Genomic DNA, 72,089 nt, shown 5'->3' with positions numbered 1-72,089 from the left:
AGGCAATACCTCCTGACCTCTTGGGCATATAAGGTGTGCGCAAGCATCCCTGACACACTTTCGGAGGGCCACCTAGGGCCTTGGAGAAGAAACTCCATGCAGGCAAAAATTGCAATTACTGTAGCTAAACATACCGTCAAGCTTACTCCTCTACCCAAACCCAAAAGAATGGCAAAGACTTAGCAAAACCTGAGGAGGTTGCTATTGAGGATCCCCATCTTTCCTGACTTACTGCTATGGCTACTGTGGAGTTTGCCAAAAAGCCACAGAACGAACCTGAGATGCCTGGGGCTGCTGAGGAAATAGGGGAAGCTGATGGCCAAGAGGAAGCCCTTGCAACTGGTTCTCTTGAAGGTGAAGGAGAAGGGAAAGAGGTTCCTCAGGCCACACCGTACGAGGGATACAATGAAATATAAATCTTATTTAGTAGTATTCAATTTCAAGTCCCTGTGATTTGACCTCACCTATGTGAGTACTGCTGTACTGCTTGATACTTGCACTTGCGTAGCTTTACAATTTTATATAACAAACTCTGGTATATTTGATCTACTCATCATGCTTCTAACCATATCCATTAGAGTGTGATTTCTTCTTTCAACAACACAATTTTTCTCAATTTAACCAGGCATGGTGTATTGAGAAACTGTATAATTTTCTTGTAAATATTAAGCAAAAAGCTTCATGTGTGTCAAGATTTTGAATAATGATCATAATATTCTTCTCCACGATCCAAATAAACAACTTTGATGACTCTTTTTAATTGTTTCTCAACCTCATTTTGAAAGATTTTGAGTTTATCAAGAGCGTCAAATTTTTCTTTAATCAGTTAGGTTAAGGCATATCGAGAAAATTCATTGATGAAAGTTATAAAATACTTATTTATTAATTTTTTTTTTTGTAAAAAGTAGTGGAATAAGATCCACTAATGCCATTGTAGATAATTCTTAATAAATATTGACTACGGTTAGCAATCTTCTTTCTTGTTTTAGTCAATTTTCACGAGCACAATAAACACAAGTATCCTAACTAGAAGCATAAAGAGGAGAAAGAATTTTAACTTGAAGTAATCGATCAACTCTTGCTTCAAAAATATGATCTAATCTTTTGTGCCATTACAATAAGATATTTTCTTAATATAAAGGAAAGCTAAGGGAGTATAATTGTAAAGACCAATAGAATAAAAGTTTCCAATAAATTGGGAGTCAAACATAATATCAATATGATTATTGCAAAAAGAAAAATATTATCTATGTTTAACCAAAAGCGGAAGCGAAACTAAATTACTCTTAAAAGTAGGAACAAAAAAATTAGGGCTTTTTTCATAAATGTACAACAAAAACAAAATAATTACAAAAAATGTGCAAAAAAAAATTATTTTAAAAGTTTATACATTTTGAAAACTTATTACATGAAACCATACATTTTTAATATGTTTATTAAACTTCAAAATAAACAATTTCGTAAAATTAATTAAATAGATTTATAAAAATAAACAAGTTAAATATTTTTTTTATTAAAAGATAAATGTTTATTATCTATTTTAGTATGAATTATTATAATTCAGTAAGATTTTTTTTAATAAAATACAATATCAAAATTATAAACATTAATGTATATAAATATAAATCAATACTTAAAATTACTAAAAATAAACATGACACGTAGAGTGATATAATAAACATATGTGAATATTATTATTTTGTTTATTAAAGTAGTATGTTTAATAAATAGAAAACAAAATAAACATATATATACAAAGTATTTTATATTATTAGTATGTTTATTATAATTGTAAACATAGAAATAGACATATTCAATTTATACTATACTAAAATAAGTATATTTTTATTGTTTCTATATATTGATTATTTTCTAATGAGTTAGTGAACGAGTTTTCTATTGAAGTATAATTCTTATATCAAAAAATAAATAAACAAACATAGCTTTATAAATTCCAAAAATTATTTAATTAAAAAAAATAAACACGACACAATTAATAAACAAAGAAAAAGATAAAGATAAATAATTTTTTATATATATTATTTATTTTCTAAAAAATTACTAAAAAAATAAACATAACACACGAAGAGTGATATAATAAACTTATGTAAATATTATTATTTTGTTTATTAAATTAGTATGTTTAATTAATAGAAAATAAAATAAACACATATATAAAATATTTTATATTATTAGTATGTTTATTATAATTGTAAACATAAAAATAAACATAGCCAATAAACACATATATAAAATGTTTTATATTATTAGTATGTTTATTATAATTGTAAACATAAAAATAAACATAACCAATATTACCATATATATACTAATCAATAATTATTACCATATATATATTATAAAAAAAATTGAAAAAAAGTTTTTAATTATATATAAAAGTGTATGAGAAAATGTTAATAAGTTTTTTTTGCACATATTTTGTAATTAATTAAAATAATGTATACAAAATTGTAAAATGCCCAAAAAATTATTGTTCAAGACAATCTTAACTCTAAACTGTAATTCAAGAATAAATGAGACAACTTAGATAACGTCAATTTTAACATAAGTGCCCACTTTAAGCTTATAATATATCGATAATCAATAAATAAAGTGTCCATCATAACATATTATTTTTTGCATCAAACAATCAAGTTTTTATAAATTTATAACAATAAAAATAAAAAGACGTAAAAAAAGTATTGATGGAGATTACATAGTCAAAATGAATCAAAAGAAGCGAGTGACTATGTCAAATAGAACGAGAAGAAGCTCGGAAAATATTCTATGATTTAATAATTTCGAAAAATCATTAAAAATTATTTTTAATAATTTTTAACTATATAATTATCATTAAATTTAAAAATAAATACTAAATGGAGTCAAACAATTAATTGAAAATTATAGAAAAATTAAAAATTAAATTTTAAGCACGTTGGAAAAAAGAAACGTCAAAAAATGACTCCAAGAGGTGCTGCACGCGCCCCCACGCGTGGAGGCTAAGAATGGGCTTCGTTTGAGGGGTTCATCTTTAACCTTGAACTGGGTCTGAAAGTGGGTCGCGTGACTCGATTCTCTCAAGTCGGGTCAAGACGAAAAAAGGCCAAAAAATAGGCGAAAAAATAATGCTAAATCAATGGGAAAATGAGAAGTTTTGTTCGTATGATTATCTATTCTAAAAATTATTAATTAATATGAATCCACTTACAAATTCTATACATAGTATAGATCATGATACATATTTATCCATCTTAAGTATCGGGAGATGTACTTTTTTTTTAGAATAGTAAAAGATGAGTAAAGAGTATATTTTATAATATATAAAATGTATGGTATATAAAGTATAATATGTAAATGAAAAAAAAAAATATTAATACTTCATATATATAAAAAAAAAATTGGGTTGAAAGACTTAATAGTTTTCTTTTTTTTTTTTTGAAAGAAAGAATGTCATTCAATTAAAGCAAATCAGTTGTTACAGGAGGACCAATAATTATAGGACAAGCATCTGTCCACAACTGAACTCCTAAAGGACTAGTAACAGACTTAGCTAGTGCATCGGCCACACCATTCGCCTCACGCGAAATGGCACAGCAAGAACCACCACCAACAGCCGCTAAAAGAGAAATAATCTCCTCAACAATTGGCTTAAACATAAGAATATTATTCGGACAATTAATCCAAGAACTAACAATTGAAGAATCCGTCTCCACACGCACCAAAGTGAACCCTAGCCTGTTAGCCCAAACAAGACCCGCTCGGAGAGCCATAAGCTCGGCCACCACCACTTGGAAATCCCCCACGACGCCCATAACCCAAGCCGCCCACACCACCCCCTCACCACCACGAATCACACCGCCAAACCCCACAAACCCCCTCCCCGGAGTGACCGCCGCATCCACCGACAACACAAACTCCCCTTGCGCCGGCGGACACCAATGGAGCCGCCTCTCCACACCACACCCGACCCCCCTCAAAGTTCCACCCATAGTAGAGGCTCCCAACAAACCGCCAACCCCCAAACCCACACCCTGAAAATCCTCCAAAGCTTCCCGAGCTAATTCATCAAGCACATCCAAACGAGATTGCTTTTTCCCAAACAACACTGAGTTCCTATCAAACCATAACCACCACCAAACCATCGACAACAAAGCAAAAGATTTCAGATCAAGTACCTCAAATAGAAACACCAGCAATTCCGCTAAAGACCCATTACTACCACGAGTTAGCCACTTCCAAAGCCGCAACTTAGACCACAAAGGCCTCAACGAAGAGCAAAAGACTAAAGCATGTTCCGGTGTTTCCGCCTCCTCACCACACCTTTGACACAGCGGCTGAAGAGGAAGCTTACGCTTGATAAGCTCAGAATTAGTTGGAAGAGCGCGATGATACATTCGCCAAAGGAAAATCTTTACTTTCTGTGGCACCTTCAAATTCCACATCCCATTCCACCAATGCGCCTGATCCACAGAGGAACTACCATTCCGTTCACCTGCCATCTCAAGAGCAACAACATACCCACTCTTGACAGTATAACAACCATTAGAAGTATAATGCTAACACCAACTATCCGAACATAGACCTCTCCGCAACGGAATACTAAGAATAATCTCGATATCCATCCCCAAAAAGTATTGGGACAAAGAGTGGCCATTCCACGCCCCATCCACACCAATCAAGTCATTAACCATCACACAGCTAGGAGGAGAAGGTGAAATAGGTCGAAACGTTCTAGCCCTGGGTAGCCAAGGATCCCGAAAAGCATTAATACTCAGGCCATCTCCCACAACCTTCCGCATACCATTTTGCAATAATTCCAAACCCCACATCAAACTCGACCACAAATGAGACGAACCATGTCGATCTTTCGCCTCCAGAATAGAATAATGGGGAAAATACTTATGCTTCAATACACGGCCAGCCAATGAGTCAGGCTATAGTAGCAATCGCCACACTTGTTTAGCAACCATAGCTTGATTAAAGAGCACAAGATCCTTGAAGCCTAAGCCCCCCTTTGATTTGGGCTGGCACACATTCTCCCACTTCACCCAAGAAATTTTCCGCTTATCATTCTTCGTACCCCACCAAAACTGAAGAATAATTGAACGAAGCTTATCATATGTCGCCACAGGCAATTGGAACATACTCATTAAATAAGTTGGAACCGCTTGTAGAACAACCTTAATCAGAACCTCACGACCACCAGCAGAAAAGAAACTCCGCTTCCAACCCCGTACTCGCTTTTGAACCTTGTCACAAATACTAGCAAAAGTCCTCTTCTTGTTCCGTCCAATAACCGTTGGTAAACCTAAATACTTATCATGAGTGGCAACTGACCCCAAGCCTAAAATACCCAATACACTTGCACGATCCGCAGGTAAAACATTCGGACTGAATGTGATAGCAGACTTATCAAAATTGACTTGTTGGCCAGAAGCAAACTCATAACACTGAAGAATCCGACGGATAGAATCCACCTCCCGTCCATTGGCTCTACCAAATATCAATCTGTCATCAGCAAAGAAAAGATGAGACACCCGAGGCCCTGACCGGGAGCACCGAAACCCCATTAACTCACCACTAAACTCTGCCTGACGCAGCAGGGAAGACAAAGCCTCCGCACAAAAAAGAAACAGATAAGGAGAGAGCGGACACCCTTGCCTCAATCCCCTTGTAGGCACCACACATCCCCGAGGCTTTCCATTCACTAAAAAGCTATACTGAGCCGAAGTAACACAGTCCATGATCAAATCCACCCACCTACTAGGGAACCCAAACTTACCCATAATAGCACGCAGAAAACACCACTCAACTCTATCATACGCTTTACTCATGTCAAGCTTCAAAGCCATAAACCCCCTAGCGCCATTATTCTTCTTGAAAAGAGAGGGTAACAACTCGAACCCCACCATAACATTATCATGAATAGAACGACCTGGCACAAACGCACTTTGAAATGATGAAATTAGAGGAGACAATGTACCTTTCAACCGTAAAGCCACGACCTTCGCCACAATCTTGTACATCACACTACAAAGACTAATAGGCCGATATTCCTTGACAAATGACGGCCTAGAGATCTTCAGAATCAACACAACATTTGACTTATTAAACTTTCGCACCGACTGTTGACCATTCAAAATCGCAAGGCACACAGCTGAAACCCGAGGTCCAATAATATCCCAATACTTCTGAAAGAAAATAGCATGAAATCCATCCGGCCCCGGTGCCTTCGTAGCCCCAATAGCCTTAACCGCACACAACACATCATCAATAGTGAAAGGCGCTTCAAGCGTAACACACTCTTCCGGAGATATACTAACCCGAACATTATGAATCCCACTCTCCACTTGTTGCACCGTAGGAGAGGTTGAAGAAAATATAGTGCCAAAATAATTCTCAATCTCACCCACAATATCCTCTCCCGAAGTTAACTTTCTGCCATCCTCCCGTCATAATTTCTACAATCGCATTCTTCTTCTTCCTTCTCGTCGCCTTATTATGAAAGTACTTAGTATTCCGATCACCCATAGCAAGCCAATCCGCCCTCGACCTCAGCTTCCAATAACACTCCTCCCTGGCCAACAGATCATTCAACTTAGTCTCAAGCCGTTTGACCTCATCCATTCGAACCAACGGGGCCGACACACTGAGGAGAGCATCCAACTGTTGCTGAGTTTCTCGCACCAACTTAGGAATTGTACCAAACTTACTTTTATTCCAAGCTCCTAACCGATCGACACACCTCCCAAAAATATCAAGAATACTATCTTGGTTATCCAACAGGCCATCCGGAGACAACCACGCTTGAGTAACAATGTCACGACACTCTGCATCTTTCAACCAATGAGTTTCAAACCGAAAACTTCTCTTTTTATCATGCGGTTGACTACAAACAATATTTTCCAGAACCGCCACAACAGGCCGATGGTCCGAATGAATAAAATTTCCATTAATGACTTTAACAGACGGAAACAAACTATTCCACTCTTGGTTACAAAAGTATCGATCCAGACGTTCTTGCACATGTGCCGCCCCATGCCTTTTATTAAGCCAAGTAAAGCATTGTCCTTCAAATCCCATATCAACCAAAGCACAATTATTCAGAGCTTGTTGAAATTCAGTAATAGCAGACAAACTCCGATCCACACCACCCTTCTTTTCATTAATTGAAAGGATTTCATTGAAATCACCACCACATATCCAAGGAAGATCAAACAGACCCTTTAGCCTACACAATAATTGCCATGAATCGGCTCTAGCGCTTGCCTTAGGATTCCCATAAAAGCCTGTGAACCGCCATAAATTCCTCCCCGGACACTGCACCAAAGCATCAATATGCCCAACCGAAAAAGACTTAACAGACACATCCCAATAATCATTCCACAACAATAACAATCCACCACTCTTCCCCACATAATCAACATGAAAACTGTTAGAAAAACTAATATGACGACGTATACCTTCCGCCCACCCACCATAAAGTTTAGTTTCAGAAAGAAAAACTAAACTTGGGGAAAACTTACGAACCACCGTTCGTAAAGCAGTCAACGCACCAGGATTCCCCAGTCCCCGTACATTCAAACATAGAAGACTCATGGCTCCTGAGCAGGCTTCGCCAATAAAATACTTACGTTCTCAGGGACACCATCAGACTGCGCCTCCAATCGCCCCTTCTTCACACTTTCATATTGAACATCAACATTCATTTTCCTTTTACCTCCACCACCAACCTTCGGGCTCGCCTTATTTTTAGCATTAGCAACTAACACATGTGATAATTTTGGGCTAATGGGAACCGAGCTCGACTTAGACATACCTTTAGACCCACGGCCCCGAGAGGAATTTAGTCGCTTCCAAGTCTTAGCCTTTTGCGCATTGATAAGCGGTTCAAATGTTTGTTGAAGTGCTTGGGTAAAAGAAACTTCCACTTGAGATGAAAGGTCCAAAACACCCTTACCCTTATCAACATGATTCAATGCATGCATGCTTTTATGAACCATATTACCACCCTCATTCTCGGCCTCTATCCCCTCATCCGAGCCACTACCCCCAACCATAGAACACTCCTCCTCCACCATAGGCTTTCCCATGTCACAATCGGGTAATTCATGCATCAAAGAACACTCACCACCCTCACCTTGATTAGCAACTACATCACCCAATGGCTCATTTATCTCATCTGATTCACACCTTGGCACCACCTTCCCCAGATCATTACCAACCATTTGAGCCACACCCGCCTGTGTGCCTTTCAAAGAAGACGATACACCCGCAGCCACCTTACCACCTTGACCAGTCGCAAGCCTAGACTTCACCCCTACATCACGCTCACGGCCCTCTAACACAGAAGTGGGAGCCAACTCCTCATGTGTAGGACCTGAGTAACGAACCCGCCCCTTTCCACAGCAGCTAGAATTCTCGAGGCCTCTCCCATAGACATGATCGGCCTATTAGACGGCAAATTGTCACGTTTTTTCTAGTACCGAACACGATCACGAGGTGGAGAACTCGGAGCACACATCCAAGATCCATACCTCCCACGATCGGGTCTAGGATTATCCCCAACAAAGTCCCTCAAAGGACAATCCAATGCCTTATGCCCAATTATACCACAATCAAAACAAAAGTCAGGTAAATGTTCGTATTGAAATAAGAGTGAAACCTCATTACCTAGCTCGTCCACTGCCCCCTGCAGTCCTCGTTTAAGAGGTTCAGTGATATTCATCCGCACCCTCACATTCATTGTGCCATTGACAAGCTTGATATCTTCAAGCTTACCAATCCTCTCGGCCCATTCCCGTGCAAACAATTCCGTCATGCACGCCAACAGAACGTTGTTGATCGATATCCAAAAGGACGTAAAATCAAAATTCATTTTCGAAATCTCTCCCAATCCCATTGGCTTCACAAAACAAATCAATTGTTTATCTATTGTCCACGGTCCGCCACCGTAAACCCGCTGCCTATCCTCACGGCTACCGAAAACGAATCGGAAAACATTCTTGGAGCTCAATTCCTCCACCTGAAACCGATGGTTAAGTTTCCAAATCCCCTTCATCGCATTCTCAATTCCCTCTTTATTGGCCGGTCTAGGGCCAATAACTTTACCAACAAGACACAGATCCAATCTCTTCTTTCCTTCCTCAATGCCAGCTTTATTCAGTTCAAGAACCGGTCCATCACCGTCATCCAATCGCAAGGCTTCTGCAAGCCGATTAACCAAGTCGAGATCCATGGACAGCACTTGCACAAACGCCAGAAAATACAGCAGAAAAACGATCGTAACAGTCGACTCCACCCTTCCCATGAAAGGACTACGATTCCCAGGTAGTTTCAGAAGCTCCGAAACTAACGGGAGACTAACACAAAGTGATCTTTTTCAACTATCAAAATAGTGAAGATTACACTTAATAGTTTTCTAACCAATCTATTTGATCAGTTTTGGGTATAAACAACTAAACAATTGTAAATCGGATTGAAACCCATTCAAAAATTTAAGAACGAAAAATAACTTGATTGTGATAATTATATCTCGTCTATTCTAAAATTAAATGTGTAGAAATATTGTAAAATATTTTTTAATGAGATATGCATAATCAATTTTAGTCTATAGTCAATAGAATCAAAAAATTCAAAATCAATTTTATAATATAATTATATAAACACTAAAATTTTGAACATAATATTCTCTCTCAATACTCAATAAACTTAAGCGCATGTAATATATCAATAGAAAAATAATTTCACGACGAATAAAATCCCTAAATATTTATGATTGAAGAAACAAAAATTCAACCTAAAATAATAACAAAATTAACGTGCAATTAGTAAAAATTAATGTGTACGTATTAATTGTTACACAAATTGTAGGTCCTAAATCATATACAATTAACAATCTGATATTACATATTAAAAAAACTAATAAACCCAAAATACTAATTTTGTATATAATTTAGAATACAATAATAATATATAAATTTAGGTAATAATTCAATACTATCAAGTAAGTCTTTTTCTCTAGATCTCTAAAACAGAAGTAATTTTATTTTTTTTAATATAAAAAAGTATATAATTGTGATGAGACAAAATGTATTTATAGAGTTATGTAAGAAATTAAACTTAACTACATTAACAAGTTAGATTGGGCTTGCTCATCAAATTCAATATTTTAGTTAACTAAAAAAGCCCACAATGCTAAACCTAATATTATGGGCTAAGAATTATCTAATCAACCAAATTTTGATAAAATTAATAAAAATTAATATAAACTCAAATTAAAGTCTAATATAATATCAGGACTATAAATATACGTATGTACTAATATATTTTTAATTAATCTTTAATATTTATATTGTTCTTATATTATATTTTAGGAGTTGTAATACTTCATTTTCTTGACAAAATCTCTAACAAAAATAAGATAAGTTAAATAAGTCTATATATAGTGTTGACCGAGATTTTCGGCAACCAACATAATAATATATAAGAAAGCTGTAAGAAGTTTAATGCACGAGATTTTTACATAGTTGTGGCATTAATGAGCCTTAGTCCACGAGCCTTTGTTATTTATGAGAGTATTTATTACAGATAATGTTTTTGGTGACTTTTCTCTTTGGTTCTTATGAAACCCAGAATTCTCGACCCCTGCCTTAATGAGTTTGAGGGGTATTTATAGTGTTTTTGTGGGGTGATACCTAGAACCGAGGTACATGTCTTTCTGTATTATTCAGTAGAGACACACATTCCCAACGAGTATATCATAGGAAATGCATGGTCTAAACCTTAGGTTTTTAGGGGTTAGGTGGATGTAATCCATTATCCTCTCTTGACTGATGTGATTTCTCATAAAGTAGCAGTCACTAGGCTCATTAATCATAGAGTAATAGCTGCAGAAGGGGGGTTACGCCATCAGACTTTAATACTTATGGCAGTTCCCATACGCCTTCTCCCATGCGGCATTAAATGCGAGGTGACTGTTCAGATAGGATTTGATTAAGAAGACTTAGTCGAATTATCTCAAAGTCTTACTCCTTCAATCCACGTGTCACAGTCGTGTTGGTCCACGTATTTTGGACAAAATTAAGGGCAACATATAGTAATCCTAAAGTGTGTTTTCTACTTAAGGACCATATAGTTATAGTTAGGGATGTTCATCTAATCCAATTCGCTATATTTTGCTCATAGTGCATTCGAAGTGCGGATTTCATTTTTTAGATTCAATTCAATCCGCACAATAACTCAAATCTAATCCAATCCGCAAAAGTGCGGATTGGATCGCTTATTTTGGATTGGTTACTTTTTAATATTAAATTATTTAATATTAATGATTTTTTTTTCACATAACTAGCAACAAAATAAAACAAATTATTATTATTTTATGTCTCCAACAACAAATTAAAATAAATAAAATAACAAATACTAAATTCAAAAGAAGAAAAACAATTATATGTATAAAAAAATATTTAATTTTATTTTACATTGTATGTAGAAAAAAAATTATATATAAAAATAGAATATACATATTGTTAACGCATATTTTCGTTAATCAAATTTGAGCCTAACAGTGACAATCTCGCATAGAAAAAATAAAAGCTGTAAAATGAAAAGTATGAACACTTAGGATTTTTTACGTGGTTTTACAGTTAAAATTCTGCATAGTCCACGAGTCGATCTTATTCAGATTTCTGATAGTTTTCTCATGGTCTTTTTTTGTATCTCCTTTTTTTTTGTTTTATCTACCACTATTTATAATCACATAGTAGGCAGTTAATTACAAAGTTGACTGTAATCTTTTTACAACAATTATCCTCTAGAATTATGAGATTTGATTATATATCACGCTGAGTAAACGCGATTTTTATTTAAATTTCATACAGCTGTGAATATCCCGTTTTTACTGGGCCATTATGAATGTGTATTAAAGATATACGGTAAGCCTTATTGTATTGTAATGCCTCGCTGGGAATGGAGTTGAGTTAACCTTAATGACGAGCGGGAGCTCGTCATATGCCTTCCCAAGGTTGATAACACTTTTACTTTAATTCTAACAACTGCAGTTTCTGGTGACGATATGATCTTTTTTGCGTGCATGCCCTCTTACGGCGAGGTGGACGCCTTACTATCTCTCGCTTTGATTTACTCATCTGTTTATACTTAGTTTGTATACCTTACATTATACACTAAGTATCTCCGCTGTCATTATATCTCTTCCACCTAATGAGGTTAGTGCCTCGTCTTATACAATTGAAGTTACATGGTTTCTCATCGAGGCACATGGCAACAATTAATATATTTTTATCTCGCATAAGACTGTTCAGTCAACTGTGTTGTAAACATACTCTGCTAATTGTGCTTTTAACCACTTATTCCATTTCAAGTGTAATTATTACGTGTTTGAGCTATTTATTCTTCCCAGCTCGACACGTGTCTTCCTCTGATGTGCTTCCCGAATTTCGAGTATAACACATATAATCTATTAAATTTGAAATGTAATTGTATTATATGTATTAGACTTTTAAATTACTATTTTCTTTACATTAAGGTAGCATTTGGTTGGAGGTAATGAAATAAATAGAATGGAAATGAAACAATTTTCATTCATTTCCTTTGTTTGGTTACATTTTAAAGTTTTGGATCATTCCAATGGAATGCTCTTTCCCCCATTTTGGCGGAATGACTATTCCATTTTAAAAAGGAAGGAAAGACTATTCCAATGTAACAAGAGAAAATTTAATGATTTTTTTATCAATTTTTTTTTTATGCATTTTAAATTTTATTCTATTCCATTCCATTCCTATGTATATTCCCATTCCCATTCTTATATTTTCATTCTTCCCAACCAAATGCCACCTAAAATATTATTTGTATATATAATTTTTTTTTTATAAATATGTGTGGATTAGATTGAATCGGTTACTTTTATATGTCAATCAACATCCAATCCGCACTTGAATTAGATTGGATCGTACGGATTAAATTGGATCGGTTATTTCATGAAGTGGCAGACCCAGGATTTAAATTGAAGGGGGGGGGGCGACACTTTTTTTTTTATAAGTGAGGGATGACGTCTTTTTTTTTTCTATAATAATAAAAATATTAAGTTCAATAATTAAGACATCAAATATAATATTGGTAGAGGTTCAAAAAGTAAAATGCAAATACTAAAGTAAGCATGCTTTTATTGAGATTAGAACTCTTGACCTCCTTTCTTTATATGCATGAAATGACTATATTATTATATCAAATGTTATTTTATATTCATAGATATCACTTTTATTTATAAATATATATTGTGTTTAACTAAAATGTATATATAAATATATATATATTTTTTTTTTTTCCAATTTTTTTTTAGAGGGCGATTGCGCTACCTTGCCTGATTTACATGGGTCCGCCCAACACCCCTACATATAGTTACGACGGCTCACAAGATAGACAAAATTATTATTATTATTATTTAAAAAAAATGAATAATATATATTTGTTGATCCCAACTTTGGGTTCAATCTTCATCAACTTCATATGGACCATTGTACGACAGTAATAATTTTTATATTATCGTACGTATATATACATATTTATGGAATGATCCTGCATCATATTTGTCACGCACGATAAATAAAAATTTAATTTTTACTTGGATCATATACTTTTGACATGTAAGTATACCATTTTATATTTTAAGAAGAATAATCTTTACTTTTAACTAGGGGTGTTCATTGGATCACATCTAATATTTTTACGCAGATCCAGATCTGATCCAATCATATATTGGATGTTAGATTTTACCATCCAATCCGATCCAATTAATTTCGTCGTTGGATTGGATCGGTTCTATCCATTGGATGTATTTCATATATATTTATTTGTTTAATTTGGGTTTATCTAATATTTTAGACCTAGTATTTTTTGGATTGGATCGGATCCATCCAATATTTTAGATCGAGTATTTATTGGATTGGATGGATCAAAAAAAAAGTAAAACTTTAATGTTAATTTTCATATATACATATAAATTTGACGTATAACAATATAAAATCTAATTATTCATCTAAACTAAATGAAAATACTAATTAGTTCGATTGGATGTTGGATGTATTGGATTTTTAGACACCCCATCCACCATTCGATCAGATCCAATTGGATATTTAAAAATAACATCCAATCTGATCCGATCACAATTGGATATCCAATATTTAACAGTCGGTTGTAATTGAATCGGTCGGTTTATGCACACCCCTACTTTTAACTTCATATGACCCTTAAGCAAAAAAAAACTTCATATTCTCTCTCTTTTTCTTTCTCTAAACTTATAATATGTATCTATCAAACTTTAGTAATTAATATGTAAGGTCTATTTATAGTACCAAATATTTACTTAATATTGGAAAGCTACAGATTATATAAAAATATATTAGGACAGATGGTTGCGTATGATGATAACTTAATTTAATTAAAGAAATCATTTAAAATAATACTCCATGATTGAGAGAACACAAAGATTTGTGAATTAAAAAATAATGAAGCCACGAGTCTCATATTTATAGGTACATAATGGGTCGTGACCCTTTAAGCATGTAGATGTAGTTAACACATTTTAAAGAGGAAATTACACTTAGTATGAGATTTTAAAAGTTCTTATGATAAATATGGCACATTTAAGTTTGACCAATTTATATGGTATTTTTTTGTTTTTAGGTTTTTGTATGGTATTTGATATGCCATATATATGTAATTAGGTTTCTAAATCCCATATTTACTGTTTTTATTTGTTCAGGAAGTTTTATTTGTCATTGATGCCGGAAAAGTCACGGAGTTCTTTGTAGGTGCTTGGGAAAAATCACGGAGTAGCGGTCGGTCTTGGGAAAAGTCGTCGGAGTTCTTTGGCGCGGAAAATTCATCGGAATTGGCATTTTCGCCGGAAAAATCACTGAAAAATCACCAAGAAACCGGTTTCTTAAAGTCTAAGAAACCGGTTTCTTGGTGATTTTTCCGTTGACAATGCCAATTCTGACGACTTTTCTGACGCTAGCAGCTACTCCGGCGACTTTTCCGGCACCGACAGTAAACTTCAAAAAAGTCATTAGAATTGGCATAGTCGCCAGAAAAATTACCAAGAAACTGGTTTCTGGTTTCTTGATGAAGAAACCAGTTTTTTGGTAATTTTTCCGGTAATTTTTCTGACGACAATGGCCTGACGAATTTTCTAGCGTTGGTAGCAACTCTGACGACTAATACACCGACAGCTACTCCGGTGACTTTTTCAGTACCAACAGTAAACTCTAGGAAATTCGTCAAAATTGTCATTGTCACCGGAAAAATTATCGGGCTAATCACTAAGAAACTGGTTTTTTTTCGGTTTCTTGGTAATTTTTTTTCTCTATTTGGTTGATTGATGAAACTGGTTTCAATTATTTTCAGTGTATATCATTTTTGTTTTGTTTTCATAATCTTTATTATTGTTGTTTAACAAAATTAGTTCCTTGATGAAGAAACCACTTTCTTGGTGAAGAAACCAGTTTCTTGATGAAAAAACCACTTTCTTGGTGATTTTTTCTAATGATTTTGCTGGCGACAATGCCGCTTCGACGACTTTTTTTACGCCGCAATAACTGCGGCGATTTTTCCAACACCGGGAACTACTCCGCAACTTTTTCGGCACCGACATCAAACTCCGGAATAGTTGTCGGACTTGGCATTGTCACCGGTAAAATTACCGAAAAAATCACCAAGAAACCGGTTTCTAACATCAAGAAACCAGTCTCTTGGTGATTTTTCCAGCGACAATGCTAATTCTGACGACTTTTTCGGCGCCGACAGCAACTCCGGTGACTTTTCCGGCACCGGCGGCTACTCCGACGACTTTTTCGGTACCGACAGTAAACTCCGGTGACTTTTCCAGCACGAGTGACAACTTCGGCAATCACTATAGTTTTATTTATTTTATTTTTTTTAAAAAATAAATATGAAGGGAATTTTAATATTTTTTATGGTAATTTAATTAAGTTTTTATTTTTTATGAATTTTAAATTCAGATTTCTTTTTAATGTTTTGTATGGTTTTTTTTAGAAAAAAACCATATTTTTAGTTTGATTGGTTAGATAATGCCATATTTAGTGGTATTTACTTTTTATGCCATATTTATCATAACCTTAATAATTTTTCCCATATTTTTGAAAATAGCCCCATTTTAAACCATCGTTACAATTATAGTAAAATATTTAAATTACAATTACAAGTAGTTGCTCACTTAACATGTGTAGCTGAGCAATGACTAATTTCAAACATAAGTAACAATTGCCACATGCATGCATACATTTTAGGAATAACTTTTACTAAATTATATGGTGTGATCAACACAGAATCCCGTGAAAACTAATCAAGATTATATGATTAAATATAATTTTCTTATAATTTATCAATACACAGGGTTTAACTGATAGGATAATCTACAATGTAATTTACTTGCACCTTAGATAAGTGCTATCTCCTTTCTAAGACATTGGTTAAAGTAAGCTTGGGTTGGATGTATGGAGTATGCATCAGAAGGGACCGATATTGAACTTGGATAAGATATAATAAACTTACTGTAATATCTATCTAATTCAATAGCACGTAGTTGATCTTAGATCAAATGATCTCAATCCTGAGATAATTAGGTTCTAGTTCAGTTGTATTATTTATGTTCTTCAATCTGTTCGTTAAAGTCGACCAATGGATCTTCTCGTGACATAGATTAAGGACATGGTAGTTCAATTGAGTGGGAGCGCTAATCATAGATACAGAATCTATAGCTTCTATCTGGACAAAGAAGTGAAACGATAATTTCCTTCGAGCTTGATTTAATAGAGATAAATGGTTGAGTATTCATTTCAGTAATTATATTATAGTTTACTGAAATATTATTTATAGGTAGCTATGTGTTTTAAGGATAAAATATAGGGCATTTTACAATTTTGTATACATTATTTTAATTAATTACAAAATATGTGCAAAAAAACTTATTATCATTTTCTCATACACTTTTATATATAATTAAAAACTTTTTTTTTCAATTTTTATTATAATATTTATATGGTAACAATTATTGATTAGTATATATATGGTAATATTGGTTATATTTATTTTTATGTTTACAATTATAATAAACATACTAATAATATAAAACATTATATATATGTGTTTATTTGCTATGTTTACAATTATAATAAACATACTAATAATATAAAATATTTTATATATGTATTTATTTTATTTTCTATTAATTAAACATACTAATTTAATAAACAAAATAATAATATTCACATAAGTTTATTATATCACTCTACGTGTGTTATGTTTATTTTTTTAGTAATTTTTTAGAAAATAAATAATATATATATAAAAAATTGTTTATCTTTATTTTTTTCTTTGTTTATTAATTGTGTCGTGTTTATTTTTTTTAATTAAATAATTTTTAGAATTTATAAAGTTATGTTTGTTTATTTATTTTTTGATGTAAGAATTATACTTCAATAAAAAACTTGTTCACTAACTCATTAAAAAATAATCAATATATAGAAACAATAGAAAGAAAATATACTTATTTTAGTATAGTATAAATTGACTATGTCTATTTTTATGTTTACAATTATAATAAACATACTAATAATATAAAATACTTTGTATATATATGTTTATTTTTTTTTCTATTTATTAAACATACTACTTTAATAAACAAAATAATAATATTCACATATGTTTATTATATCACTCTACGTGTCATGTTTATTTTTAGTAATTTTAAGTATTGATTTATATTTATATACATTAATGTTTATAATTTTGATATTGTATTTTATTAAAAAAAATCTTATTAAATTATAATAATTCATACTAAAATAGATAATAAACATTTATCTTTTAATAAAAAAATATTTAACTTGTTTATTTTTATAAAACCGTTTAATTAATTTTACGAAATTGTTTATTTTGAGGTTTAATAAACATATTAAAAATGTATGGTTTCATGTAATAAGTTTTCAAAATGTATAAATTTTTAAAATAATTTTTTTTTGCACATTTTTTGTAATTATTTTATTTTTGTTGTACATTTATGAAAAAAGCCCTAAAATATATAGAAGGGTGTAACGATAAATTTGTCCCTACTCGATGTAGATAATCTATAGATGATCATTGATTATTAGGATTATAACAATGGATAATTTCATAGCGTATCTATATTGTGGAACATATAGAGCACTCTATATAATTAAGAGTGCAATTCCAAATCTATAGTGGTGCAAGGAGAAATTAATAAGATAGAGAATTTACTTAAGTGTTGTTTGGTAACACTTTTATTTTCTAATTTTTTAATTACAAAATGAAAGTAAAATTTTTGTTTTAATTTTTTTTTTTGAAAAATAAAAATGCCTTCTGTAATCACTTTTAGTTTTCAATTTTAAAAACAAAAAATAAATTTGTGTTCTATAAAGTTCATTTCTATTTTTATTTTTTGATTTTATTTAAGTCGGGTCTAGGTTTAGGGTCGGAGTCGGATTTGGGTCAGAGGTCGGGTTCAGCGCCAGGGCCGTGGGGGGAGGATTTGGGTTCGGGTCTCGTCAGAGTCTAAAATATAGTTTAAGAAAAAAAGTTGTTTAAAAAAATATTAAAAGTGACTTTTTTTTAAAAAAAAATTAATTCTCAATTAAAAAATTAAAAAGTAAAAACAATTTTATAGAACATATTTTTAAAAAATATTTTCACTTTTCCAATTTAAAAAATAGAAAATTGATTAAAAAAGTGTTACCGCACGCCACCTTAGTAAATTCTAGAGCTACTTATTGGAAGCTTGATTATATAGGTCCATGATCCTCATACTAGTTGAGACAATACTGCTTGTAAGACTCAGTTAATTGTTTTTAATTAATCAATTATAATTCTAAAATTAGACTATGTCTTATTTATAATTTTTCACTAAGCAATGACTTAATTGTGAAGATAAGAGGTTTTAAGGGTTATTTGTTAATTAAGAGACTCTGTGGAGTCTATTTAATACATAAGATAAATGATAATTTTATTTGATAATTAATTATCATTATTAAATAAATAGTTTTGACATTTATTAAAGTTAGAAAATATGGTATTTGTGAAATAAAAAATAAATGGTTGAAAAAATAGCAAAATTATAACAGTGGGGCCCATCTATATGGCCGGACACTTAGTGTATAATTTGCTATTATTTTATCATTTTTTATTCCATATAATTTGAATCCTAACCCTAGGTAAGATAGTATAAAAGGAATAGGATTGTCTCATTATCCAACAACTCAAATAACCTAGTTTACATTTTGTCAGACAACTAGAGTTCTTGAGACCTCCTTCTTCCTTCTTCTATTTTGAATCTCCTTCATAGTTCTTCATCAAATTTTGAGTCTATAGTGAGTGAGTGCATACCCACCCATAAAAAGTCTAGTACTCAATCATAGTGTGTAAGACTGTGAAGAATCCAACAACTTGAACGAGGGTCGGGCCTAGTTGATAATATTCTGTGACAGAAAGGAACAAGGATTAGAGATCTGAGTGGAAGGAGTCATACATTCCACTACAATCAATGTAAGGTTTCTCAACTTTATATGTGTTTAAATTTCATTATTTTAGAAATTCATATTTAGGGTGTTAATAATTATTGACTGACTATGAGATTTTTATTTGTTTGCTAAAATAGAAAAAAGGAAATAGCTGTATTGAGAGAGAGAGAAGTTCCAAAAGTCATACCTTTATTTTTACAGGCGTTGAGCTTGATTTTGTGGTCAGATTCGACCACCATTACTGATATTTGGCCGTGCATCTGGGCAGAGAGATAGGCGACGCGCAGGTCGCACATCTGGGCAGAGAGAGAGGGGAGGCGCTCCATATGTCTAGGCCGCCGGAGCGGAAGAAAGAGAAAAGAAGGATAGGTGGGCGAGGTCGCCGGGGGTGGCTGGGAGTTCTGCGGCAGCTACAGGAGAGAGAGAGAGATGCGAGATAAAAGAAGAGAAAAGTTAGGGTTTTTTGTTATGTGGTCTGATCGTTTAAGAAGAAAGAGAGAGAGAGAGAGTTAATAATTATGTAAATTACTTTTTTTTTTACTTTTATTTTTCAGATTGTATTTTAGTTGGGGTTAGATATTTTTTTTGTTTATTTATTTATTTTAAATTACAGCTGTAAAAAAAAAAAATAGGGTATTGATATAGTGACGCACCAAGTGTGTCAGGGCACATTTATCCACTCCCGCTTGGCGTGTCACCATAAGTCTTAGATTTTCAAATTAATAAAAATAAAAAAATTAATTTTTAATCTTTAGTGACACTCTATATTTTCAGTGACACACATTGCAGGAGACTAACACTGAACATTTAGAGTCTCATTGTGCATGTCACTAAAAATCACTCCTATCTATTTAGTGACACGCACAAAAGTGCGTGTCACTAAATAGTGTCACTAAAAGGCCAAATTGTAGTAGTGTAAACATACTTGTTAATAAATCTAGATCTTGATAAAATATATTTCAACAACAGCAGCGTTGAGCTGGGCGCTGTGGTGCGTGGAGGCTGGGTGCATGTGGTGCGTGGAGGCGGGGTGCAAGTGGTGCGTGGAGGCTGACGCAGGCGGTGCGTGGAGGCTACGGAGGAAAGAAAAAGGTAATATGATGGGAAGATGTGATGAGGAGACAAGGGAAAAAGAAGTGGGGGACCACCCCTTGTTCCTTTTGTCTGTCTTGAGAATCTTGTATTATTCATCCATCTTACTTGTTGTTCATAAGAACACTCATTTATTGAACTTCTACAGTTAGCACTTGCCCCCAATCCAAAAGAGCACTTTGAAGTGGTCTTTATGACTACAATTGAGCCTTTCTTTAAGCCCTTTGCGGCGCACCTCATCTGGTGTGACACTTGACATGACATACTAAAATATTGATGAGACCATCCAATGAGGTTTGTGGGTGTTGCTTCTCATGTGTGCATGCCCTACCCCATTCGTCGATCTCATTTTGCTCCAACGGCTCCATCCATCTCTTCTTCTTATAAATAGGCTCTCACCTTCACCTATTCTCATCTCAACCTTACCTCCCATCACTTGTTATCTCTTTTAGCTTCGTACTCCTCCCAAACTCTTCTTACATTTCGAGCCCTTTGACGCTTGCTCTTTTTTCGAGTTTCGACGTTGTGAGCCTCTTCTTACTCACATTAATCTTGTCAGGTACCTTCTTGCCCCATTAATATTACTTTTTTCTCTTTTATATTTATACACCTACTACACTTACGGGTACCACTTAAATTTACAATAACTCTCGTTTAAGTCTTGTTAGTCTTTGGTCCTCTAGTCATCCTACCCATTCATGCACCCTCTCCTTTTATTGTTTCTGGTTACTAGGCGTGTGCCTAAGGCTGCCCTTTTATGAGTGAGTTATAGTTGGTGTGTTCCCACACTTGGTTAGCGAGTATTGGTGCCCACATTTATTTACTTCGAAAAATACTTATGCTTTCTCCTTGCATCCCCCTTTTTCCTTTTATAGAAGACCATATACCACCTTTCATCCTCGAGGGGCTTTTCCCTATTGAGCTTTCATCCGACTTAGACGGGGATGTCATAGACCCTTAGGCACAGTATCACCAGCTAATGTCTAAGCATTTGAAATGTCTATAGGAAATTTGTGAGTTCTAGGAGCATTTATCTAGGCTTAAGGACGAGATTGAGTTCTTGGACGACCATGGGTATGCCAACACGAATGCGCGCCTATTCCTCCTCAGCAGCTATATGGTGACATAGGAGAGAAGCTTGCTCACTTAAAACACATTTCTTCGCCTGAGCTGTCTCCCCCTTGCCTCGCCATAGAGAATAGATTGAATGACAACCTTAATAAGCACCTCGCGACTTACCATAGAGAAGGACTTTGCCTTCTAACCATTAAGCTTTTTCCAAATACGATCTCGTACTGAGTTAAACATCTCAAATTTATTCTGACTAGCGAAGTAAGGAAGACCCAAATATTTTTCATGGCACTCCACACCAACCACACCAACAGCTGCAACCATATTATCCTTATCAGTGTTATCAATGTTCGGACTAAAACAAATAACCAATTTCATGAAGTTAACACTCTGACCAGAAGCAGAACCATACCAAGAGAAATATGAGTTCTTATGCTTAATTCAACTACTTAATTAGAAAAAGAATATATATCAAAAAATATTTATTTTAATACTATATAAAAAATAATTAACTCAAACTCAAGAATTTTTATCTCTTTTGTGTGCTAAATAATTATTTTTTTTTTTTAAAAAAAAATTTCTAAACTGATAGAACAATCTCAATTCATATAATATAAAAATATGAGATTTTTTTTATTAATTAGATAACAAAATTAAGTTTAAAAATCTATTTTTTTTTTTTTATAATAATACTCATTTATAGGTAATACTGCACCTTAAATATTCGTATAAAATTAATATTATTTTATCTCGATGCTGCAATAACACGTGTTACATATTATATTTTAAATTATTATAATATAGTACATAAATAAAAACAGGTGAAAGGATTCTTTTATTGAAAAAGTTTATCATCTATCTAAAGAGCATACTAAATCAATTTATAAACCATAATCTTAAAATTGCAACTAACATAAGAAAGAAATATCCTTAGAGATGAACAAAAAATTTAATATCATTAAAAAAAAACCTTCAAACATTCCAACCACCCAAAGTAACATCTCTTAACATGTAAAAGATATGTTAACAATATTAGTATCACCTAACAACTTTTAAGAGCATTCACATCAGTGTCTCTACTTTATTCTTCAAAATACATTGTCAAAACTTAATTTTATTTATTTTAGCTCACACTTTTATCTTACATCATACACCAACTTCTTTATATTTTTTACAATATTATATCTTAAATATTTTGGGCATTTTACAAAAATACTGCATTTGGGGTAATTGTTTTCAATTTTACTGCCACACGGCAGAATTAACATTTATACTGTCCTCCTTTTTTTTTTCTTTTATACTGTCAACAACAAAACAAAAGTATGAGGCCTCCATCTTTGACAATCACAGACTTAACCACCACAACAACACCAGGACACCGGAAAATAACCATTAATTCCGACAAGAATAAACAAAAGCAGTAAAATCGACGTCAATAAATAATCATGGCAAAACAACGGTAAAACAACACTAAAACAATCAAACAAAACAAAAGAAAAAAATGATTAAAAAAAACAAACAATCTGCTGCACAACCTCAACACCAGATGCAAAATCAACTATATTTGCAAGTCTATTCCTAGAAAATTATAAAAAAAAAAAACTACTAAAACAACACTGAAACAACACAAAAACAAATGAAGCAAATATAACTACTTAGAAAAATATAAAAGAAACACACACCTCAAAACTCTCTTGTGAGTGAGCTCGTCAAATATATTTATAGGAGAACCAAAAGAAAAAAACCACAAAAATAGCCAAAGAGAACGAAGAAGAAATGTATTTATAGCCTCCATCTTCCACACTCACAGACATAACCATCACAACAACACGAGAACACCCAGAAAATACCTATTAATTCCAGCGAGATGGAGCAAGGGCAGTGAAATCGGCATCAAATAAATAAATCATGAAAAACAACAGTAAAACAATACTAAAACAATAGTAAAACAAAAAAAACAATAAAAGAAAAAAATAATCAAAAATTAACTATGTTGTGCACATCCTCAATACTAAATGCACTATATTTGCAAGAAAAGTTCTAGAAAATTAGAACAAAAAAAAACCACACTAACTCTTATATTTTCAAAAAAAAACATAACTAAGAACTTCAAAAAATTAAAAAAAAAAGAATAAGAAGAAGAAGAAAAGAAAAGAAGAAGAAGAAGAAGAAGAAGAACTAAACATGAAAAAAAAATAAAAATCATGAAAAACAACAGTAGAACAATACTAAAACAACGGTAAAGATGAAGAAAAAAAAAACTTGAAGAAGAAGATGAATATTAGAACATGGGGGTGAGATTTATTTGAAAAGCTAGAAGATAAAGATGATGAAGAAGATGAATAGTGAGAAATGGGAGTGGGATTTTTAAATCTATTTAAATAAAAAAAAAGAATGAGACATGGGGTGTTATTTTTAAATTTATTTAAATAAAAGAAAAAGTAAAACATGTCACTTTTATGACACATCCCATCAACCTTTTCATCAAAATAATAATTATTAAATTATCTCAAAAAATAATAATTATTAAATATTAAAAATAATAAATAATAACTTTTATATCCATTAAAATAAAAAATTAAATAAATAATTGAGCCCATGTCCCAATCAATCTAAAAAAAAACAAAACAATAACATAAAATTGAAAATTGTTGGCAGCCGAAAAAGAAAAAAAAAAAAAAAAGTTGGCAGCCGAAAAAAAAAAAAAAAACAGTACAAAAGTTATTTTTGGAGTGTAACAGTATAAAAGAAAGAAAATGGAAAAACACAGTAAACTGTGTAAATTTCCCAATATTTTTTATTAATTGATATAAGAAAAAGATAAAATTTTGAAAGAGAAAATAATAAATAAATAATCATTGGTGAGATAAAAATAGAAAAATGAATAAAAAATTGAAGAATTTTTTTTGAAGAAGCCCAAAAACCTATAAAAATATTACTACATATAAAGTATGAATAGTGTTGGAGCTATGAGCACCACATCTCATGAGCTAAAATAGCTCAAAAGGTAAATATATATATATATATATTTATATATATATATATAAAATGTTGTTATAAAGGGACTTCGTCAAGTAATAATTCAAAATTTTAACTCATGGATAGCGTTTTTCTACATGTAGAAATATTATTATTTTTTAAATATTATTTTGATAATTTCTCTTTTTTAATTCTTTTTCATTAAATTTTTTTTAGTTTATATAATAAAAATATAATACTTAAATGTTATAGAAAAAAAATAAATAAGTTGATGTATAATGTAATGTAAAAGTGTGAGATAAAATACAAAAAATGAGATTTTAATAAAGTATTTTAAAGAATAAATTGGAGAAGTTGATTTGAGTAAAGGCTAATTAGTAATTTTTCCCCCTGTACTTTGGCATGTACCAAATCATGCCCCCTGAATTTTTTTGGCCGTTAAAAATTTTCCCCGAACTATTGAGATTGTTAGATTTAAGGACTTCCGTCTAATTTCATTTAATTATACTGTTTCAGTGATTGTTTATGTACTAAACCATGCTTCCCAAACTTTGATATCTACCAAATCATACCCCTCAAACTTTGATATGTACTAAATCATACCCTTGAACTTTTATCCATATAAGAATTTTTTTACTAAAATTAGACAAAAATGTTTAAATCTAATAATCTCAATAGTTCATAGAGAATTTTTAACTGCCAAATAAGTTCAGGAGGCATGTTTTGGTACATGTCAAAATTCGGGAGGAAAAATTACTAATTAGTTTTGAGTAAATGAAGAATGATCTCACTTAATGTAGCATTATTTATATTTTTTACCTAAAAATTTAAAAATAGACCATTTTAGTTATACTAAATAGAAAAAAAAAAAACTATTTTGGGTGAGCAATAATGTCATGACAATAATATCTTTTATTTGTTTTTTCCTTCCTCATTTCCAGCATGTAGCTAATATAATATAATATATATATTTTTTTAAAGAAAGACAATGAACATATCATTAACCCTTAAATTAAAGAAAGACCCCAATCATGTCTAATAGTTCAAATTACTAATAATCTTGTTCTAAAACCCTTCTATATAAATCAACATTACTTGGAAGTAAAATCACCAAATATTTCATATTACTAATTATAAACACGATTGATTCCCCAACCTCTTCTCTCTCCATCCAATATGGTTGAGCTTCATAATATTGGTCATCAGTTCATCATAGATTATAACTTTCTTCTAATCATCTTATCATCAATCACCTCAATCATCTTATTGGGCCGAGCCATCAAATCCTTAAAAGCCCAAAAAAACCCACCACTCCCTCCAAGCCCACCAGCCCTACCTATCATAGGCCACCTACATCTCATCGGCAAGCTCCCTCACCATGACTTTGCCAAAATCTCGGCCCGTTACGGGCCCATAGTTTACCTCAAGTTTGGCTACAAAACTTCTTTACTAGTTTCCTCAGCCGAAATAGCCAAAGAATGCCTCAAAACCAACGAGTCATGCTTCTTAAACAGGCCACAAAAAGTCAACATACACTATTTGACCTATGGCAACTCTGATTTTGCCCTAGCTCCGTATGGACCCTTTTGGAAGTTCATGAAAAAACTAACTGTATCGAAGCTCCTCGGAGCTTCGATGATGAATTTCTATCGTCCAATAAGGAAAGAAGAAATAAGGTTATTGATAAATAGCATTCGAAAATTGGCAAATGAGGGCGAAAAAGTTGACTTGGGTGCACAACTAATGGGATTGGCAAACAATGTCATTTCTAGGATGGCGTTGAAACAAAAGTGTGCAAAAAATGATGACGATGCTTATGAGATGAGACATGTGATTGATGAGATGTGTGATTTGGGTGGGAAGTTGAATGTTCAAGATTTCATTTGGTTTTGTAAGAAGCTTGATTTGCAAAGGTTTGGGAAGAGACTTAAGGATGTAAGAGATAGGTATGATAGGTTGATGGGGAAGATTATTGAGGAGCATGTTGAGGCCAAAAAGAAGAGAATGGAGGGTAATAATAATAATAACAATAATGATTATGAGAATAATAGAGATATTCTTGATGTGTTGCTTGATGAGTTTGAAGATGAGAAGTCGGAGATAAAGTTGACCAAAGAAAATATACATGCTTATGTTATGGTAAACATTCTTTTCACTATTCTTGTCTTTATTGGTGAGATTTTTTTTTATTATTATTATTTTAGATATAGGAAAAAATTATAATTTATTTTATATTTTAAACTTTGTGTTTTGAAAAAATTACTAATTAAACTATTTATTTTGTTAAGGGTAAATAGTGGCATAAGTACCTAAAGTTTTAAGTTTGTAAGCGGCATAAACCTAATGATTTTTTTTAGTAGCATGAGTACCCAATATTTATAAAACTGTAATTTTCTTCCAGTTTCATCAGTACAGATTCCGTTATTTTCTTAAACAGGACACTTATAAGACCCAAATTTTAGATTATTTGGTCTGGACGAAAAATATGTAGTATCAGTTACTTCCAAATCTTTTTTTAATAAATTTAAAACGGAGTCTATACTGACGAAAAATAGAGAAAATTACAGTTTTACAAACATTGGGTATTTATGCCACTAAAAAAATCATTGGGTTTATGCCGCTTACAAGCTCAAAATTTTAGGTACTTATGCCGCTATTTACCCTTTTGTTAAATAATAATTTAGATTCTATGTTTTTCAAAATAGTATAAAATAAACTCTAAACTCAATTTTTAGCAATTTTTTTTTTTTTTTTTTTTTTTTTTTTTTTTTTTTATAATCAACCTGAAGTTATTATCTAGCACAAATAGATACAAAAATGTAAACTTGAGGTCAAGTTACTATTAAATTTTTATTTGATAAAGATTTGTATAGTTTTAAAAAACATAGAGTCTGAATTATCATTTAACAAATCAGAAAATCTTATTAATAATTTTTACAAAATGAATCTAAAATAATATTATATATATTTATATTGTATATTATAATTATATATGCATTCTATTTGTTTTTTTGGAATTTTTTAAAATAATTTAATCAATAATGTTTAAAATAATGTACAAATAACATGTTATCATATTTTTTATTAATTTATTTTTATATGCGTGTAACTCACTATTTTAACATCTAAAAAAAAATTGGTAGGGTTGGTATAACTATCATGAACATCTTCATCATATAGAAAAATTTAAATTATATATAAACAAAAATGTCTCTACTAATAAGAACAAAATGGATGCTTCAATCATTACATTATCTAACATATAAAATATTATATATAAATGCATGATTAGCGCTATTATTTTTTTTAGATTAAATTACACATATTACATTTATTTAATTAACAAAATCTTATTATGGAATTAAGACTTGAAAAGAAAAAAGTATCTAACCGCTGTATCAATACTAGTTCCGGTATATTTTTAAATTTAAATTAAAGGACGTAGTATACACACCAATAATATAAATATAACATCTCAAACTCTTTGTAGTAAGTAAAGATGCACATTTTCCACATGGGGATGGTGCCCCGCGGGGACCCGCTCCTAATGGGGCGAAGATTCTCTGTCTAAATGGAGAACAGGACGGGGACGGGGATCAAATTTTATCCCCGAATGTTAAACGGGGCGGAGACGGGGATGACACTCCCCGCCCCGACGGGGACCCGTTTAATTTATTAATTATTTTTTTATTAATATTTTATATTTTATAAATGCATTTGTATTTTTTTAGTATATTAATATCATTTTTACAATTTTTGAAGTTGTATTTTTGTATAATAATTACTATATTGAATAGTAAATAATATGTAATATTTTATCTTTTATGTAATTTAATAATTTTATACATTTAATTTTTAAAATAAATTTTATTTTTACAATAGGGGATTCCCCGTCCCGTCCCCACTCCATTAGGAGATTCCCCGCCTGTCCCCGATGGGGGAATAAGCGGGGATAGGGCGAGGATGGGGATTAAAATTCTTAACGGGGATGGGGACGGGAAGAGCACTCCCTGCTAATTCCCCGCCCCGTGTGCATCCCTAGTAGTAAGATTTAAGATTTTTTGTTAGAGTATTATTATAAGACACTAGTGGTTATAAAATATTAGTGGTGCCTAGTATTAAATTTATAGGTAACGCTTTAGAATTAGTTAACAATATTTGATAGAAGTTATTTGATTAAATTATATGAGATTCAATACTTAATTGTATCAATAACTATAAATCATGTTGGAATGAAAGGTACTAGACACCACTACACTAGTACCTTTTAATATCTCTCATTTTTTCTAAGGAACAAGATTCGATCTATTTATTTTTGAACTAAAAAATTAACTTTTATTAAATCAAATCAACTATCAAGATAGCTTCCAAACCAGTAGGGACAAAACCCCCACGGGAAACACAGCCAGGAATAGAACTAGAAGAACGAGCTAAAAAGTTAGTCGTCTGGTTCCCGGACCGTTTAACAAAATTAATTAAAATAGGAAATAAAAGAGAGGATTGCATAAGAGCAACACAATCCGAAATTAAAAGCCCCACCGGAGACAACAAACACTTCTTCTGTTGCACGACTTGCACCAGCAGCAGTGAGTCCAACTCCATAACCACACCAGCAGGCACACCCCCCTCAACCCACCTACCCTTCACCCAACTGAGCGCCTCCTTCAACGCCATAGCTTCAGCCAAAAACGGGTCGGGTTGACCATAAGTTTTAACCGCCAACGCATCAATGAATAAACCATTATAATCCCGAGCAATCCATCCCAAATCGAGACTATTGTCATCCTCAAAGACAGCAACATCACAATTAACCTTAATCTCACCAAAACAAGGTTTAGCCCATTGCTCACACCCAGAAGTATTCAGGCCAGAAATTGGCGACACAACTCCACTTTCCAGCTGAGCATTCTTCCAAGAATCAAGGTAAGTAATTGCAGCATTCACAACCCTCTCTAACTACAAAGCCTTATTATTACAAACCAAGTCATTACGAGCTCCCCAAACTCCCCAAAGAAGCATAGCAAGCCTCTCAATACGATCCATAGGCTGAACCTTACAAACATTATCAAACCAGCCGCCAAACATAGCAACTTCACCCCCTCCAACCGTTCCTCCCAGCCTTCTGTCTAGACAACTCTTAGTAAAAGTGCAGCTAACTATTATATGAAAAATCATCCTCCCGATTACACATCGAACACAATCCGCTCACGTGGACCCTTTTAGACCGCATAGACACAAGAGTAGGGAGACAATTAGTAAGACCCTGCCAAAGAAAATTCTTCCCTTATGAGGCAATTTCAAGTTTCCAAAACATCCTTCAAAAACCCGAATTGTCTTGCGTATTCCACCTACCATTGCTTACTTGGAAGGCGCGATAAGCACTTTTGACAGAATAATTCCCATGAGTCTCCAACATCCGAAACCAAGCATTCTCAACCGAAGACGAAGACAACAGAATACAACAGATCAAATCAATATCCTTTTGAATAAATAAATCTTAAAGAAATTCCTCATCCCACTCAAGAGAGCCTACTTTTATAACAAATTATTGACCTTATTTGATTCACTTCACTTTTCTTATAATTTTTTTAATTTATATTATTGTTATTTTAAAAAACTAACTTCAAAAAAATAGTAGGTGAAATATATCAATATAATAATCAAAGTATCTTTTAGGTAGTATATTAGATGACCTCATTCATTTATTATTTGAATTATTTTGTTAGTAGTGTGATAGTCGTTATAGTTACAATATTATTTATATAGATTTTTAAAAAGTTCAAATAGCTTACAGTGTTGAAAATAAGTTTAAATTTTTTTGAACACTAAACGTGGTAAACTTAAATTAGAACCTCTATTGTCGGTATTATAAATTATTCAAAAAATTTTAAAAATTTATAAGGATAATGTTGTAACTATAAAAAATATTGTTATGAAAAAAATTAGAAAAAAAAAATATTTTTCCATTTATTTTCAAACACAAAAATTGAAAAAGTGATTGTAATAGAAAGTTGCAAATAAAATTCCTTTTATTTTTATGTGAAAAGGATCCATCAACTTCCAAGCTTACGTAAATACATGAGACTCTTTATATCTAAATTATGACTTTAAAAAGCCACTAGGGTTAGTTTAGTTGTGAGGGAGGGTTAGGAAAAAGGGAGAGATTATGGGTTCGAATTCAAAACTTTTAAGCTATGAAAATAATTGTAATACCATTACGCTACACTCAAAAAAAAAAAAAATTATGACTTCAAATACATTTGTTTATTTTTTTTACTAAATTTAGCACAATTTTTAAATCTTAAATTGGAGCTAGTTTTAGAGAAGTTAGTGAGCCAAAACTTTTGATTTTGGGTATTGAAAGTTTTTAGTTTAATAAGAAAAAACACACACATAACTAGTTGTATTAGATTAAAGTTGTCCTCTTGGGTTGGGCCTCTAACTTGATTCATTATCCCATTTTGGTATGCTTACTTTTATGAGATATCGATATTAATGTAATTTAATATTAAATCTCACAAATTTTATAATTTAAAGTAAACTATGCAGGATTTTATTCAATTATACCAATCAAAATAAATAGTAGTATATTAAACTTCATTAGTGTCTCATTTGATTAACAATGCCATTACAAAAAAAGAATATTGTTAAGGGGCACTTGATATAATACAATTTAATATTGGACCATACATTTTAATTTAATAAATATGGTCTTGAAAGTGTAACTTGTCATATATTTTGGCAGAACATGTTTGGAGCTGGGACAGAAACTCAATCAGTAACAATAGAATGGGCAATATCCGAGTTAATGACCCATCCAACAATCATAGAGAAAGCAAGAAAAGAAATAGAACAAGTGGTGGGAAACAAGAGAATTGTAGAAGAGTCAGACCTTCCAAACCTTCCATACATGGAAGCCATAATAAAAGAAACCCTAAGACTCCACCCTGGAGGGGCCTTCACAGCCCGGGAGTCATCCAAGGACTGTATTATTGGTGGATACCATGTGCCAGCGAAAACTCGTGTGTTCGTTAACACATGGGCCATTAATCGAGACCCAGCCAATTGGGATGACCCGAACCGATTCATACCCGAGAGGTTCATGACGGAGGAGAAGAAGGATGTGGATGTAAGAGGCCAAAACTTTGAGTTGTTACCCTTTGGGAGTGGGAGGAGAGGTTGTCCTGGTGCAAATTTGGCTCTTTTGATGATTCCAGCGACAGTAGCAGCTTTGGTTCAATGCTTTGATTGGAATGGTACTGATGTAGACTTGGATGAAGGTTTTGGGTTGTCAATTCCAAGGGCCAAGCCTTTGGTTTGTTACCCTGTGGTTAGGCTTGATCCATTTCCTCAGTTTATGTGAGATTATTCAACACTTCCTATATATGTTTTTATAATTTGTATACATGTGTCTGGGGTTTAAATTTAAAATAAGTGATGGCCTTTAAATCTTAGCAATGCAATATTAATAAAATAAATTATCTTTCATGTTGTTTGGTGTTCATGGACAATATATAAACAAGGTTTTGAGAGTTATTCCTAGTGTAAAAAATGAATTTATTTTTTTGAGTGATAATAAACTTTCATGATCAAGTTGGACTAAGATGGTAGGGCTCACCCAACCCAAGGACCCTTTGAGATTTGAAAATTGTGTTTTCTAAAAGAGTGTTTTGGAAACAAAAATTTGAATTTTGTAAGTGAAAAATTATTTTTAAAAATATGATTGGTTGTAGTGTAATTTTGTGTTTTTGAGTTTTAAAAAATTAGATTTGTGATTGGTTGGGAATCCCAAAATAAAAAAGTAAGAGAGTATTTGAAGAGTTTTTAAATTCAATGATTTGAAAACATAGAAAACATAAAATTGATGTTTTCATTTTTTGACTTAAAACTCAAAATCATATTCAAATTTAGTTTTTGAAAACACCAAACCAATCAAGTATTTTTATGTGGACCCCCACATTTTAAGTTTTTAAAAACATAAAATTGTTTTCAAATTCCAAACCAATCAAGCCCTTAAATTTTTCCTCTTTTTTAAATTATACATTTTTTTTAATAATTTTTGAAAATATACATCACATATCTTTTAAGTAAAGGCCTATTGATTTTAATTTTTCTCTAGGACTCATATAATTTTAAAGCGGACCTTGTTTCATTCAGATTTTAAAGTACAAAGACATCATGAAAAATTAATTGAAAGACAATACATACATCAATTCCAACATTTCCCTCATCCTATTAAATAATTAATTAGGATTATTTAAGTCTTTTCTATCAGTTTAATCTTTTATGTGAGTTTCCTATATATGACTTGTTTATTAGTTGTAATATTTATTTTTTTTGGGATGACCCGAACCCAGTTCATACCAAAAAATTTGCCGAACCCAGTTCATACCAAAAAATTTGTTACTGTTTTTTGTATCTTTTTGGGAGATTCTCTTATTTCTTAGAAGAGCAAAGCGACTTGAGTCTAGTACCTTGGTGAAAATATCAGCCAATTATTTTTTAGTATCAACATATTCTAACTGCAATGTTTTGTTGTCAACAAGTTCCCTAATAAAGTGATGCCTTATATCAATATGTTTTGTTCGAGAATGTTGAACATGATTTTTGGAAATATTTATGACACAAGTGTCATCACAATTTTTTTTTTTAAAACACCCAACTTAATCTACAATCAATCAACATTTGTTTCATCCATAACAATTGAGTACAACAACTACCATCAGCTATGTACTCAGCCTCAGCAGTAGACAAGGAAATAGAATTTTGTTTCTTACTATGCCAAGAAACCAATTTATTTCCAAGGAAGAAACTGTTGGAAATATTTTACCAGGATCTAGATTTACTACCATGTATGTTTCATTAACATCCTAATATGAATTCTAAAACAATGAAATAAACACATAAGGGTTTAAGAAAACCTTTCATTGGGTGCAACGGAATATAATGACTCATTTCGTTCAGATCTCTAGCCCTTGATTCCTTTATGTAGCAGAGCATTATCAAGATCTGAACCTGGATCTCTTTCTCTCCTTCCTTGATGCTGAATTTCCTTCTTGTTGATTGGATTCTTCACAATGTTCCACACTATGATTGAGATACCACTTGATGTGTGTGGGCACTCACTCATTCACTCAAGGCTGAATAAAATTTAAGAAGAAAAGAGAAGAAGAAGTGGCGGCTAGGGTAAATAGAAAGAGACTCAGTTTTCATCTGACAGAGTTAAGTGTGAATGTGAGCCATCACTATCTATTTATAGGTAACCACCTAGGTTTAGGTTAGAATTATTTGGCATTAAAATAATAGAAAAATAAATAGTAAAATTCTACAAGTGTGGCCGGCCATAGGATAGTGGATTGGACCCACTTTGTAATTTTACCATTTTGTCATTTTCCATCCCATTTTCTCAAAAACGCCAATTTTCCAATTTAACCACTTAAATGTCAATTCCAATTATTTAATAACTAAAAATTAATTATTAAATAATATTGCCATTTAATATATTTATTAATTAGACATATAAAGTCTCTTAATTAACAAATAAAACCTAGAATCTCTTTTCTTACAATTTTTCTCTTGCTTAGTGAAAATTCATAAAGTAGACATAATCTAATATTAGAATTATAATTGATTAATTAAAATCAATTAACTGAGTCTTACAAGCAGTATGATCTCAACTAGTATGGGGACCATGGGCCTATATAACCGAACTTCCAATAAGCAGATCAAGAATTTACCAAGTAAATCCACTAACTTATTAATTCCTTGTTTAATCCACGCATAGAACTTAGAATTGCACTCTCAGTCACATAGAACGCTCTATATGTTCCACGATATAAATACGCTATAAATTATCTATTTTTATAATCCTAATTTGATCAATGATCCTCTAATAGATGATCTACATTGTATAGGGACTAAATTACCGTTACACCCTTTCAATGTATTTCATCCTTAAAACACTTAGCTCCGTATAAATGATATTTCAGCGAAGTGAAATGAGTACTCAACCATTTATCTTTGTTTAGCCAAGCTCAAAGGAAATTATCGTTTCACTTATAAATACCTATAGAAGTTATAGATTCCATATCTATGTTAGCGCTCCCACTCAATTATACTATCATGTTCCCAAAATGTACGTATCACCCTGACCGAAAAGTAGGCTTAACTAACAAATCAAAGAACATGTATAATACTCTTGAGATCAAACCTAACCATATCAGGATTAAGATCATTTGATCTAGGATCAACTAGGTGATATTGAATTGAATAGATATTACGGTAAATTTAACATATCTAATCAAAGTTCAATATCGGTCCCTTCCGATGTATACTGCATACATCTGATACTGGTAAACTTTGCCAATGCCCTGGAAAGGACATAACACTTATCCAAGGTGTAAGAATATCTATCGCTGATTATCATGCCAGTCTAAATCCAGTGAACTGACAAATCAGGGAATAAACTTTCGAACATATAATCAAGATTATATTCCACTGTCCTGACAACACTATAATCATTAACAAATACATATGTTCTGGACTTAATAGAATTTATACATTAAATATAATCATGAAATAAATCATGTGAACCATGCAACATAAAATGTTATTTCTGATATTTATTAACTAGTAAATCTGATTATATTGAAATGGGTTTTATTTAGGGCACAAAACCCAACAGAAATAACCTGCACTAGTACTCTTACGATCATCAGCATTGCCTGCCCAATCTGTACCACTAAAACAAGCCAAGCTAGAATTAGTGTCTTTAGAATACCAGATTCCAAGGTCAAGAGTACTATTAACATATCGAATAATCCTATTTACTGTAGAAACATGAGATTCTATTGGATTACTTTGATTACTTTGATATTGAACACATACTCTCACACTATAGCTAATATTAGGACAACTAGCAGCCAAATACAATAAACTACCAATCATACTACGAGAAAGAGTAGTGTCTACCTTTACTCCATGTTCATCTTTTGTCAATTTGAAAGTGGTGCTCATTGGAGTACTTACCTGTTTAGCCGATTCAAGGCCAAACTTTTTGACAAGATTCTTGGCATACTTACTTTGAGATACGAATGTTCCTCCTTCCATCTGTCTGACTTGAAGCCCCAAAAACAAAGTAAGTTCACCAACCATGCTCATTTCAAACTCATTTTTCATTTGATTAACAAATACCTGCACTTCATGGTTAGATGTAGATCCAAACACTATATCATCAACATACATTTGAGCAATGATAAAATCATATTTTATGTGTTTGATGAAAAGAGTTTTGTCTATACTGCCTCTTTGATAATAATGAGAAATTAAAAATTGAGTTAACCTTTCATACCAGGCACGGGGAGCCTGTTTAAGACCATACAAACCTTTTTCTAATTTATAAACATGGTCTGGAAACTGAGAATCTTCAAATCTCTTTGGTTGCTCAACATAAACTTTCTCACTCAAAATCCCATTCAAAAAAGGCAAACTTCACATCCATTTGATACAATTTCATATTAAGAACACAAAAAATACACAATAGCAAACGAATAGATTCTAATCTTGCTACTAGAGCAAAGGTTTCATCGAAATCAATACCTTCTACTTGTGTATAGCCTTGTGCCACCAATCGAGCCTTATTCCTCACAATTGTACTGAATTCATCACTTTTATTTTTAAATATCCACTTTGTTCCAATCACATTGATACCTTTTGGTCTTCGAACCAAAATCCAAACCTTGTTGCGGACAAACTAATTAAGTCTTCTTGCATTGCATTGAGCCATTCTTCATAAGTCATGACTTCCTTCACATTTTTTGGTTCAAATTGTGAGACAAAACAAAGAAAACTAATAAAATTAGCATACCTTTTCCTTGTTACCATGCTTTATTCAAGATTTCCACGAATGAGATCTTTTAGATGATTCAATTTTACTCTGGTGTTGGGTTCCTTCTGGATAGAATCAGTAATGATGTTTGGATGAAGGGAGATAGGATGATCTAGTTCATCTGCTTTAGTTGCAGCAGCAGATTCGACATTTGCTTCTTCAGAATTCAAGTATGATGCATCAAAATCTACATTTGCTGCTTCTGGTGGAGTATCAAAAAAACTATCTATCTCGGTTTCTATGGAAAATTCTAAAAAATCTTTAAAATCATTAGCAACCACGTTAGCTGATTCCATAACATTTTGAGTTCTCATGTTGTAAACACGATAGGCTCTACTATTTGTGGAATATCCAACAAACACACCAACATCACTTTTAGCATCAAATTTTCTAATATGCTCACGATCTCTTGAAACTTAGCAAACACATCTAAAGAGATGAAAATGACTTACATTTAGACGCTTACCTTTCTAGATTTCATAAGATGTTTTAGAAGTACCTGGACGAATAAACACTCGGTTTATTGTATAGCAAGCTGTGTTTATAACCTCTACCCATAATCGTTTTGTCAGCTTCTTGCTATTTAACATCACTCTTGCCATTTCTTGCAAAGTTTGATTCTTTCTCTCAACAACTCCATTTTGTTGAGGAGTTTTAAGAGCTGAGAATTCATGACTTATACCAGTAGACTTACATAAATCATCATATACAGAGTTCTCAAATTCCTTACCATGATCACTCCGAGTTTGAACAATTTTACTAATGTTACATCCTTTTTCAACTCTTAATCGTAAATAAAGTGTTTTAAAAGCATCAAATGTGTCAGATTTGTCTCTTAAAAAATCTACCGGGGTAAAGCGAGAGAAATCATCAACACATACAAAAATATATCGCTTACCATTTAGACTTTCAACTTGAATTGGACCCATAAGATCCATGTGAAGTAATTCCAATACTTTTGTAGTATTGATATCAAGTACACTTTTGTGAGTGATTTTCAATTGATTACCAAGTTGACAAGATTCACACTTATCAAAACTTTTTTTATCCAATTTGGGCAGTACACGAACAACACCTGTATTTGACCATTTTTTTCAAATTTTTATAATTAATATGTCCAAGTTTTGCATGCCACAAATCAGTGGTGTTGTTGATAGCTGAATGACAAGTGAACACAAGGGTTAGGACGTATAACAATTATCATTAGATCGAAATCCTTGCAAGATATATTAATTATCATCATTAAGTACATAACAATAATCACTGTCAAATGAGACAATATACTCTTGGTCACAAATTTGACTAATGCTAAGTAAATTAGCCTTTAGTCCCTCAACCAACATCACTTTTTTTTAATTTGGCCAACCCTTCAAAATTGAGAGTTCCCATTCCAATGACATTTCTAGCTAAGCCATTCCCAAATGTGACTTCACCACACTGCATAGGCCTAATGTTAATAAAAAATTCTTTGTCACTTGTCATATGTCTAGAGCAACCACTGTCAAAATACCACATTTGTGAAGTAAGACTTTTATTAGAAAAACCAGCAAGATATTTTTCTTTTTTAATCCATTTCTGTTTCATACCACTATGTTTCTTTTGAAAAATTTTCAAATTACCAAAATAATTTATTTTGTACACATTCTGCATGTTGAAATATTTAGGTCTAATATGTCCCTTTCTACCACAAAAATAAAAAATAGGAACAAATCTCCTTATCTGAGATCTTACTCTTTTTTGTAATTCTTGGAGACTTTGCTTTTGTAGATACAACTTTTGCAACGATAGGTTTTGAATCTGTTGTGGCAATCTTCAATTCTGCAGCACCAGGAAAGTTTGTTGGAACACTAGATTTTACAAATTTCGTGATTCCAGAACTTCTAATACCATTCGATCCAATACTAGCAAAGCCTCTTTGACTTGCATTCTGAACTTTTTCAAAAATAGACGATCCAAGATTAAGCATTTGGACATTTTTCTTGAGACTTTCAAGTTTCTTTTTTAAAAGAGTAATTTTTTCATCTTTAATGCAAAAATCAATCTCATAATCTTTTATTTTTAATTCAAAAGTTTCAATTTGATGACACTGTTTTTTTTTTTTTTTCACTTTAGTCAAGACTCTATTTTCAGAAGTAACTTGTATCCATTTTTCATACATGACCTTGTATGATTCACCAAGAGATTCTTCAAAGATTTCAGAATCATCTTAGTCAAAATCTTCTTTTTCAATGGTATTATTCAAACATACCAATCTTTCTCTCACCTGTGAATCACATAACACATTAGTCATATTAGAATTTAGAGCAAAATTCTCAGAATTTTCTTATTCTTTTTCAAAGTGTTTGCACACTCAGATTAAATATGCCCAAATCCTTCACATTCCTTGCATTGAATTCCTTTTTTTATTAGTCAGAGAAGGTTTAAAAGATGTATTCACTTTTGAGAATTTTGAGTTATTGTTTTTGTTACCCATCTTTTACATATTTTTCTGGAAAATTTCTGATTAAGAAAGTAATTTTATCAGCAAATTCATTATCAAAACTTCCTTTTTCAGCAACTTTTAAAGCGATACTTTTACCTTTATCAACAATATATTTGGGTTTGTCCTTTTGTTTGATTTTTTGATTCAATTCAAAAGTACGCAAAGAACCCATTAATTCTTCCACCTTCATTTTACTAAAATCTTCAACTTCCTCCATGGCCAAAAGTTTAGTATCAAACCTGTCTGGAAGAGCTCTAACAATTTTTCTGATAAGGACAGAATTATCAAGCTTTTCATCAAGAACAAAATATTCATTAGATATATCAGATAACCTTTCATAAAACTCAGTCAGGATTTCATTTTCACACATTCTAAGCTCATTAAATTTGGTTTGAAGCATAATAAACCTATAACGCTTAACATCTGCCAAGCATCCTTCGCAGATTCACAAGAAGATATAAGCTTAATATAACCTTCGCCTATTCCATTAAATATAACATGTAAAGTTTTGCTATTGTAAGTAAAAAGTTTATCATCTTCAATGAACCATTCAAGTTCAAATTTTATTTTAGAATTACCTTCGGAATCTGTCACAATAGGAAGCGACCATCCTGATGGAACCATCCTCCAAGCTTTCTCATTTTAAGACTTGATGAAAACCCTCATTCTAACTAGGAGTGTGCAGAAAGTCATCCAATTCAATTACAACCGACCAATCCAATCCCAACCGATCCAATAGAATTGGATATCCAATCATAATTGGATCAGATCGGATGTAAATTTTGAAAATCCAATCGGATCGAATCAGTTGTTGGATTGGACATCCGATTTAATGGATAACCGACCAAACCGATCCAATTATCATCCAATAGTTATCCAATTATATTTATATATTTTTAAAATATATTTATAATTTTATATATTTAATATATTTTATTTAAAAATATATATTAGTTGATTTAATATATATATATATATATTTAACACATGAAATTAAAGAAAAAAAACCTTAGATTTAAAATATTAATTCTCATCTTCCTAAATGCTAATAAAAATTGTCAATATGTATTGAATAAGTTTTATTTTTTAACAGTTTTATTATGATCATGAGAATTAGCTAGGTTGAACTAAACTAATGTTTATTATATATGTTGGATGATTAAGTTTTAAATTATATTTTTATATATATATATTTTTCTCTTTAATGAAATTAACTTAAATGGTAGCTAAAATGGATTGGATGGATCCAATCCAATCTAATAAAAAACCAGTCAATACATCCAATGGTCGGAACCGATCCAATCTAATACATCTATTGGATCGGATCGGATGACTCAATTCAATAGGATTGGATCGGATGACAAAATTCAATATCTAATAAATAATTGGATTGGATCGCTTGTGTCCAAATTCATTGGATGTGATCCAATGAACACCCCTAATTCTAACTTTCCAATAAGAATAATTAGAATCATTAAGCAATGGTGGTCGAGAAATCAAACTTCCTTCTGCAAAAAATGACATATTGCACAAAAATACACAGAAATGTTAATGGACTACATTAAGAGTTTAGTGCCCCGCTCTGATACCGATTGAAAAGCAGAGTTTTTGCTAATGTCAATAATTATTACAGAAAAACGGTAAAAATTTAACTGTAACAGTCTGCAGCAACAGAATGTGATTCTGTTACTACAGAACACAGTTTTGTAGAAACAAACCAGAATCAAAACAATAAATTCAACAGAATTAAAAATAATAGCAGAAAATAAAATTACTTGACACAAGAGATTTGTACATGGTATCAGTATTCTTTCGAACACTCCTAGTCCACGGGGCCATGCTCAGAGAAAGAAATTGGTTAGTAAAGTCTCAGAAATTACAAAGACAATCGACTTATATAAGTTTAGATTCCCTCTAAATCTTTGCCACAATCCTTTGTAACACACTTCACGAATTTGATTTCTGAACCACCTTCAAACAGCGAACTCCCTTTGTCTTTGAGGTGTGAGTGTTTACTTCCTTCCGAAATAAGGCTTGAACAAGTCTTCTCATGAAGACCTTTCTCTTGTTTAATCATGTTGTTCTAACCAACCTTAAGACCAGTATAAGAACAAATATATAAATACTAAAACCTAGATGAACAAATATGTTCTCACAAAAAGAACTCTCTCTTCATAAATGAAAATGTGTAAGAAAATGAAAGCTAGAAGAGTTGAACCGTTTAGCTGCTCTCTAGGTTCTATTTATAGAACATAGGAACCCTAGAGACAGCTACAAAATTGATTCCACAGCTGTACAAACTTTCCCAAAAGAAAATCCTGTTTTGTAGCATTAGAATCAGATTCTGCAGCAGCAAACCAGACCAAAATAGGAAACTTGCCAAAAGGATGCCCAATTATGAACTTGGATTTCATACCTGCCGAAAATAGTGTGCTTGATCTAATCTTATCAAGACGCATCGAACTCATTAAAGAGAAATAACAATGGTCAAAGTTTCCATGTAAAGCCAACTTTCCATAAGAGAATTTATTCTCTCACAAGAAGTTTCCAAAACAAGAAAAGGGACAGTCGAACAATGATTCTTTCCTTTGATAGAAAAGAGCAATAACTACACAATATCATGGAGATAAAATCGATTTAAATGCACAAAATGATCACGCAATAAATAAAAATATTTTGACACCTAAATTGCCAAAAAAAGACTTTACACCCGATATTCAAAATATCACATACGTTTGTCCCACTAAGAAATAGGTTTTAAACTTACCCATGTGACTCTAATTGCCATTTGTCACATTTTCCATCACCACCGAGCACAAATCATAAAAATTACATATTTTATATTTAGCATAAATAACACTCTTAGAGTTTAATAAAATCTTCAGAATCGAGAAATTATAACTCTAATGCCTATTTTCTAAAATTGGGACCCATAATAAAAATATTCGTATAACTATAAAATAATTAATGTTAATTGCCCTACTAATCCATATTGCAATCATGCGTTCATTACATGGAGAGTCCAACTACAACCTATTGTAGCATTGTCTACAACAGAAGCTAAGTATGTTTCAGTCAAAGAGGCAATAAAAGAAGCTATTTGGATCAAATGTCTAATGAAAGAGCTACACCTACTTAAGGAAGTTCTCACTATGTACTTTGATAGTCAGAGTTGTATCCATTAGTGCAAGAATTCTGTCGACAAAACCAAGCATGTGGAAATCAAGTACTAGGGCTGAACATTTTGAGCGGGTTTGACCCGAACCCGAGCAACCCGCCCGAACCTGAATTGGTGAACCCGCAAAAAAATTATTTTAAAAAAGTTTCGGGCGGGTTGGGTTCAACCCGGTACCCTTCGGGTGGGTTGGCGGGTTGAGATTTTAGGGGTACCGGGTTTCAGGTTGAACCCGCGAACCCGCCCGCCAACCCGGTTTATAAATATATTATATATATTTTTTTTTATTATTGTTTATATATATAATATGGACTTTAGATTTTTATGGACTATGAATATTGGATATGGATGTATTTTGAAATATTTTAGTTTTCACTTTTATCATGATTCATGAACATGAATATGAAGTTTGATTTGAATCTTTGATATATAAATAGGTTGTTTATTTGTTGGTTGGATTGATTAATGCATTTTTTCTTTAATAGTAGATATACTATGAACAAATTGTTATATTATATATGCTTAATTTAATAAATAAAAAAATAAAAAAAAATAATTATTTGAATAAAAAATTAATATTTTTAAGACCGAGTTGACTGAGTTGACCGAGTCAACCCGCCAACCCGCTAAACCCGACTAACCGAAACCCGCAAACCCGTGACCTGCCAACCCGCCAACCCATGCCCTATTCGGGTCCGGGTTCGGTTTCAATTTTTTGAACCCGAAACCCGTGAACCCAAAACCCGCCAACCCGAAACCCGGTAAACCCGCTCGATGTTCAGCCCTATCAAGTACCACTTCATTAGAGATAAGGTGACACAAGAGGAAGTTTAGATTAAGAAAGTTCCCACAAAAGAGAACCTTGCAGATGTAGGGACTAAAATTCTAAACCTAGTCAAGTTCAAGCACTGTTTGGATTTTCTAGGATTAGGTAATAGAGGCTGGTCATTACCATATTGAGCTAAGACCCTCAGGAAGAAGAAGAAGGAGAAGAAGACTACTCTACCAAGTTGCTATTGATGGAGTTCAAGGTGGAAATGTTGTTTTGAACCCCATCATAAGCACGAACAGCTTACAATAATCCTCTCCACACTTGATCACTCGAAACTAAGCCTAGACTCAACTGATTCCACCTTAGATTGATCTCAACCAACTTAACAAACGTCCAAGTTGGCAATACTAACTCCAATTGCCACTTACTCTCTCAATCGACTTCAACAAAAGGATATAAGTACCTTTAATCATTTTGATCAAGTTAGAGCAAGCCTTTATCTTCAAGCTAGTGAGACTAGCTCCAAGAATGTTAGAGAGAGAAAGAAAAAGAAAGAGAGTTAGAATTTTGGTTTCTGCAAGAAAGAGAGAAGCCAAATAAAAGTGCATCGAAAGATCATTGAGATTACCTGTCAAAGATTGTGACAAGAAATCTCCTCCATTATTGTAACTGTTCAAGCTTTCATCATAGTGAAAAGAGCTGATCTTCCCGAGAAGAGCTCACAAGGATGTAGCCCGAGTTTTAGGGTGAACCTTACCAAAATTCTTGTGTTTGACCTCTACTTCTCTCTGTTTTACTTTTTCTTTAATTCTGTTTTGATTACATTGTACATGTGTGTTAAGCATTGATTGTTTTGCATCTTAATTCAATAATTTGAATGTGGTTCTTGATTAAAATCATAGTTCTGAATTAACACTAACAAGTTAATAATTCAAGTGACATGTTTTGTACAATTTGGGAATCTATTTGTGAAATTCATTGCTGCAAGATCAACATTGATTTGCTGGTGTGTCTTGATTAGTTTTGTGAGTTGTGTAGGGATTCAAGATTGAATTCCAACAAGTCCCTTGTCTAATTGTTTCCTCCCCTGAGATGGCGAAAAAGTTCCTTTAGACACAAGAACTCTATTCTCGAACCCCCAACAAACAATGGTTGGCTTTGCTTTTGCTCACTATACTCCTTATTGTAAATTATGAAGAAGCTTTGCATGACTGAGCTTCTTGGTGGCCAAACATTGGACCACCTTCTCCCCATTAGGCGCAATGAGTTGAAGAGAATTTTGTGTTTGATGCTTAAAAAGGCTGACGGAAATAGATCTGTTGATGTTGAAGGAGAGCTCTTGAGGTTAACTAACAATATCGTATCGAGAATGATTATGGGATAGAGATGTTGTGAGGATGAGAAATTGAGAATGAAGGTGAGGAGATTAGGGGGAATTTAACTTGTCTGATTGTATTTGGTTCCTTAAGAATTTGGCTTTGTAAGGATTTAGGAAAGGCTTAAGCATGTTAGAGAAAAGGTTGATGTGATAATGGATAGAGTTATGAAAGAACACCAAGAAGCAAGACAAAAGAAGAAGGAGATTAGAGGTAGCAAAGTAAAGGACTTGCTTGATGTATCAGAAGATGAGAGTCAAGAGATCAAATTGACCACACATAACATAAAGACATTATCTTGGTATGTTTGATTAAGACTTTTTTGTATGAATTAATACATATATATACATATAAATGTATATTTAGTGACTAATTACAGGCTTATAGTTGTTAGGATATGTTTGCAGAAGGGAAAACACATCTACCATTACAATTGAATGGGCCCTGACTGAGCTGATAAACCACCCATACATCATTAGAAAAGCAAGAGAAGTAGACAATGTGATTGGAAAAACTAGATTAGTAGAAGAGTCAGATATCATCAGTAACCTTCATTATATTCAAGCTGTAGTAAAAGAGACACTAAGGCTTGATCCAACAGGGCCATTACTAGTGACAGAGTCATCCAAAAGAAGCACTATTAATGGCTATGACATACCAGAAAAGACACAGTTCTTTGTTAACATCTGGGCTATTGTAAGGGATCAATATCAATGGGAAAATCAACTTGAGTTCAAGTCAGAGAGATTTCATATTAGTGAAGATCATGAGAGTAGTACTAGTCAACTATATAGAGGACAAAGCTTCCATTTTTTGCCTTTTGGGAGTGGAATTTCACTTGCTTTGAGGCTTGTTCAAAACACTCTTGCTGTTATGATTCAGTGCTTTGAGTGGAAAGTTGATGGCTCTGTTGACATGGAAGAGGGAACTGGGTTGACCCTTCTAAAGGCTCATCCCTTCCTCTATTTACCAATTGCTCGGCATAATCCATTACCAATATGAGATGTTTTAAAATGTTTTGCATAGGAATCTCCTCTTTATTTTACCATTCTTTCATTGTGTATATATACTTTAGTATCATTTAGTAGTTTTAAATTGTGATATGTATTCATTATTTACTCCATATATTTTTTAGGACAGAAATTAAGAAAGATGTTTAAATAGGAAGTAGACTGTAACTCTCCTATTCTTGTTGATTTTCTTCTTATTTTTGTCTGATTTGATAGCATTCTTAATTTCCATGCTACATAATGTTACAAGATGAAGTGGAGTATATAATTTTTATATAGACACAACAGGGGTGAGTTTTGATTTTTTATTTTAAATACTTAATTTGGCTTGGATCCCATATGGAATCTCGGATCACTATATAAACTTTCATGCTATACAAATCCAATTTGGACCATATATTATGAGACTTGGTCATATTGTTGTAGTGTATACATACATCATTGCATGTTCTTCTAACCTTATATCTATCAAGGACGGCTATTACCCCATTATGGAACTAATCATATTATATGTTAGCATTAAAATACTTAAAATTCTAGTATAGCTTCAATAGGTACGGCATTGACCAATTCTAAAGGACAAGATTCCATTATAAAGAAAAAACTCTTCTCTAAGTCTCATTGCAATAATTAATCTAACTTGCACAAAATTTGTTGTTTTCTCTTTGTAATTGCAGGCCTCAAAGGATATATATTTGATCTTTTTCTTCTTTATAATCACTCCTATACCTCATTAGTTTAAACATCTTTTTTTTTCTTCAATTAAAAAGTTCAACCATGACAGATTTTCAAGGCTACATCATACTTTTCCTGGTGTGGATTGTCTCCACCATGTTGGTCCGAGCCATATTTACCAAAACTCGGACCAAATTTCGCCTTCCCCCAAGTCCAATGGCCCTTCCAATAATCGGACACCTTCACCTTCTCGGTCCAATACCTCACCAAGCTTTCCACAAACTCTCTAACCACTATGGACCTTTAATTCATCTCTACCTTGGCTCTGTTCTTTGTGTAGTTGCTTCCACACCAGAAGTGGCGAAGGAGTTTCTTAAGACACAAGAAACTTCCTTTTTGAATCGCCCTCAGATGACCGCGGTAGACTATCTTACATATGGCTCAGCTGACTTCTCCTTCACCCCATATGGACCTTATTGGAAGTTCATGAAGAAAATTTGCATGACTCAACTTCTTGGTGGCAGAACATTAGATCAATTTCTTCCACTTAGAAGAGAAGAGATTAAGAAATTCTTACATTTGATGCTAAAAAAGGCTGATCAAAAGGAAGAGGTTGAGATTGAAGGAGAACTAATGAAGCTTTCCAACAATGTCATATCAAGAATGCTTATGGGGAAAACATGTTCTGATAATGATGATAATGAAGCTGATGAGATTAGGAAGCTGATAACAGAAACTGCAGAGCTTACTGGAAAATTCAATTTGAAGGACTATATTTGGTTCTGTAAGAACTTAGATTTACAAGGATTTGGAAAAAGGCTTAAGAAAGTTCGTGATAAGTTTGACTCCATGATGGATAGGATCATTAAAGAGCATGAAGAAGTGAGGAGCAAGAAGGAGAGTGAGGATGATACAGTGAAGGATTTACTTGACATGTTACTTGATATATCAGAAGATGAGAGTTCAGAGTTCAAATTGACAAGAGAAAACATAAAAGCATTCATCCTGGTAAGGTTTTCAAATTTATATGATAATTAATATAATATATATATATATTTATATAAGGGTTTCTTGGTCTATTATTACAAGCTAGCATGCATGAGAAAGTGTCATTTGAAATCTGTACACATTCACATACTATCAAACTACAATATCAAAATGGTAACTAAACAATAATTACATAAATTTTAATTTCCAGGATATATTTGCAGCTGGGTCAGACACATCTGCCTTAACAATAGAATGGGCATTATCAGAGCTAGTAAACAACCCCAATATCATGCAGAAAGCAAGAGAAGAAATAGACACCCTTGTTGGACAAACCAGATTAGTAGAAGAGTCAGATATTGGTAATCTTCCTTATCTTCAAGCTATAGTCAAAGAAACACTAAGGCTTCATCCAACAGGTCCAATGGCTGTAAGAGAATCAACTGAAAGATGCACAATTAATGGCTATGACATTCCTGAAAAAACCCAATTGTTTGTTAATCTTTGGGCCATTGGTAGGGACCCAAAGCACTGGGAAAGCCCACTTGAGTTCAAGCCAGAGAGGTTTGTTAGTGAAGATAATGATGAGAATGGGAATGATGGTAAGCAGTTAGATGTTAGGGGTCAAAACTATCATTTTATGCCATTTGGGAGTGGAAGAAGAGGGTGTCCTGGAACCTCACTTGCAATGCTGGTTGTTCAGGCCACTCTAGCTGCAATGATTCAGTGCTTTGATTGGAAAGTTGATGGTGTTGTTGACATGGAAGAGGGATCTGGTTTGACCCTCCCAAGGGCTCATCCCTTGGTGTGTGTACCAATTGCTAGGCTTAATCCTTTGCCATCATGAAAAATTTAAGTGAAATAAACAAAGGAAAAATTATGGATTTTGCTGTATTACTTCTCTAATGGAGATTGTTGGGAGTGATTGAAGCTTTTTAAATATGTGACAAGATATATATTAGTAGTTATCATTTAGTGAAAATTAGTGAAACATTAGAGGAAGTTACTTTGTAGTTATGATACTTCATTAATGAATTTATCTAGCTCTGCAGGCTGAAGACAAGTAATATCTAAAAGAATATTATGAATACTTAGTGTGTTTTTATTTTTTTAGTTATTTCTATTTTATCACACTTGTTTGATATTTTGTAGTGACAGAACTCTCTCTGTAGCTAAGAATACTTGTTTGTTGTACCAACTTCTTTATTCCACATTTAATTAAAAAAATTTGTAATATTGAAATACATAATTTTTGGGCAAAACATGAGGTGAGGGAATAGATGGAGTGTAAAGAATTGAGAGAAGAACCAAGTTTTAAGCATTTACACTACTAAAAAAGATTGATTTTCCAACTGGTTTAAATAGTCAGGTAAGGGTATTGTTCGGGCCATGTAACCGACGCCTGTTCCAAAATCACAAAAATGGAATACGTGTCGGTTAAAAACAATCGTGTATGCCAATATCCCAACTGTTTAGAACTGTCGCCAAGGATGAAGACTATAGCCGACGACTTATAACAGTCGACAATGGCTATAGTGAGCTACTATCCCTATAGATCTGGAACTAAATCTACACCATCAAAACCAGACCTCACCACCAATGTCATAGTGAGGGGGAAAACATCCTCTTTATGCATTTTAAAATAATTACTTTGAAGTGGGGGGCGTTCATGGATTGTTTTGGTCTGAATTTTTATTTTTATTTCGAACCAAACCAACAATGCTAGTTTTTTAAAATTCAAAACCAAAATAAACCAATTAAATGCTCAAACCAAATCAAACCAATTCACTTAAGAACGGATTGGTTTAGTTCGAAACCATAATTTGTACTTCGTAAATATTTTATTTTTTCTTACTAATACTAAATTCTTTTACTTTACAGTTTATAATATGTAAATAACAATGAGAATATATATATTTTTAAAATAATATTAAGGAAACTATAGATTGTTTCTAAATATCAATATTCAATAATAATAAAAAATTGTATTAAGTATATATAAACAATTAGGCGGTTTAGCTTGGTTTGAACCATGGGCGAGAATTTTGAAATTGTGACTAAACTAAAGATTTATAAATGGACCGAATTTAATAAATCATTGACACCAAATTTATGTGGTTCAATCTGAAATAGTTTGATCTGAATTGGTTGGAGTTTGAAACCACAAATTATGGAGGGGAGGGTATGAACAACACTACTTTGAAACAAAAATTTAAATTTTGTTGGTGAAAAATTGCCACGTGGTACTCGACTGCTCGGTATTAAGTAAATTGTCACGTGACAATCTCTGATTGGTCAAAGTCATTAAATTATTATTTAAAAAAAATTAATTTAACTATACCAATAAAAAAATAACATGTAGATATAATGTCTAAAAATTTAACCACTAAATTAGTCACTTAATATTCAGTTAAGTGGGTGTGCGCGTGAGATATATATATATATATATATATATATATAGAGAGAGAGATATTTAAATTGGGCCCTTTCGGGGAAAACAGGATGACGACTTCTTGCTCGTCCAAATTCACTTGCTATCTGTGTTTTCAAAGCAATGCGACTTTGAGAAGTTCTTAGTTGGATCAAACATTGGGGCTGACAGAATGTTTGTGTGGAAACAGACTATTTATGTGTTGTCCAAGCTATATAGAGCTCTATTTATATGATTTCTTTGTTTGGTAATGTAATCAATGATTGTAAAGTTTTAATTTCTGAACTTGGAGATATTATTGTCTGTTTTGTTAAACGATAAGCGAATAAGGTGGTTCATAGTTTTGCTAGAGCCTCTTTACTCTACCCAAGTTGTAGTTTCTGTTTGGAGTCTGTTCCAACTGATTAGTTACTACTAATATTAGTAACAGAAGTTGATGGTTAATAAAGTTGATTTTTCTATTTAAAAAAAAAAAAAACAGAGAGAGAATTGAGACAATTATATTGGCTGAGTTTATAAGTGTTGAGGGACTAAGACTTGCTGTAACTATTTTCTTGTTGTTCTTAAGAATGATATCTCTTATTCTCATTCAATGAAGAATGGTGGTGTGTTTTCAAACTAGAGTAGGATTAAGTTCACATTAATTCTCGTATGTTGCTGTGTCTACATCTATAAGCTATTTACTTTTATCTATGTGTTTATATTGTTAATGACACTCACTCTGCTGAGTTGTCAAATGGTCAAGATTGGTTTGTTTAGGCTTGTCAGTTTGTTTCTGTTGGTTCTGTTATTAGTTCTAACTGTCTTTGTAACCAACTTCTGTCAAGTGGATTCTATGTATATATTCCTCTGTAACAAACCTTCTCAATCATAATGAATAATACACTTAAATTCTCTCGTTTTCTCTCTTTCGTTTTACTCAATATCTATTTCTGATTTACTATATGTTTGATGATTTGTTCTTTACTTAAAATTTATTTGTGTAAGTATGATATTGGAGCTGAAATTACATAAGTTAATTCCTTCAATTACAACCTTCATTTCTACAACACCATAGTAAGACAGCGAGATTATTACTAACTATTACTAATCCTTCACTTGTGATTAATCTAGCATGAAACCAAGATGAAAAGTTAAGAGGCAATCATATAAGGGGCCTCCAACTTAGTGTATTTATCCAAAACTACTCTACAACCTAATTATATACATATCATATCAAACACTACAGTGATGATTGACGAGAATGAATGTTCCAATGTGCATTTTCAAATGAGTCAACTTTTCATCAGTCATGTAATTAGCTATGTGGTGAGTCCCTCACCCTCTTTTCCCACATAATCAAATCATCACATGGTCTTTCTTCTCGAGTCACACTTGGAAAAACCAAACCATTGTTTTTCTTGCAGTTGAGGCTTTGCCTTGTAAAAATTGAGAGGATCTCAATAGTGAAGAGTGATATCCCAGTTACTGATTGTGCTTGGAATTGTTACTGTCAAAAGATTGTCTTCATTTCTGTACTTAAAATCCTCAGTACTTCAAGAGTTTACCGAGCAAGACTTGGGTTTTGTACTAAAGTAAGCTCCAAACCTGCCAGGTCCTCTTCCCTTAATTCTTATTTTACACTTAGAGGTATCACTAAAGATGTCAACTTCCTCAACAGCTCCACGAGAGTTGTACATGTTTAGTGATCCATAGCTACAAATTCAATATTCTTGTTGTAATCCATAGCTGCATAAAAGTAATCATATTATGAGAACATATTCAAATTTATGTGTTAGTGTTGGTTTTACCGTTTAAAGTTGTAAGAAAATCAACCTTAATAGGAGATATGCTAAGAACTTTACATTGAAGAACTTTCAAGGTGATGTTTAGAGATTCATCTTTTGGTATTCGAGATAGAGACCCTGAAAGATTCAATCAATCAAAACTGGTTGTTTATCATCAATCAAATGATGTCTATACAGACTTAAACAACAAAAATTTTCACCTATCATGAAACAGCTGAACATTTTTTCAAGAGAAGAAGACAATTCTTGATAAGTATAATAATTATAATTGCAAAATCTACTACAATTCTGAAAAAACCTTGTAACACACCCAAACATGAATCCATAATTCATTATCCCATGAACCAACAATGTTCAAGAAAGTAGCGTAGTCAACACTCTCACGAAGACGTTGATCAACACTCTGAAGCCCTTGTCATAGGCAAATTTGACAATAAGAGACTGCTAAAACTATTTTAAAGAATAAAGTAAATCAAGAAGTTGAAACTTTTTCTCTTTGTTTTTTAAGTGTGGACCTTCTGAGTTTCATATAGGGTCCACAAGTCAACCCAAATAGTAAATTGTACCTTCCTCTTGTATTGGGATTTAAGTAAAGAATTGAGAACAACCTAGCATTCTCAAGAAGTGCAACAGGGCCACTTCCATTGCTATCACTTCCCACAGAGAAACTCAACAAGGAAAAAGTTTCTCACAGCACAGAAGTTAATTTTATTAATCAAATCTCATATAGTTACATACCGGAGATGCCCCAAATGTGTCATATGATGCCACTATTGCAATAGTAGGAAGTTGATTGTGCCCATCTATTTCCAATCTGGGCAACCATCCCTGTCACCATCATTAATCACAATAAAAACTCAATTTAGCAAACTCGGTAATTGAAAAAAAAAAAAAAAATCAGGCAAGGTTCTACTTGCATTAAACTATTACAACGGAAGAAAGTTGTTCATATAGTTGGATGGCAACACAATCTAAAACACCAGTAACAATTGTTTTCGAAAACTACTTTCCTAAGAACAACTATCTTGAGTACTTGGCACCTGAGATAGAAAAATAGCATCAATCGCCTGTTGTTGGGCAGTAGAGAGAGACAGACCTTGGCCTCCATTGTCATGTTTCTACATGATTTAAGAAGTCTAAACAAAGTAACAAGATTAAAATAAACTTCGGTAAATTTGCAATAATGAATAAATGAAATAGTTCAACCCACGATTGGCCCTCTGGAGAAAGAATCAAACAGAGAATTCCAGGCTATACCAAACCATTTTATAAAGTTAACATATCTTCTTGATACAAAACCATTATATATGTATACAGATGAAATATGATATATGATCTCAACAAGAAAATACATAAATAGAGAAACATTCTGTCTTTTACTTTAATAGCAGGTGAACCAATACCAATATATTGAAACAAAACATCATTATCTTTACCCAGTCAAACTAAATGAAATAAAAAAAAACCATTGAAACATAGACAAAAACAAATTTGACCAACTAATAATAATACCATAGCTTGGGAACCCAGAGCCTCAAATCATCCTAACCGAAGAGAAACTTGCTCTCCAAAATCGAAAGATCTCGTAGATGAGCTTCTCAATGTCAAACGCATTTCTAATAGATTCGTAAACCATTCCCCCAAATTCTCTAAGTAAAAATCTTCCGAGAAAGTGTTATATTTCCAATCCAAAATCGAATTTTGAAGCACTAAAAATAAACTCAGATAAGACCCAGACAAGGATTGAATTAGAAACCTTTCTAAAATCTCCAATCCAAAATTTAATAGTAACCAGCAAATTATAAGAAGATTTTGATCAACAAATCAGAGAGAGGGAGCACAAAATCTGATGAAAAAAAACCATATATATATATAAAAGTAACAGTACCTTGAATATTATGCCCATTAATTGCAGCCGAATTTTCTCAATGTTCGTCTGTATCGACAATGCTATACGGACGCATTAACTATAATGCGCCTACAAAAGACTTGATCATTGTAGTGAATTAATAGTGATGTACCAACAAACAACAATATAACTTTTTCATTGACTCACTCAAAATTAATTGAACTCATCAGGATCACACCTTCGCCTAATATCTCCTTCTTTACTCCACTCCCCTTCTTGACCCCAACTATGCTAAGCTTCTCCATTGATAGAACAAATCAACCAATAGCCTTATTCAAGAAAAAGAAAAAAAAAATATTATATCAAATTTAAAAATCTCTGATAATAAAAATAAATAAATTAATTAATTAATTAAAAAAATTGGCAATTAAATATACTTGGGTACACTCTTCCTATATTTTCTCCGTAGTCCCACTTCTCAGTAGTACATAATTAGCGATTATAATTATTTTATTAATAAAAAAATGTTTATTAATTAGTTGGTTACTAATTAATTTTGCTCTTTCCTTGCAAGGCGCGCATTCCTTTTATTTCCTTTTCCCTTATATTTCCTTTTTTAATTCCGACCGTTTAATTAGTCCAACCAAACCCTAAACAAAAAATATGACCGTTGTACTGAGATTATGATCTTTTCACTGCACCAGCTTAGCAGTCGAAGGGTTTTTATGATCATTTTCGTGGACAATAAATAAATATATATACGCTAATATTGTGCGATTACGTATAACCTTCACTCTCATCATCATTCAAAAAAAAAAAAATTACTAAATTTCTCTGTACCTGAACTGAGTGTTTTTGAAGGTTGAGTTTTCTTGGGAAATCATGAAGAAGAAGATGGGGAATGAGAGAAGGATGATCGAAGCTCTTGCTTTGGTGTGCTCCTTGCACGTTGAGATATTGTCTGATAATGATCGTAGTCATCATTTGGGTTCGGTTGACGATTTGGTTGAAGAAAAACTGAGAAATATTGATGTAATGAAAGAATTAAAGGAAGACACCCCGAAACGGCACTGTACTGCTTCTACTTCTGGGCAGTACTACTCTCCCTCATCATCATCATCTGAAGAAACAAAAAGGAGTAACGACATCATGATCTTTAAAAGTGGCATCCCAAAACGACGCCGTACTGCTTCTACACACTCATCATCATCATCATCATCATCATCATCATCATCACCATCAGAAAGAAAAAGGAGCAACGACATCATGATCTTAGAAAGCGGCATCCCGAAACGACGCCGTACTGCTTCTACTCACTCAACATCATCATCATCATCATCTGAAGAAAGAAAAAGGGGCAAAGACGACACGATGACGTTAGAAAGCGGCATCCCGAAACGACGCCGTACTAGTGATGATCATCATGATGATGATGTAGTACTACGAGTAGTGCCTGAAGAAACGAAGGTGACAAGAAGAAATAAGTCGAATAATAAAAGAAAGAGGATCAGGGATGATAGTGATACGAGTAATACAAGTAAAGGAGGTGTAATTCATGGACCGAACCCTCCTCCGCCTATTTCTGAGGAGCTGGCCCAAGTCATTCGCGGTATGACTACCGGTGATCAACTCAACCTCAAATTGGTTATTCAGAGAAAACTCTTCCAAACGGATACTCTTGCACGACAAAATCGTCTTCAAATGCCACGCAATCAGATCAGTTCTGATGACTTCCTCAACGACGATGAGAAGAAGAAATTGGACCAAAATGAGGGAATTCAAGTTAGGTTCATTCAACCCAACCTTGAAGAAGAAAATGGCTTAGTTTTCAGGAGGTGGAAATACAAGAACGTCAACTGTGCGGGTTACGTGTTCAACAAAAATTGGCACAAAGGTGTTGTTCAGAAAAATGGACTCGAGTGTGGGCAACTTGTTCAGGTCTGGTTTTTTAGGGACAAGGATGGAAACCCTTGTTTTGCCATGGTCAATCTCGGCTGATCATTTTTGGTATTAATTGGTCTAATTTCTTAGTGGGATTAATGTTTTGTCATATATATACCTATTTCTTAATTTTGGAATTTAGTGATTAATATCTGCATGTATTAATATCTGATTAATATATATGCAAATAATCATAGGACTGTTGATCATTATTAGTTTTTTTAATTGGGTCATATAATGTAATAAATACATTGTTTTTGATGAGTTTCTGATCATATAGAATTGAGAGTCAAGGATTTGGATTGCATGACGTCATCATTTTGACTATCTAATTAATGTGGCACTCTTCTTTATTAGAATTCATGAGTTAACGTATTAACCAATTGAAACAAGATGGCTTAATCTATTAATTATTCTAAATATATATAGATGACATTATGTATAACTACAGCCAAACATGTTTTTGAAGTGAAAAGATATAAATGAATAATATACATAATAGGGTGTTGTGCAAATAAGGTATATATGAAAGTTAAAAGGTTAAATTTTCCTAAATAAATAGAACACACATGAAAAATAAAATACCAGATATATATAAGACTATTAGTAAATTTCATAATCATAATAATACAAAATGGAAGATTGAAGAAGAGGCTATATATTGAAATCACAGGACATGACTTATAAATAAATAAATAGAAGTAATGACTTTGCTTATTTATTTATTTAACTTTGACTGCATTTTCCTAGCTTATTATAGTCTTTTTCGATGTGACTAAATCTAAAAGCGTATATAATATATATTAATATATATTACTTACAAATTAATAAACAAGAAAATAATTTCTAATTATATATATAAATTTACTAAACTCACAATTATTGGCTGTATAAATAATGGTGAATAATAGTACACAAATAAAGAAAACAATTAATAAGAATAACTGTATAGATATATGGCAAGAAATGAAATTCTATGGCACAATTTACTATACACTAAACTAATGACATGTTTACTAATTAGGATTTCAAATGTGATGTAAGTTAGTGATTCTCTTTCCATTATTCAAGTAATGAAATGGAATTAATAGAAAGAAAATAATTTTTATATTTTTTATTATTTTGGTGAAATGATCATTACATTTTAAAATAATAGAAGATAAAAAAAAAAAATTATTAATTTTTTTATATTTTTTAAATTTAATTTCATTTTATTTCTATTTCATCCTTGTATATTCTTACTCTTTTTTTTCATATCTACCAATAATACAAAATATATTAAAATAATCAAATTGGATAAAAAGATTATAAATAATTAAATTATCTTATATACTATTTTTTTTTTTTTTAAATTTACGGTTTGAATTTTTAAAGTTGTTTCTCTAGTGGTTTTTATGTGGGTTGCTATACGATATTTGGTTGCGATTTAAGTTGTTTTGTTAGTTGCAATAGGAGTTTATATGTAGAATTCCGTAAAAATATTAAAAAAAAAAAAACTATTTTGAAGTGTAAAAATAAATGTAAGAAAGGTTTGGGAAAAGGGAAACATAGACATTTAAGAAATAATTCCTCAAGCCATCGAAACCACTATTTCATGATGTGGTACTCAAATTTATAAAGGATAGTTACATAAATTATCCCTTATAAATTAGTAAAATGTTATGTATGATTTTAATTTGCTTCAAATCACAATTAATAATAATTTTTTCACTTGATTTAAGTAAAAAATATATTATAAAATACCGTAATTTTTTTAAATATAATCGTACAATCACAAATTTATTTCTATAAAGTATATAATCATAATTAATTTTTATTAATTACTAATTCAATCAAAATGTTAGAGCAATTATAAAAACCACAAACTTTGTACATAGTATAAATATTAATTTATATATATATTTTAAAATAAAAATTGTATATATATATATATATATACTAGTTAGTAGTGCACGTGTGAGCTACATTGTGATCTTAGAATAGTAATTTATATAAATTATATTGTATATACATCTTATTCTATCAAATTGTGGTGTATATCATATTTTTAGAATACTATGTTAAATTTTGATTTGTGTTAGGTTAATTTAGAATTTTCCTCCCCCCTTCCGAACTTTGACACATACCAAGTCTTGCCCTTTGAGCTATTTTTGACGTAAAAAATTCTCCTTAAATTTTTGAGAATGTTAGATTTGAGGTATTTTGTCTTGTTATGTTCATTTTTAATAACGATGAACTGACGTGATGAGTGACCGCAATAGATTGTGCTTGAATGAGAGAGAAGAAAAATTTCAAAAAGGATGAAGACGACCCAAAAAAAAGCAGAAAGTTTTTCTTCTTGTGGATGAACAAAATAGGTTTTCAAAGCCCTCAAATAAACAATATAATTTAGGGATTTTATCAGTTTTAACAAAAAAAAAAAGCAACAATATTACAAAAATACTTCTAACTGGTCAAATAAACAAATATACAGCCTAAATAAAAAAAAATTACACAAATACTACTTACACACACCTTCAACCCAGGATCCATGCTTCTTGGGCAACCATCGCGCAACCACGCAACCGAAACAAAAATTCAACCAGAAAGATAAGCACCATTAATTTCAGCGATTTCACCTGAGAAGACGACCAAAATCAATTAAAACATGAGTTGTTTCGAATTCTTGAAAAAAAAATTATAAAAAAACTACTACAAAACTAAAATTCAACCGAAAAATCAGTTTAATTTGCATAAAACTAATGTCCTGACTTCAATTTTCAGATTCATGAAATGCAAATCTCAAAAAGTTGAACTGGAATTCCTTAACAATCCAACTTAAGTATAATCCAAAAAAAATTACATCAATACTATAGTAAAATATTTATCCTGAGGTATTTTTTGTTGTTTTCTAAATTTCTAATGGTGAATTTGTTCATATTAAATCATGAAGAGACATGTAGATAGAGTTACGTACGTGGAAACACTGTTCTGATTTTTAATGTTTCATAACAGTTACATTACAGTTGTATAAATATTTTGCTAACAGTTATTTCGTCTGATTAAAACATTCATCTGATGCAACCTTCGGCCAACTACCCAGCAAACTTCGTCTGATTGAAACATTCGTCTGATGCAATCTTCGGTCAACCACCCAACAATCTTCGTCTAATTGATTCTAAGTTCAATATCAACTTTTATATTTATGTCACTTTTATCAGGAATGTACACGGAGTTTCCTTTCAAAACTCAAGTACTATGGCAAAAGTTATCATTTTCCATCCCTTAATCTAACAAAGATGTCAAATTAGATTGAATACTGCAAAGATAAGGCTAACAAGGGCTTACAAGAAGAATTGCCAACTTAGCATCAGTCATGTTAGAATGGTTCTTCTACACTTGCTTTGTCTGTCTGCAGGAGAGTCTCTCTGAGTGCACTACAGCTATTTTTAAAGCTATAGCATATAAGATGTTGTCTCAAGTCATATTAGCTACCCCATTTCATCATCCTTTTCAGCCAGAGTCATTTGTACACATTAAGTTTGTCTTTCTTTAGGTAAAACTGAGTTCTGGTACAGACTTAGAGAGTTTAAGTTGTCCATCTAATTCACCCAACAGCTTGTAGACTTCGGGACAAGCTAAATGAGCATTCTCAGATGCAGCAAACTGGTGAATTTTGCTTTGTATTTCAATCCAACTGGACCCAGGACATCTCTTTTCCACTCCAAGGCCCTTCATTGTTGTCCATATCTTTGAAACCTCTTTCCACCGATTCTCTTCAGCATACATGTTCACTAAAAGGTGATAATAACCACTATTGTTTGGCTCCAATACCATTAATTCATTGACAGCAATCTGACCAATAGTCATGTTTCTATGAAGCTTACATCCACCTAACAGGGCCCCCCAAACAACATTGTTGGGTTCAACTTTCATACTTCTTATTATATCTAGTGCTTCTTCAAGCAGTCCAGCTTTGCTAAGTAGATCAACCATGCACCCATAGTGTTCAACTGCTGGAGTGATAGAATAATCCTTTGCCATGCTTGAAAACCTCAGACGGCCTTCGTCAACAAGCCCGGCATGAGTGCAAGCGCTTAGAAGACTGATAAAGGTAACACCATTCGGTTTGATATTCTCCTCTTCCATCTTTCTAAACATTATTAGAGTTTCTTTTGCGAATCCATGACTGGCAAGTCCTTCAATTATCGAGTTCCAACAGAAGAGGTTTTTGTTGTGCAATTTGAAGAAAACCAGCAAAGACTTATCTAAGTCCCCACACTTTGCATACATATCAATCAATGCAGATCCTAAATAAACATCAAGTTCAAATCCATTTTGCATGACATAAAGATGTATCTCCTTTCCCAATTGGAGAGCCCCAATATGAGCACAAGAGGAAATAATAGTTGCCATGGTCACTCCATCAGGTCTAACACCATGTTTCATCATTTCTTTGAACACTGCCAGAGCTTCTCTATATTTCTTGTTCTGCATATAGCAAGTAATCAAGGTTGTCCATGAAATTAAATCCCTTAAAGGCATCAAATTGAACATCAATTCTGCAGACAACACATCCCCTAATCTAGCATATCCATCTATCATGATATTCCAAGTGGCCATATTGCTTTCAGGTATTGTTTCAAACAGTTTCCGTGCAGAAATCATATCACCAGCCCGGGCGTGTGCAGAAATCATGGTAGTCCATGCATAAGAATCTCTTTCAAGCATTTCATCAAACACCCTTCTGGCTTCTTTGATCTTACATAAATTTGAATAAAAATCAATCATGGCAGTTTGAACAAACACATGTGAGTCAAACCCATTTCTCCAAATATGTGCATGAACAGCTTCCCCAAACCCCAGTGCAAATAACAAGGTGCAAGCTCTAATGAGTGATGAAAATGTATAGCTAGTGGGAAAAACCTTAGCTCCCAACATATTAATATAACACTGCAAAGCTCTATTGGGATATCCACAACGCACAAAGCCTTTAATCATGGAATTATAGACGAAGACATTAGCATTAGGGGAGTCCATATGGTGAAAGGCTAAAACAGCATAATCTATACGAGAGAAGGTGGAAGATGCTGCAGTTATAAATTGATTAGTCAAGAAAGCATCTTGACTTGTTCCAGTCTTCACCATGTAAGCATAGACATGTTCTAGCTCAACCAACCTCGAACATTTCTTGATCTGTTCAGCAAGGGATCCATGATTTTGATTTTGATTTTGAGACAAAGAAAAAGAATAGGATTGCTGAAGCTGAAGAGGTTTCCGATTAAAAAGTTGGTTCAAACTCAAACAGCTTCTTCTTTTCATCTTTTAACACTCATTTTGCTGTTGCTGTTGTCTTTGTTGTTTGGCTCTTGTACGGACACCAAGAGAGCACTGAGGAGAGAGAGATGCCTCCATTTCTTTCCCCAAAAAAGGAGAAAGTCAAAAAGATATGATTGTTTTTGATAATTACTATCAAATAAGAGAAGCATTTACAGTCTAATTTTATGAAATTCCATGCACAATCAAAGGTTGAGAATAAAAGAGAAAATTCTTATTTACTCTTCTAAAATACTTTGAATTAATTACTGTGCTGTGAAGAGATATGGAATATTTTTGTCACACATAGAAAATAGATGTGTGAATATATTTTTTAGACCAAATATAGAATAGTTTTCAAAGCTATAAGGAAAAAATGGGATTACACTACTTGTTAAGAGTAATTACAATTTAATATGAAGGCTTCCTAATTTCCTATTACCATAAATGTATCTTAAAAAAAATGTGAGTCTTGGCCTTCAAGAAATGAAATCGACTAATAAAATCCCATTTTTATTGTTTTATTCCTCTATTCTTTATTCCCTTCGAAAAGGCCTAAAAATCTCATAGCCCTAATTTGTGGTGCATTAACTTCATCTTCAATCAACCTCTCTCTCTTTCTGTACATTCATATTTTTGAACAGCAACAATATAAAATTAAATCCCTCCTTTTTGCTTGTTGCGCGTTTCTTGATCTCCAGAACTGCGATACAGGTGAAAAGTTTTATTATTATTATTTTATTTATTTATTTATTTTAGTTTTAACCTTTTATATGTATGTTTTATAAATAGAATATGTATGTTTTATAAATAGAGGAGTATTAATGTAAACCTCTTATTATAATCTCTTAGTCAACTTCCATGTCCGAAAACATATGTCGGAATATTTTTTTTCACGGGTGTTAGTTATGCTTACAGCATCAGGCATGCCTGATGCTGAAAGTACATTTGATGTTTTTTGAAAGAGCGTGGTAAATTGGAATATCAGAAACACTATTTTCGGTACTGTAAACTATTTAAAATTTTTTAAAAATTTACAGGGATGATATTATAACTATAACGAAGTTACAACGAATACTACTATTAAAAAAAAAAAAAAAAAAAATATTTCGGCATGTGATTTCGAAAGTGAAAATTGACTAAAAGATTGTAATAGAAGGTTGAAATTAGCATTCCTCAAATAAATATATGTATTTGTATATATTAAGTTAGGTGCACTCACTTTCTCGTTATTGAAAAAGAAATTTAGGTATATAAACACAAATAATAGTTCGTTTATTTTTTGTTTAATTACCCGAAGTTTCGTCTGTCTATTGTATGAATTAATAAAATACTTATTTCTGGTTGTTAATATCTCTGGTTTATCAATGTTATTAAGTTTCCCTTTTCATGTGCTTGTTTTTTTCTTTTGAAATATATTAAATTCAGATTATTGGTATTTTGATTAGTGCACTGGACTGGAGGGAGCCATACACCCATACTCAGAGATCTTCCATGGAGCAACAATTGTCCAGCTTACCAGAAGAGTTGTGGGTAGATATTTTGTCGAGGTTGCCTGTTAAGAATTTTGTGCGTTGTAAATGTGAGGACAAATCATGGTGTAATCTCATCAACACTCTTACTCGTACCAAACAATTCAAGTATTATGTTGATCATAGACCATCTTTACATATAGAAACAGAATCTAAGAATTCCTTTGTATCAATCTGCAATCATGAAGAAGAAAATGATGACATGGTGAACACTATTCCTGTTGAAGATTTGAATGTATGGTTTCCCGACCGACCACATCAAACTTCTTTTGTAGCCTCTCTTTGTAATGGCATCCTCTGCATTGGTTTTTTTCCCCAAACTGATATTCTGTTAGGGTGGTGAATCATGAAGATGGGCAATTGGGATCTGAAATACACACATTAGGGGTTGATGGTGATAATTCTTGGAGGAGGATTAATGTAAATGTCGAACCTTTAATAATTCGTAGGATAAGCTCTATTAACCAAGAGCTACAGCATAAGGGGACCATTTATTGGTTCGCATGTACAATTCCAGTGATTATTTCATTGACATACATCATGAGCAATTTCAAACCATATCACTGCCAAAACCTCTTGATGATGACTTTTCATCAATGTGTTTTTATAAAAGCTACAAGCTTGCTCTATGGAAAGACTCTGTTGTGGTGTTTAAGTATTATGATCGAAGATTCCATAGACATGATTATGATTATAATAATACATCATCAGCATGTTCTTCTCCAATACCTAGTATTCAAATGTGGGTAATGCAGCATGAATCGTCCTTAAATGCATATTCATGGACCAAGCATCTTACATTTCCTCCTCTTGACAAAATATATTATCCAATAGTATTCTGGACCAATGACGATCTCATCCTCTCTAGTGTTCATGACAGAGTTTGGTCGGTTTCATCATACAATCTTTCTACCCAAAAAATCAGGAGGCTTAGAGGGATTCCTGAGACCTTACAACGCGTTAGTTCTTTCGTTTATGTGCAGACACTGCAGAGTTTGGTTTCAGTTGAATCATTTATTTATATATTAATTTTTGGTTATGAGCAAATTTTGGTTGAATTAAAAAATTGGAGTTTTAGTGGGAGGAGTTTTGATTAAAGAATATTGGAGTTTCCATCTTTGCTTCTTGTTATTTAATAAGATGCAGCTATATCATTCTCTTGTATTTATGTGGTTTTATTCCTTAATCCCAACAACCAAGATTCGATTAGTTAGTTAGTCTTTAATTAACTTAACTATCAAGAAGGATATAAGAAGAGAAGTGAAGTCAAACACAAGAAAAGAGAGAGAGACACAATATAGAAAAAGAGAGAAGTTAGAGTGAGAAATGGAAAGAGATATCTGAGAAAGAGAGGGCTGAGATTGGGAAATTGTATTGAGCAACAGTGTTGATTATGTGGCTCGGGTTAGTGAGTTGATGAGTGTTGAGGGATTACACCATGGATAACTTGCTGTGATTATTTTCTTGTAGCTCTTGAGATTGATATCTCTTATTCTCATTATCAATAAAGATTGGTGGCAATGCTTTCAAACTAAAGTATGACTAAGTTCACATTGAACTTAATTAGGATCGGAACGAGTATAAATCTGTGTTATTGTGTCTGACATCTATTTAAATTCATCTGTGTTATATTTTTTTGGTTTATGTGTTTGCTGGTTTTTTGTTCTTGATTTGTTTGTTTTGATTTAACTTTTGTTTGTTTAAGTGTGATCTTAAAGCTAAAAAAATTGTGGTTAATTCCTATGTATCAGAGCTAAATTTCTTACAGTTTCATTTATTAGAATGTAATATTTCTCAATTTCAGTGTCTCTCTCTCTTCTTTTTTTTTTTTTTTTTTGGTAGTCCTGATTTCAGACTATTAAAATTAGGAAATAGATTTTCGCGGGTTTTAATAATTTTTTAAAATTTCATGTTAAAAATATATTTTTCATTTATTAAATTATGAATGAAATTTTAATTTATTATTTTTAAATAACTTTTATTTATAATAAAATTATATAATACATCAATATAAAAAAAAATATATTTTTATATGTTATTAGTACTAATAATATTAATCATAATGCAATAAAAATAAAAGCATATAAGTGGAAAGGAGATGTATTATTGGTAGAAGTTCAAAAAATATTATAGGAAAAATTGTGGTATATGTTTCTAAAAAATTCAGAGTATTTATAAACAAAACCAATACACAAGAGTTGGTCAATGTACGAGTGACTCTTCTAGTAAATCAAAATATTATAGTAAGCCAAAAAGAAATTAAAATAAATGAAAGGCAAAGTCAATATTAATTCAAATCCATATCTCATATTTTCAAGTACTAAAACAAAAAGCATTATACACTTGAAAGAAAGTTACTACTAAAATGAGAAACATTAACACTTTAAAAAAAAAAATATAAAACCAATCCTTTAGATAAACTTCATCTTCACCTCAAACTCCAATACTTGAAAACCAATTCTTAGGATGATGATGATGTTGATGAGTTAAGGTCAAATACAAAAATGGGCTCCTTCCACCATTATCATGGGTATACTGAAGTGAAAGAAGAAGCTTCTGAAAGTGAAAACTCAAGACAGAAATGGAAGACAAAGAAGATGGTTTATACTTTTGTTGACTTTTCTATGAGGTCCTTACCTGCAAACTTCATCTTCGAATCTCTTGTCTGCCTATATCTTGGGCTGATAATGGGCTTCTAACTTCTGGGCCTCCACTAGGCCTCATTTGGAGATAAATTGAGGAATACTCTATTTTGTATCTATTAATTAAAAATACCCTTATATTTTATTTTATTATATGTTAATTTCTCAACTGTTGAAAATAGTTGCTGCAGAAAATAAAAGGAACGAATTTATCGAATTAAAATTTAGTTTGAGTCGCGGATTAGGTTGCTCTCTTTAAGACGTTTGCGACACTGTCCAGAACTGTGCAAGCAGACTATCAGTCTCGTCGTCTTTAGGATAAAACAGCCCAATCAAACACACTGTAACGGAACTCTATTGCACGTTAGAGAATCGTCGATATGCCACACTCAAAAACCATACTACTGCTCAGAATATATGTGTAATATAATTGTATGTATATATCGTGTATATTTTTTAGTGAGAAAAAAAGGTGTGTTTCTCCCTTTAGTTCTGATACATTATATAGGCAATGCGCTAAAGGTAGTAACAGGAAGAAAGACGTTAATGAAGGGAACGTTAGAACGCGGGATAGTGTGGGATTGTGGGAATGATGCAAAAAAATAGGAAGTCTCTGTTTACCAATTAATTAAATACGTTTAAAAACTGTTTTAATTAATTAATTAATTAATAATAATTTAATAAATAATTTTTCTCCAAAAAAATAAAGTAACACCACACCCGCTCGCCAGCTTAGCGCGGTCGAACGGCGACAGCAGTGGCAGCGCGCGTGTGTGAGTTCTCACCCATGCGCACAAAACTGGGTACCCCTTTGGGCCCCAACCCAAGTTCCAAACCTGGACATTATATACACTTCTAATGAAGTGTTTCTATCCCACGTGAGACTCCATTCACTCACACACTTCACTTTTTATTTTTATAAAATTTCACAAAGTTCCAACAATCTCCCCCTTGAAATTTTTAAAAATATTTTCTCGAGCAGTATCCTAAGCAATAAGATTGAGCATAGACAAAGGTATGTTTCAATTTGAACCTTTGCGTTGTGAATACAACTTAGAATATACTAGAGTGACTCGCATTCTTAAACTCTATCTCTAACGATGTACTGCTCACAACCTTTCTTGGGTGTAGTCCAAAAGCTCGTGCTTTAATGGTCATGCACGTCTATCCCAGTGTAATGAATGCTCTACAAATTTGCCCAAATTTCATAAGAAGCAGCCCCATTTCTACATTCACGTAGGTGAGTCTATCAAGAGTACTCTTGTAGCTTGGTACTCCACTCTACATTATATCCCTTCAAGAATTCATGATTCACATAGCATGATCTAATTCTTTATCACATCATAACTTGTTATTACTCATTGAACCTATTTCTTGGGATCTCCAGTTTATAGTTTGGGTTACTGTACCACCCTATTTAATTAGGCATGTTAACGTGATTTTAAACGTACTGTGCTGCTCGTTGCCAATCAACGAGATTAATGAAAAATGTGATTAATTAAAACTTTCTTATTTAATTAATAAACTTAAAGCAATACATATATAAAATTCTGGGATCCCGTTACAAAATACATTTACAAAAGTTTGCTAGTTTAACATAAAAAGTTTTGTTGCCAAATGACTGACAGCAAAAGCCTTGATGTCTCTAAGATCGTACGCTCCAGGCCTAACCGCCCCAACAAGTACAATCTTCACCTGCTCGTTCTCACGGCTCCTCAGCTTTAGCCTTGCCCTTACCTACACATAGAAATAGCACTATGAGTCGACAGACTCAGTAAGAAAAGCATAACATAAAACATACTAATATCATGAGTTATAACCTCGTAACACCCTAACTAGCATAGGCGTATTACGTGATTTTTAAACATGTTGTGCAGCTCGTTGCTAATCAACGAGGTTTATGGAAAACGTGATTAATTAAAATTTTTGCTTTTTAATTAAACTTGTAAAATATTTATACAAAAGACTCGGGATCCCGATTACAAAACTATTTACAAAAGTTTACTGTCTAAACAAAATACTTGTCGCCTAGCGACCAATTACAAAAATAGCCTCGCTGTCCCGATGATCGTACGCTCCAGGCCTAACCGCCCCGACATGTACAATCTTCATAGGCTCGTTCACGGTCCATCAGCTCTAGCCTTGCCTTTACCTACACATAAACATAGCATTGTGAGTCGACAGACTCAGTAAGAAAAGCATAATAATACTCATACATAAATCCCGATCATGATCAGACGCCCATACCCCTGATCATAACCCTAACTGCCGTGTCCAACACGATACTGAGTCCCCCTAACTGCCGTGTCCAACACGGTACTGAGTTCTGAACGTTCATAGGGACGGTACTATTGACAAGTAACAGCCTGATCGGTCGAACCGGTCATACTCCAGCCTGTACCGACGTGTTACAGTATCGGCTGATCGGTCGAGCCGGTCATACTCATTCTTGGTCATACTCCAGCCTGTACCGACGTGATACTTCAAATAGTACGGAACCACCAACCTAAGTATCAGCCTAATCGGTCGAACCGGTCATACTCCAGCCTGTACCGACGTGATACAGTGTCAGCCTAATCGGTCGAACCGGTCATACTCCGGCTGCTGGTCATACTCCAGCCTGTACCGACGTGACACAGTTGGATGGTTCGAAGCCAACATACATATCTAATGTAATCTAACAGGTTTCCTACATGCACACTAAACATGTAATCTACATATGCATACTGTTATACTAATCTTACCTGGATTCCGAATTCAGGTGTGCCGGTCAAACTGAATGGAACTATCTGCGCGGCGGATTACAGGCTCCTAAACCATAAAAATCACAACACTATAAGTGATACGCTAAATCACTTCCCGGGGACTTAAACTAGGAACTAAAAGTTACCCTATCGATAAAAAGCATGGCAATACCCCAAATAACATAAAAACGAGGAAAACTAGGGTTTCTGAAATTTCCCCAACCAGTAGACCGGTTGCCCAACCGGAATTCCGGTTCTAGGAATTTTCGAAACCCATCCGAAATTCCGGATGCACAACCGGAATTCCGGTTCCTCGCAGGCAGAAAATCAAAATTTCATAACTCATTCAAAACAACTCCAAATCACACAAAACCTTCCAGACCTGTTCTATATATCCCCTAGAACATTTCTAAAGCACCAAACTCACCCAGGATGCACAAAAACAAAAATTGCCATTAAAGCCCAAGCTTTGAGTTCCAAAACTCAAACTTGGCTAATATCAACTTGTTGGAAATTATTTTACCAGGATCTTAGATCTACTCACAAGTATGTTTATTAACATCCTAAATAAGAACTTTCTAAAACGATAAATTAAACACATATAAAGTTTAGGAAACCTTACATTGGGTGCAGCGGAATAATATGACTCCTTCCGTTCAGATATCTAGCCCTTGATTCCTTTCTGTAGCAGAGCATTATCAATATCTGAACCTGGATCTCTTTCTCTGAATCTTTGATGCTGAAACTCCTTTGTTGATGATCTTTCTTCACGATCATCCTCACTATGATTGAGGTATCACTTAATGTGTGTGGGCACTACTCTAATCACTAAGGATTTCGAAATTCAAAGGAAGAGAAAGAAGAAGTGGCAGCTAAAGATAGGGAGAGAGAAGGCTCAGTTTTTTCTGATTCAGAAGTGTCAGGAAAAAGTCTTATTTTTCTGAAGCCTTCACTATCTATTTATAGCATTCCACTAGGATTAGATTTGAATTATATGGCATTAAAATAATGAAAAAATCAACTTAAAATACTACAATAGGTGGCCGGCCATACACTAATGGATTGGGCCTTGCTTTTTGCAATTTTGCAATTTTAACACCTTTTGTATCTGATTTTCTCAAAAATGCCAATTTTCTAATTCAATCATTTAAATGTCAATTCTAACTATTTAATAACTATAAATAATTATTAAATAATATTGTCATTTATCATATTTATTAATTGAACCATACAAGAAAATGCATATAATTTAGCTTAGAATAAAGAATTCTTTAAACTATAATTTTCTTAAATTAATTTCAAAATAAATGAAATGAATTATGTTGCTAATCAATTTTATTAGGTTAAACTAGTGTAATTAACCTAGTACAGTTGTTCAAATCAGGCAAATGGGCCTTCACAATTGGGGTGGTTCATGTGAGGGGGTGCTGGGTTCAGTATGTCGTACCCACTTCTATGGCTCCCAACTCTCACACAAGGCCCAAAAGAGATGAATTTAACCTTAATAAGAACAACTGTTATTAATTGAATAAGCCCAATAACTAAATGGGCCTAAATAAATTCTATCAAGAACTATGATAATTTATTTTAGCAACAACAACCTATATGCATCTATAATCAAATTAAACACATAGGCTCACACAGGCACACTTTGGATGGGTCCTATCATGTTGCTAGGTCATACACAGATGAAAGAAGATTGTAAATATACCTGTTACAAATTATTATCTTGACCAAGGGAGCCATCAGATCATTAGATCTGGCAAAAAGTAACCATGGCTATTTGCAATCAAGTAATAATAGGTTTTGAAAACTTACACATAAGCTAAAACACATACTCCTGCAACAAGGTTAGCTGGATAGTTGGATGTAGGATTTATTTAATTTCGAAAATAATTAATTAAATAATAAAAAAAAAATCGAAAAATTTAAAAAATTTGAAAATTTTGAAATTTTTAAAAATTTAAATTTAAAATTAAACCTACAATTTTTGAAAAATTAGGTTTCAACCAACCTAAATATCATTTCAAAAATTTGCTAACTACTTTTAAATTTTAAATGTTATTTTATAAATAAAAATTAAATAAAAAATTAGAAAAGATAAATAAATATCTTTTTCAAATTTTAAATGTAATTTAAATAAATAAAATAACAAAATTTAAAAAAATTAGCAAAATATCTTATATCATTTAAAAATTACATGATTATAAATATTTTATTTTTAAATTTAAAATAAGATAAGATATAATCAAATTTTAAAATAAGATAGATTTTTAAGCAAGAAGATAGATACTAATTCTATTCAAATTCAAATTACACTAATATCTTGAATTAAATTTAAAAAATATTAAATTAATTCAAAAAGATAATTAGAATTGAATTAGGAATAGTAATATTATAAATGCAAAACTATACCAAAAATCGGAAGTTAATTCCATGAAAAAGCATGAAAAATCGAAGAAAAACAAAAAAAAAAATTGTGAACTGTACGGACAGTTTCGCGATCGCAGGAAAATTTCAGCACAGCCCCGATTTTTTCAAATCTTCAAAAATTCATAACTAATTCAAATAAAATCGAAATTGAGTTCTGTAAAAGGATAACTTGCTTAATTTTTCCCATACTATCCAATAAAAATAATTCCAGAGACAAAATCGCAATTATTTTTCACGAAAATTTACAAACATCAATCAATCATCAAATAACACTCAATACAACATGATACCATCCAAAGAACATACAAACAATCGTTTTAAAGTCCAAATTTCTTGCAAGTAAATCAATTATCATGGCTCTGAGGCCAGTTGTTGGAAATTATTTTACCAGGATCTTAGATCTACTCACAAGTATGTTTATTAACATCCTAAATAAGAACTTTCTAAAACGATAAATTAAACACATATAAAGTTTAGGAAACCTTACATTGGGTGCAGGAATAATATGACTCCTTCCGTTCAGATATCTAGCCCTTGATTCCTTTCTGTAGCAGAGCATTATCAATATCTGAACCTGGATCTCTTTCTCTGAATCTTTGATGCTGAAACTCCTTTGCTGATGATCTTTCTTCACGATCTTCTTCACTATGATTGAGGTATCACTTGATGTGTGTGGGCACTACTCATACACTAAGGATTTCGAAATTCTAAGGAAGAAGAGAGAGAGTGGTCAGCTAAAGATAGGGAGAGAGAAGGCTCAGTTTTTTTCTGATTCAGAAAGTCTGAAGAAAAGTGTTATTTTCCTGAAGCCTTCACTATCTATTTATAGCATTCCACTAGGGTTAGATTTGAATTATATGGCATTAAAATAATGAAAAAATCAATTTAAAATGCTACAATAGGTGGCCGGCCATGCCTTTAATGGATTGGGCCTTGGGCTTTGCAATTTTGCAATTTTAACACCTTTTGTATTTGATTTTCTCAAAAATGCCAATTTCCTAATTCAATCATTTAAATGTCAATTCTAACTATTTAATAACTATAAATAATTATTAAATAATATTGTCATTTATCATATTTATTAATTGAACCATACAAAGTATCATAATTAACAAATATGCCCCTATAAACTCTTTCTTTACAATTTCGCCCTTACTTAGTGAAAAATTCACAAATAGACATAGTCTAATTTGAGAATTATAATTGATTAATCAAAACCAATTACATGAGTCTTACAAGCAATATTATCTCAACTAGTGGGGGGACCATGGGTCTATATAACCGAGCTTCCAATAAGTAGATCAAGAATTTAGCACTAAAATTCACTAACTTATTAATTCTTCGTTGAATCCACGCATAGAACTTAGAATTGCACTCTCAGTATATAGAATGCTCTATATGGTCCACCATATAGACACATCATTAGTTATCCATTGTTATAATCCTAATGTGATCAATTATCCTCTATATGAATGATCTACACAGTAAAGAGATTAAATTACCATAGCACCCTACTATGTATTTTATCCTTAAAACACTTGACCCCGTATAAATGATATTTCAGCTTATGTGAAATGAGATCTCCACCATTTATTTTCGTTTGGTCAAGCTCGAAGGTGATCATCCTTTGCTTACTATTCGCCAGATAGAAGCTATAGATTCCATGTTTATGATAGCACTCCCACTCAATTGCACTACCGTGTTCCCAAAAAGTACGTTTCACCCTTACCTAAAAGTAGGCTTAACTAACAATTCAAGGAACACGAATAGCCTTTCAAGATTGAGCCTAATCATAACAGGATTAAGATCATTTGATCTAGGATCAACTAGGCGATATTGACTTGAATAGATTTTACGGTAAGTTTAATTAAATCTAAGTCAAAGTTCAATATCGGTCCCTTCCGATGCATACTCCATGCATCCAACCTGAGCTTTACTTTAACCAATGTTCTGGAAAGAACATAGTATTTCTCCAAATACAAGTAAACTCTTGTTGTAGATTATCATATCAGTAAAACTCTGTGTCTGATAAATCTAGGAAACTTTATTCACATAGTCATGTTTACTTTCCAATGTGTTGACGGCACAATAAACAGGATCAAGTATGTGAAAAGGGTTTCAGATGAATTTATACATTATGTACATATAATCATGAAATAAATCATGTGAACCATGCAACATTAAATGTTATTTCTGATCTATATTAATAAGTAAATCTGATTATATTGAAATGAGTTTTATTTAGGGCATAAAACCCAACAAACTCCCACTTGCACTAATATAAAACAAAAAGTGTGTTTCAAATAATCTCAACACCTTGATATACAAATCAAGTGTAGTAGTAGTAGTAAACTCCTC

The 72,089-nt window shown here is 32.6% G+C and overlaps 4 protein-coding genes, 1 long non-coding RNA gene and 1 pseudogene across 5 annotated transcripts; 4 read left to right on the top strand and 2 right to left on the bottom strand.

Annotated features, from left to right (window-relative positions):
- Positions 1–25,697: 25,697 nt before the first annotated feature.
- LOC115709083 (3,9-dihydroxypterocarpan 6A-monooxygenase-like) lies at positions 25,698–32,204 on the top strand. The gene is made up of 2 exons (XM_030637116.2): positions 25,698–26,852; positions 31,459–32,204. Exons 1-2 carry the CDS (start codon positions 25,890–25,892, stop codon positions 32,074–32,076), a joined length of 1,581 nt encoding a protein of 526 aa, XP_030492976.2. The 5' UTR covers positions 25,698–25,889; the 3' UTR covers positions 32,077–32,204.
- Positions 32,205–43,276: 11,072 nt separating this feature from the next.
- Positions 43,277–45,476, top strand: LOC115710971 (cytochrome P450 93A2-like; annotated as a pseudogene).
- A 212-nt stretch (positions 45,477–45,688) lies between these two features.
- Positions 45,689–48,255, top strand: LOC115708739 (cytochrome P450 93A3-like). Its single transcript, XM_030636743.2, has 2 exons — positions 45,689–47,098; positions 47,289–48,255. The coding sequence occupies exons 1-2, from the start codon at positions 46,193–46,195 to the stop codon at positions 47,922–47,924; spliced, it is 1,542 nt and encodes a 513-aa protein (XP_030492603.2). The 5' UTR covers positions 45,689–46,192; the 3' UTR covers positions 47,925–48,255.
- A 2,236-nt stretch (positions 48,256–50,491) lies between these two features.
- LOC133035604 (uncharacterized) lies at positions 50,492–51,488 on the bottom strand. The gene is made up of 2 exons (XR_009686744.1): positions 51,324–51,488; positions 50,492–51,236 (listed from the first exon to the last, which is right to left on the bottom strand). It is a non-coding gene; the product is annotated as an uncharacterized LOC133035604 (long non-coding RNA).
- Positions 51,489–53,828: 2,340 nt separating this feature from the next.
- LOC133035603 (B3 domain-containing protein At1g05920-like) lies at positions 53,829–55,261 on the top strand. The gene has a single exon (XM_061111622.1). The coding sequence runs from the start codon at positions 54,027–54,029 to the stop codon at positions 55,140–55,142; it is 1,116 nt and encodes a 371-aa protein (XP_060967605.1). The 5' UTR covers positions 53,829–54,026; the 3' UTR covers positions 55,143–55,261.
- Positions 55,262–57,403: 2,142 nt separating this feature from the next.
- Positions 57,404–60,928, bottom strand: LOC115708912 (pentatricopeptide repeat-containing protein At1g06143). Its single transcript, XM_061111621.1, has 2 exons — positions 58,413–60,928; positions 57,404–57,703 (listed from the first exon to the last, which is right to left on the bottom strand). The coding sequence occupies exon 1, from the start codon at positions 60,384–60,386 to the stop codon at positions 58,617–58,619; it is 1,770 nt and encodes a 589-aa protein (XP_060967604.1). The 5' UTR covers positions 60,387–60,928; the 3' UTR covers positions 57,404–57,703; positions 58,413–58,616.
- Between the last annotated feature and the right edge of the window lie 11,161 nt (positions 60,929–72,089).

The sequence above is a fragment of the Cannabis sativa genome, chromosome 3, assembly GCF_029168945.1.
Source record: "Cannabis sativa cultivar Pink pepper isolate KNU-18-1 chromosome 3, ASM2916894v1, whole genome shotgun sequence".
Lineage (NCBI taxonomy): Eukaryota > Viridiplantae > Streptophyta > Magnoliopsida > Rosales > Cannabaceae > Cannabis > Cannabis sativa.
The sequence above is the reverse complement of the archived record's forward strand: the minus strand, read 5'-3'. Positions and strand labels throughout refer to the sequence as shown.

Bases quoted from the DNA above. Each gene is read 5' to 3' on its own strand.
- LOC133035603 (XM_061111622.1), top strand. From the start codon at position 54,027: ATGAAGAAGAAGATGGGGAATGAGAGAAGGATGATCGAAGCTCTTGCT.
- LOC115709083 (XM_030637116.2), top strand. From the start codon at position 25,890: ATGGTTGAGCTTCATAATATTGGTCATCAGTTCATCATAGATTATAAC. The intron at 26,853-31,458 runs GTAAACATTCTT...ATATTTTGGCAG, and splicing joins ATATACATGCTTATGTTATG to AACATGTTTGGAGCTGGGAC.
- LOC115708912 (XM_061111621.1), bottom strand. From the start codon at position 60,386: ATGAAAAGAAGAAGCTGTTTGAGTTTGAACCAACTTTTTAATCGGAAA.
- LOC115708739 (XM_030636743.2), top strand. From the start codon at position 46,193: ATGACAGATTTTCAAGGCTACATCATACTTTTCCTGGTGTGGATTGTC. The intron at 47,099-47,288 runs GTAAGGTTTTCA...TTTAATTTCCAG, and splicing joins ACATAAAAGCATTCATCCTG to GATATATTTGCAGCTGGGTC.